We start from the raw sequence: 70,490 nt of genomic DNA, 5'->3' as shown, positions 1-70,490 counted from the left end.
CATTTGTGAGTGAATGAGGAGGATGGAATCAGAGTAGAAATTAACCGATCTTGAAAACGAAGCTAGTGACAAGTGGTGAAGGGCGAGCCCTTTGATGCGCAGGTCCCTGGCTTTCCAGTATGCTCGGGAAACACGTTCTTAATACCAGTGTGCCCCTCCCTGTCTCCATGCTCCCTCTGCATTTATCCAAAGTCATTCGTTCATCCATCCAACAAACACTCATTGAGCATCAAATGTGGTTGGCAGTTTCTAAAGTGGCTTCCAGTGATCCCATTTCCTGGTAACATACTCTTGTGTAATCCCTTCCCCTTGAGTGTGCACTGGACCTAGCAACTTGCTTCTAATGAATAGAATGCGGCAAAAGTGATGGGACATCACACCCGACGTTAGTTTACAAAAGACAGCAGCTTCCACCTTGCCCGCACTTTCTGTGATGCTCCTTGTTTACTTACTCTGGCGAGGTCAGCTGCCCCATTGTAAGATGTCCTATGAGGGTGGACTCTGGCCAACAGCCAGCGAGGCAGGGAGGCCCTCAGTCTAACACCCTGCAAGACACTGAATCCTGCCAGCAACCCTGCAAGCCTGAAGCAGACCCTCCCCACTCAAGTCTTCAGATGAGACTGTAGCCACGGCTGACACATTGATGGCAGCCTAGTGAGAGATGCTGAGCAGAGAATCCAGCCAAGCTGCATCCAGATTCCCAACCACAGTAGCTGTAAGACAGTAAATATTGTCGTTTTAAGCCACTAAATTTGGGGGCAGTTTGTTATGAAGCAGTACATAATTCATACACCAACGATGTGTCAGCCATTGCTCTTGGTCCTGGGACATAGCAGAGGACAAAACAAACATGCAGCTCTGCCCTCATGTAGCTGACAGCCTAGTGAGGGGAGGTAGATGATAAACAAAGCCTGGTGACAGGGAAAAACAAAGCGGGGAAGGGGAATGGGAAATTGCCAGGCTTTCGGGTAGGCGGTAAGCGGGAGTGACAGTAGTTGTAGGGTATTTGGAAAGGCCTCCCTGAGCAGAGACCAGCAGTGAAAGCATGAGCCGTGGGCTACCTACGGGGAAGGTGTTCCTTACAGAGGGAATGGTCTGGAACACATTTTTGTTTTGCTCAGCAAAACAACATTTAGAGAAGGAAAGGCTTTCAGCTTCTCTTTTTAGCCTGTAGGAAAATAACTAAACACAGGCAGCCCACCAGAAATGCATTCCAACTTTCCTTCTGCTCCAGAGAGAGCTCCGGGTCCAGACAGAGGTAAGCTGTGTTTCTGTTTTGTTTGTTTCCTGTGTCCTCAATATAGACAGTTACTCACCTTGGCAGGTGGGGCTTCTGTGATTTTGAAGGAGGGAAGGAGGCTGCCTAATGCCTCTCCATCCCACCCTCTGCCCTGGCGTGGCTTTCCTGCTTGACATAGTGTATAGGATATAGGGGTCAGGTGACTGGGACCCCAGGCCAGTAGGATCCCATCTGAAGAAGACTCAAACTGTCCCATTCGCTCTGGGATCCCCAGGGCCAGCTACCAATTCACATTGGGCCAGACCCCCTGAGGGTCTAAGACATCCCTCCAAAGCGTCTCTCGCTGCTGAAAGCTGGCTGGGGATGGGGGCACTGATGACCACTCACTTCCATCTGCACAGCCCTTAGACTTATCTGAGGAGTTCAAGGGGAGGGCAGTTCACAAAATGTTTTCTGAGTTGCCCTGTGAAGAAAGTAAGCCTAATGAAGTTATCCTATTGTGTGTGAAAGTGGACGTTTGGGTGCACTCCTTCCCACCCCACCTGCCCAGGGTGAGGCTGGGCACCAGAGCTGCCCAGTGGAGATGTTGATTTGGGAGAGGAGGTGCCAAGAGCAGCTCTCCTGCTGAAATCTGACTGGAGCCAGATCTGATCCTTTGGCCCAAGTCAGAATCAAATGCCTGCCTCTGATTTCTGTCCAACACTGGCTTTGCTCAATGCCTCTCGCACCCAAGAAAGAAGGGGTGAACTTTCTCTCCAGCGGTGTTATCCAGAGGTATGAGATAGGTTCTACGTGATGCTCGTTTTGCACAAGAGGAGAAGGAGGCTCATCTTTTGGTCAAAGATGGCAAAGCCAGTAAACGGGGAGGGAGGCTCCCCTAGTTGATGCCCTCAGAACCTTACAAACCCACCTGTCCAATTTCCAGGGTCTGCCCATCTGGGGAAGAGCAGGGGCTAAGGAGAGTGCAGAAGAGGGAGTAAAAAGAAAGGCGCCCTAGGAAGTCTTGGCCTCCCTTAGAAGCCCTGAGCTGAGTGTTTGCCTCCTCCTCTGACTGCAGCATTGAGACAGGGGTCTATGGTTCCAGGGGCCCAGTGACAGCGCAGGTGCAAGGGACAATGGGGCGGTCTTAGCATTAAGGGCTTCTCAGCTGCAGAGACCAGGGGCTCTGCCCTCACCTACTCCCCCCCCCCCCATCCAATTGCTCCCCTGGACCTTCCTCCCTAGGCCTTTGTCCCTCATGGAAATGATGCTGCGGAGCAGATACTTTCTTGGTGGTGCTTTTGTAGGCCTCGACCCCAAGGGAGGGGCCAGGAATGTGCAGGGGATATTAGCTGTCCCGGGGAACCCCAGCTGGAGTCTGTTCAGTTCCTCCAATCTGCTCGTTGTTAACAGGACATCTCAGCCACCAGGAGCTGGACCCCAGTGTGTGCCGGGACATGAAGACGTCTGGGCAGGGGGATGCTCCTCGGGGCTCCACTCCCCAGAATGGAGGGGAGAGAGGGAGAGAGCGCGAGTTCCCAAGTTGGTGTGCAGGAGAGGAGACCCAAAGTTCTCTCTCTTTTCTCTCCTTCCCATTTATCAAGAGGTTGCTCCTCACCACAGCCCAGTGAGGGACACTCCATTTCACAGACGAGGGGGCTGAGGCAGAAGTGAGATGGTCACATGCTCAAGATTCTACTGATGCAAAAGCCCTGGCTCTTTTTTTTGTTTTGCTTTGTCTTGTTTTTTCAGCCGTGCCGCGTGGCTTGCAGGATCTCAGTTCCCTGACCAGAGCCAGGGATTGAACCTGGGCTCTCGGCAGTGAAAGCCCATAACCACTGGACCACCAGGGAATTCCCAGCACTGGCTCTTAATCACTCCAACATGGTCTTTCTTTCCCCTTTGCCTCCATTTTTCCCTTTCTGATCTTTTAGTCCTCCCTCTGTCGTCTTCCTCTCTTCTTTTCCTCTTTTCCTTTCTTCTTTGTATGCATTGATCTAATAAATATTTATAAGTCAACTACTTTGTGCTGGGCCCTGTGCTTGGCACTGAGGGGAAAGCAGTGAGGAAAGACAGTCCTTCCCCATCAGGTTTACGTTTCACTGGGGGAAGACTGACAGTGATGGCAATGGAATCACTGGTTCTATCGTGAAGAGAACAACCAGCAAGATGTGCTGGAAAGCGTGGCTGCTAAGGGTGTTTTCAGCTGAGTGGTCAGGGACAGCCTCTCTGAGGAGGTGACATTTGAGATCAGACATGAAGGAAGAGAAGGGACCAGCCACGACCGAGGTGGAGCCGAAGCATCCCGGGTGATGGGAGCTGCAGGCGCAAAGACCCCAGGGTGAGTGATAAAAGGCCAGTGAGGCTGGAGCACTACGAGCTCCAAGGAGAGGGGGCGAGAAAGGAGGTAGGAGAGCCCAGAGGGGCCACTGGGAAAAGACTCTGATGTCATTCCGAGCGCCTGGGCACGTTTTTGAGGAGAGGAGCTAGTGCGATCTAGGTCGTGTTTCTAAAAGATCACCCCAGCTGTGGTGGGGAGAATAGTTTGAAAGGGGCAGTAGTGGAAGCAGGGAAATGAGTGAGGACACGATTGCAGAGCCAGGAGAGAGAAGACGATGGTGTGGACCATGGTAAAAGCAGTAGAGCTGGAGAGAAATGGGCATTTACTAGGTACCTCCTAAGTGCCAGGTGCCAAGACGTGAGTAAGACCCGTTTCCCTGCCTCTGCAAGGTGTCCAGTGAGAAGATGGTCATGGGAGCAAGCTCACCGGAGTGCTCTTCTGGGGTGGACAGAGAGGTCTGCACAGGCACAGGGGACCAGGTGGGAGGGGCCAACTCCACCTCAGCGGCGATGGGGGGCTGTACAGAGAGCTCCTACCTCACCAAACCCATACCTACTGCAGATGCAGAAGACAATGCCTGCAGCTGAACTTGGCCGCACCGGTGGATCACGCTCATCACACCAGTGGTGCCTGTAGAAGGAAAGCAATAGCACGAGCGAAGCATTCAGACAGGTCAGCCTAAAAGCTGGCAGTGAAGCTATTTAGAAACTTGGAGAATGGAATCCCTCCTAGTAGACAGCTGGCTTTTTCAAGAATCCAGTAGACTTCCTCCCAGTAATCACCAAGCTGAGTCTTTAAGGATACATTGGGTCTTCCAGGCAAAGAAAGGACATACTCAGGGCATCCCCAGGACATGCATGTCCAAAGGGGAGAGAGACCAAGAGGAAAGAGACTGAAGACTCATGTCACCGACCTGCTGTCCATGCGGGTGAGCCGCCTTGAGAGCAGATCCTCCAGCCACACCAGCATCTTGACTGCAGCCTCATGAGAGACCCTGTGCAGCCAACCCACTCTCTCACATATGAGATTTCAATAAACTCACAAAAAAACCTTTGAGGTGAATATTATCCCTGGACAGTGTCTAGCACGTAGTAGGTTTGTGTATTAGTTAGTGTGGACTAAACGGCAATAATAAATAAAACCCATGTTGCAGGAATGTAAAAAACGAGAAATCTATTTTTTTTCATTCAAAAGCATTTTTCCTCACTTTAATAAAAAAAATTTTTTTTTTCTTGTTTGGACATTTTGAAACTTCCTTTTCCTTTTTAGCCAGGAAACTGATCTTTCAGGACTTTCTTGGAAGAAATGTATTCTTTTCTCATGAAAATCCCAGGGAGGGTTGCATGTAATGTGAAAATCCAATGAATATAATGTTGGCTACTGTATGGCAGGGTTTTCCAGAGAAACAGAACCAATAAGATGTGTGTGGAGACAGAGAGAGAGATTGCTTTATTGTAAGGAATTGGCTGACACAATTATGAGGGCTGGACAAGTCCAAAATCTGTAGAGTAGGCTGGCAGGTTGGAAATTCCAATAAGATTTGATGTTGCCCCTTGAGTCTGAAGGCTGTCTGGAAGCAGAATTCCTCCCTTTTCTGAGGTTCTCAATCTTTTCTCTTAATCAGTCTTCAACTGATTCAATGAGGCCCACTTACATAATGGAAAGTAATCTGCTTTACTCAAATTCTACTGACTTAAATGTTAATCACGTCTTCCAAATACCCTTACAGCAGCATCTAGATTGGTGTCTGACCAAACAACTGGGCACCATAGCCCAAGTAAGTGAACACATAAAATTAACCATCACAGCCTCCTTTCTCTTCAAAAAAGCTAATTAGATTAAGTTGCCTTTTATGTCAATGAAGGATTGTGTGGATTGTTTTTCTGCGCATAAAAAAACAAACATATCTGGGGGAAAGTGTGTTGCCATTTGCTTTGCTGAGGAGGCGACATTGATAAAAGATGCCAAGTGTTTTATTGTGTATTAATTTATTTATTCTGCCTGTGTGTTACTGGCCTATTGCCTCCTTACACACTCCTCATACCCCACATGCATGCCCCACTCATCTCCAGACACACACTCACCTTGTGTATCAGACGTCTGCATCAAAGTCACAGGACACAGGCCAAACAGGCCTCTGTGCCACCTACATCGGCATGCTACAAACCTATGCACGTTCTCGGGGTGTCTATGGACTTGCCAAGAACCTTGAGGGCACCAGTGTTTTAACAGAACCAATTTCCTGATCTTCAGTTTATCTGTACAACCTCTTACAACTGGTCTACCTGCAAGCCCTGTGAGAGAGGTGTCCTGCTGGACTCCTTCCCATCCTCCCCTCTCAGCCTCACCCTCCCCACTGGGTGAAGCAGTCTCATTCAAATGCATTGCCCCCACCCAGGATCAGAATTCCAAACAAGAGGACGTTTAGCACATACCCCATCCACGTCACTGAGAAATAGATTTCCAATAAAATGTTACTTTGTTTAACAATTATGTGTCAAAATATGTACTGTGTTTTGTTTTGATCAATTGTACACTAATAATAATTGTAATAATAACTCAATTCAGAATAGAAATGTTTAATTCCTAGAGCCTTATGATCACAATTTTTAAATGTTTCCAATTTTTTTTGGAAATTTTTTTTATTGAAATATAGTTAATTTACAATGTTCCAGGTGTATAGCAAAGTGGTTCAGTTATACATATATATACATATTCTTTTTCAGATTCTTTTCCATTATAGGTTATTACAAAATATTGAATATAGTTATGTGTGTTATACAGTAGGCCCTTGTTGTTTATTTTATGTATAGTAGTGCTTATCTGTTAATCCCAAGTTTCTAATTTATCCCTTCAATAAAAATATAAATTTTTTAAAAGTTTAATTTATATTTTTACTGAAGAGAGATACAATGACTGATCATTAAAAGACTTTCTAGCATAAAAATATATTAGAAGAGAAAAAAATTCTGTGGAAAAGAGAACAGAAATACGATTTCAAGAAGAAAGAAACTTACTAGAATTTCTCCTGTTTTCTTAAAAAAAGGACCTTTCATGTAATTTTTTTTCCTAAAGCATATTGGTGAGTATCAAATTGTGATAATATTTAGATTCCATATGGTACATTTTAAAAGAACAATTGAGCAGCATTATTTTAATGCCATTTTTATTGAAAGTCACATCAGTTGGAACTATTTAAACTTCTGATATAAATTTAAATATTAACTTAAAAACATGCTGGAGAGTAAAAAATTTTCAAAAGTGTTGGGTGTGTGTGAGAAAATATTTCAAGGCCACTGGCCTAGAGTATCCCTACACATACCAGATAGAGCCCACCCAGCCTCTCCTAGGCCCACAATCGTGTAGCCTGGCACCAGGTCATCTGTCAAGTTTACCAGTGGTGGCCATGGGTACCTATACGGTGGTTCTCACCTCATCTTTATGCTTGGAAGAGTAAGCATCCCCTGGAAACAATAGCCCACTTTGTCCTAGGCAGTGCCAGGCACTTCTTATCTTATTATGAATCAATTCTCATAACAAATCTATGGTTAAATACAATTTTTATTCTTATTTTACACATGAGGAAACTGAGGCTTAGAGAAGTTAAGTCACTTGTCCAAGGTCACCCAGAGAGTTTGTGGTCCATCTCCAACTCAAAAGGAAAAGCAAGCCACAGGCAAAACATTTAAACACACACTTCGTAAAAGAAGGTGTATGAGTGGCAAATAAGCATATGAAAAGACACTCAACATCACTATTCATCAGAGAGCTGCAAACTAAAATCATGATGAGACACCATTATGAACCCACTAGAATGGGTAAAATTTTAAAGGCTGATAATACCAAGTGCAGACAGATGTGAGCAACTGGATGTCTCATACATTCATGCTGGGAATGTGAAATGGTCCAGGACTTTGGAAAACAGTGTGGTGGTATCTTATCAAGATACACATGCTTTCCACATACCCAGCAATTTCATTCCTAGCAGTTCACCCAAGGGAAATAAAAATGTGTGTCCACAAAAAGACTTGCATGTGAATATGCACAGCAGCTTTATTTATAATCACCAAAAACTGGAAACTCCCCAAATATCCACCAACTGATGAAGGGGCAGACAAACTGTGGTACATCCCTACCCTGGAATATTGCTCATTGATAAAAGAAAAAAAAAAAAGGAACAGAATATAGGCAACAAGTTGAAAGAATCTGAAAAGAATAATGCTAAGCGAAAGAAATTAAGCTACATGCTAAAAACTACTGTAGTATGATTAATGATTCTATTTATATAAAATTCTATGGGAATTCCCTGGCAGTCCAGTGGTTAGGACTCCATGCTTTCACTGATTAGGGCCCAGTTTCAACACCTGGTAGGGGAACTAATATCCCACAAGCCACGCAGGGCGGCCAAAAAAATTTTTTTTAATTAAAAATACAATATAATAAAATAAAATTCTAGAAAAGGCAAAACTGTAATGACAGAAAGCAGACCTGCAATTACTTGGGGCTTGGGGGTCAGGGGAGGAAATGGCCTGCAAAGCAGTGCAAGGAAACGCTTTAAAGAGATGGAAACAGTCTAAATCTTTATTGCAATTGTGGTTACACCACCGTACCCAATTATCAAAATCCATCAAACTATACACTAAAATGGTTGAATTTTGTTATATATTATGTATATTCTTGTATATTTTATACTACATTATATCTTACTAAGATTTTGTCCAGAAAAAATGATAACTGATCTGCCTGACCCATGGCCCTGCTTCGCCCACTTTCTGCCATCTCCCCCCCACAGCTAATGTCCCTCTGTTTCTGCTGACCTCAGGGGAAACACTCTCCCTGTTACTTCTCCAAGATCACTTCCATGTCTCTTCCATCACCAGCCATTTGGATTTAGGCTGCTTTGGGGAGGGGTCTGCCAAAAGGGTCTGAAAGAGCAAGCCAGAAAGCCCACACCCACCGGGCTTCCAACAGAGTTTAGCCAAGGACTAGCCTAAATATGGGCTGCATTCTCCCCTGTCTCCATCGTAGTTTCCACCAGGCTGATAGACTGGACAGTCCAATTGTGTCCTGAGACCTTTCCAGATCAGTCTAATTTCTTTCAGCCTGTCCTCACCCATGTGGGTGCCTTAAACAAAGATATGGTTACTTTCCTGCAGGGGTTTTTCAGACTCCACACAAGCTGATGCTATCGTGGATCTCTAAGGGAGGAATAGGGTTTATGGAGTCTCCCTGGTACATCTGACCTCTGGTGGAGCACTCCACAGGGCCAGCACCCACAACACACCCTGAGAGCCTCTTGCATGAAATAAGCCAGATATGGTGATGTTTCCTCAGTGACTCTCCATCCCCTGCCCAGTCAAACAACAGAAACTTTCCAGCAGGGCTGAAAGGCCAGAGACTCTGCACTCAGGAGGCAGCAAAGGTTGGCCTGGGAGAGGCAGAGTTCTCGCCACTACCCTCTCCTGTGAATGCACCAAGAGGAGAGGGGTCAGACGAGAAGCAAGGACAGCTCCGGGCCAGCCTTCACCCAGAGACCCAGGTCTGGGAAGACAAAGTGATGTCTGAAGGAGGATCATGCTGTTCCTGGAACTGCCGCTCTGAAACCCCAAGCCTTGAGTCTTCCCGTCCAATGTTCTAGCTGCAGCCCTGCAGGGCCTGAGTGATGCAGACAGTGGCGTCACTCACTGGAGCACCTCCACCCCGACTTATCCTGGGTGGAGGTACGGGGACCCAGCCCACAGCAGGGAAAGCAAGCCCCAGAGTCGCAGAACCAGCTCAGCAGCCCTCCCTGAGCCTGCCAGCTTCCTGCCCCGAGTGCCCACACCAGTCCTGACATGGCCTGAAATGAGCCACCTCAGTGAGAAAAACCAGGAGGAGACCCAGTCCAGCCAAACTGGGAGGAAGGAGAGACCTTCACCCTGGCTCCTTCCCAGGCTCCGCCTCCAAGGCAGGAGAACGCTGAGAGGGAAAAGCCTAACCCCTCAGTGAAAGGAGGCTGGAGAGTGATGTCAACAACATTCTGGAAAATGGAAAGCAGATAGATGAGCTTTTAGCTTTCTCCCCACTGCTGAGTGTTCATGCAGGGAAAGAAGCCAACTTAGTGGAGCCTCAGACAATCTTAGCAAATGGAGCCTCCAGCATCTCCAAGACAGGGGCGAGGGGAGGCAGAAACCAGGCGGGTGGGCTGAAGGCCTTATGAAAGGAGATCCCTCCCTCGCCAAGTGAAGAGATCAGCCCCTTTGTCTGTACCTCTCCCCTCCTCCATCCCTGCTGCCAAGCAGAGAGACTGAAGGCTATGGCCATAGCCCTGGGGTCTGGCACAGCTCACTGCCCCCAACCCCCTTCTGCTCTCAAAACACAGGCAGCCAGGCTTCCAGCCTCCAAAACTGACTGGCTCAAGGGAAATGACCTACATATTATGATATTTTGGGGTCCTCCACATCAGGGCCAAAACTGCATCCCATCCTTTATCTGTGAGACAAGCCAAGAAACCAGCTCTGCATCCACATGGGGCTTCCCTCAGCTGTTAAACGCCTCCCTCTTAAATAGGACCAGACAGCCAAGAATCAAATCATTTGAGGGAAGCCTTAACTACAAAAAACAGAGACCAAAGCAAACAAACAGAAAAAAATGAACTCCAAGGAAACAGATAATGTGGAGACGGGAATAAGAAAAACAATTTTCATTATAATCACCACTTCCAGAGGGATAAGAGAAGATCCTTAACTCATGTAACAAGAGGATGATGTTGTGAAAGGGAACACTGCATAAGGCATAGCTCTTGAAAATTGGACATGACAGCAAAAATACAGAAGAGTTGAAATATAAAGGGGTGGAAATTTCCCAGAAAAAATGAAGATAACAGAAAAAAAAGATTTAAAAATTAGAGAAGAATTTTGGTAGTTCTAACATCCAAATAACTGGTGTTCCAAAAAAAAGAACAGTTACACTGGAAGAAAGTAACAACAAAATCATATGAGAAAAGTTCTCAGTGCTTACGGACCTGAGGTGCCAGAATGATTGGCCCATCAAGGGCCCAGAACAAAGAAGGAGAAAAACATCCCTGGGAAATTTCAGGACATCAGACACACCGAGAAAATGCTAAAAGCTTCCAGAGAGGAAAAAGTTTTTATCCAGAGATCGGTACTCAGAATCGCATCACTTTTCTCAATGGCAACACTAGACTCAGGAAGAAAATGAAGCAACACTGTTAAAATACAGAGGGAAAATTATTTCTAACCTAGAATTTTATACCCAGCCAAACATCACTAGAGTATGAGGATAGAATAAAGACACATTGAGACATAAGAAGTTTTAAAAAAAAATTGCCTCGCACAATTCCATTCTTAGGAAACTACTAGCAGATGAAGACAAAGAACCCAGAAAACAAGGAACCAAACAGATGAGAAGTGAGGGGAGGACCTGAGAGGAAGATGAAGGGAGCTCTCAGGATGAAAGTTATCTGGTGGGACTAGAGAGCAGCCCTCCCCCCACGTAGGGATGCCACCAAAGCCAAAATGGACCTGATCGAACGCCAATGGGTCTACCATCATTGAGTGGAATTTCAGGCTTCTGTCTATCCATTTGGGCATAAATCAATGCTAGATAGATAGTATGCCGAGAAAGTGAAAAAGCAAGGCAAATATTTAACTCCAAGAAAAACAAAAATTGTATAAGAAAGGAACTGTGATCATGGCATAGTAGGTGATTAAGCTATTAGCAATATTTACATAGTCACAATAACATAAACACTGAATAGTATTTTAACCAAAATGTCATGTCACCATGTGGTGGATGGAGAAGTGTGTATGTGTTTAAGTGTCTGTGTGTGTATGTGGTGAGTAAGAAGTAGTAGGAAGTAGATAGGCCGTACCTAAAATAGAAACACCATGAAATAAAAGAAGATTTTTTAGAAATTTAGGTGTAAATAACAGAATATCTAAAAGACTTGAAAGTGGTTGTCTCTTGGGAATGGAATTTGGTGGGGAGAAGAGTACAACAGGGCACTGCTTTTCACATTGTATTACTATTCGACCTTTCAAATTTTTTTCTTTTTTATGGAGGTATACTTGATTTATAATAACACTGATTAAAAGTACAAAATTTGGGACTTCCTAGGTGGCGCAGGGGTTAAGAATCCACCTGCCAATGCAGGGGACACGGGTTCAAGCCCTGGTTCGGGACAATTCCACATGCCACGGAGCAACTAAGCCTGTGTGCCACAGCTACTGAGCCTGCACTCTAGAGCTCACGAGCCACAACTACTGAGCCCACGTGCTACAACTAGTGCAGCCCGTGTGCCTAGAGCCCGTGCTCCTCAACAAGAGAAGCCACTGAAATGAGGAGCCCACACTGGCCGCAACTAGAGAAAGTCCGTGTGCAGCAACGAAGACCCAACACAGCCAATAAATAAATAAATAAATAAATAAATAAATAAATAAATAAATAAAATTTTTTTAAAGTACACAATTTGATAAATTTGGGTATGTGCACACCACACCCTCTGAAGTTTCCTCATGTGGTCCCTCCCTCCCAGGGTCACTCCTGGACAGGGACATATGGGTGGCTGGAGGTCAGAAGCCACCCATGAATGGCTCAACACCTCCTGCTTCTGTTCTGGTGAACCAGGGGGTCTGTGTTTCTAGTGCAAGTTCTCCAGATGCCAGGCTGGCGAAGACCTCACAGGTCATCTTAGCCTTGAGCACTCAGCTTGAGAAGCACCTCCTAGTGGAAGCCTGCCTGACACCCTCCCTGTTCCCATACCCCTCTCCTCCAGAACTCTCCGTTCTGCAGTGTACTGACCTCTTTCTCTCCTGCGCCCACTGACCCGTGAGCTCCACAAGGGTGGAGACCCCCCACCCCTTCAATACAGAGGGCCTGGCTTAGAGCAGTTGTTCAAGAAATATTTGTTGAGTGAATACATGAAACCCAAGACAGAAGAGATGCATGGAAGGGTGAAAGGGTAAGTAAATAAAAGGTGTTTTTCCAGTGTCAGTGCTACAAGATTGTATTAAAGATGGTATCTCCTTAAAGAACAAGGGAAAGTCCAGGAGAGGTTGAAATGGGAGGAAAGCTCAGAAACACAACTGGAGCCATTAGTCCATTCATGGAGGGGCCTGGGAGATACATGTCCCCAGGATGAAACCTTGTCCCAAATAGCCCCCTCTGGGACCCTAGGTCCACCTTGGGAGCCCTGGGGGGAGCTGTCCCCAGCAGCCAGGCATGAGGCTCACTAGGGGGCACTCTTCCACCACACTGGCCCTGCCCCAGCAGACACAGAAACCTGCCGGGGCTCTTCTCTACTAGGAACACTGCAAACCCTGTGGCCTCCTCACATTCCCTGCAGCCTCTTTCCAAGAGCAGAGGGTCTTTCCAAGCAGCAGTGAGCATCCACCAAATCAGTACCCACTCAGAACCAGGTAGCTTTGCAGAAAAGGTGGGTGTCAGGGGTTAAGTTGATATTTCAAAATGATCTTCCCCTCCTTTACTGCCTCAAATATGCCAGTTCTGAGATCTCCATCCTCATCAGCTTCCCCAGCCTGAGGGCTGCCCAGATAAGAATAAATTCAAGAGTGGACTCCTGCAGTTTACCCGTTTATTCACAATATCCACCGGACACACCTCCCTGCGGGGGTGGACCAGTGGGAGTACTGGGTGGTTATGGACCCCAGAGCAGGGGGAGGAAATGGGAGCTGTGTCCAGAGGCCCCACCCCGGTGGCACCACACTTCCCGCAGGAATCATCCCAGCCCTGGGGCTGCAGAAACATCAGAAGCCAAGGGACACGGATGAAGGCCAGGGGCTTAAGGGGGTGTGTGCAGTTTGAAAAGTCAGGTCTCCATCATTTTTTAGGATAAATCTTCTTACCTCAACCATTGTGGGGCCTAATTTCAAAAATGCTCCTACTCTGGAGGAATTAACCCCCCAAGAGACATAGACCCTGTGAATCAGCCGGTGCCTGATGGAGATTCAGGCTTGATGCCTGGAATAGAAGGAGGAGTGGTGGTGGAAGGAGAGACTTAGGGGGAAACCTGGGGTGGGAAGGCAGAGAAGGGGGCAGAAAGTGGACCACGGGGACTTGCAAAAGGACAAAGAGAAGGAGGCCCCCAGCTTGCCCCTTGGAAGTAGAGATGGAACATCCATCCCAAAGTCCAGGCTCTCCTGTGAATTTGCTCCCTGTTCCAGATTCTGGTGGGCATCCTGTGCCCCATAACCTGTCGAAAGAAGTGTCCAGGGGAGGCTGGAAGGGAGGACTTCACAACTAGCAGAGTCTCCCTTTGATGCTGCCACCTGGGCCCTGGTCCACCTCCTCCACCAATCAGCCATTTGGGAAGTAAGGGGACCATTCCCTTCCCAGCTCCATGGGGGACCTGGGCTGCTAGAGTCTAGCTTAGAACTCGCCTTTATTTTTCCCGTTGGGTACAGTGGGGAACAGCTGCAGGGCCAGACTGAGGCCATAACACAGGCACAGGCCCAGGCCAGAGCCCTGGCCCAGGCTAAGCGGGGACGAGGGTGTGGGTGCCTGGATCCCTCGCTAAACCATGTACACGCCTATGAGGCAGCCACACCCCTAGGAGCTGCACTCTTCAGAGCAAAGGCATCAAGCCTGGCTTACTCTGAGAATTGGGTCATCTTTGCATCTTTCCTGGGCAGGGTTCCAGGCCCAGCCAGCCATACCGTCACCTGGGAAGAATCATTACCTGCAGGGAAAGGGGGGTAAGGGAGAGGGGGCCAGTATGGAAAGAGACGGACAAAGCTGAGAGGTAGAAAGCACTGGCTTACTAGGCAAGCCTCTCTTCCCCTGCTGTGTGTGTGTGTTAGCCGGCTGGCCAGCCCAGCACCCACCTGTGCACACCTGCCTCCAACAAATCTGAGCTGTGATGACCCTTTTACCCAACCGCCCTGTAGAGCCAGGTGTGGCTGCCAGCTCAGGCAGGCTCCACTGAGGCCCCTGGCCCTGCACTGCCCTGCCTTGCCTGGGAGGCCCTGCCCTCCATCCTTGCAGAGACAAGGGAAAAAGAAGAAAAATGTGTGTAAATTTCCCACCCAGGTTTCGAGATCCCTCTCCCCTTTCTGTCTCAAGAACACAGAGGTAAGCAGTCAAGGGGTCCCTTCTAGGGATGCAGCAGGTTTGCCCGATCAAGATGTACCTCCTGACTCCAGCCATCTTAAACCGGCCCCTTTCTGCAACCATCTCAGGAATGTTTGCCAGGCATTTTACCCAGTGTCGCCCCAAATGCCCCTGACACAGAACTGTACCATGTGAACTTTCCCCTGATTTTGCAACCAGAAGGCACATGCCCACACCCACTCTCACACCTCCACCAAGTATTCCCAAGAAGAATGCTGTCCACAGGGTAAGAGGCCACCTGGGAATCTCTTTCTTTCTTTTCATTTCTAAAATTCCTATCTAGTGTATCTAGTGGGGACAGTGGCATATTGGCCATAGTTTCTCTTGGTGAGGTGGTCCTTGGATGGCCAAATATCCCCTAACTCGGCACAAATGACTTGTTTTCTCATTTGTTTCACCCAGTTGCTTCAGGAATACCTTGAAGATATTGCAGATTCAGTTCCAGACCACCACAATAAAGTGACTATTGCAATAAAGCAAGTCACAAATTTTTTGGTTTTCCAGTACATATAAAAATTATGTTTCCACTATACTGCCGTCTATTAAGTGTGCAATAGCATTATGTCTAAAATAACAATGTCTGTACCCTAATTAAAAAATACTCTACTGCTCATCATCTGAGCCTTCAGCGAGTCATAATCTTTATGCAATAGTAATATCAAAAATCACACGTTACCATAAAAACCATAATAAAAATGAAAAAAATTGAAACATTGCTAGAATTACCAAAATGTGACACAGAGACACAAAGGGAGCAAATGCTGTTGGAAAAATGGTGCTGATAGACTTGCTCAATGAAAGGTTACCACAGATCTTCAATTTGTGAAAAATGCAATATCTTTGAAGTGCAATAAAGCATAGCACACAAAACAAGGTACTCCTGTGTTTGAAATGCAATATTTGGCTTCCAAGTAAGTCACACACTCATACACACATTTTGGGGGAGGGTTTTATTAAAAATTAACAATGTCCCTGGCTAGCAAACAGCTCTTTGAACTTATCGAGTTTTCTTGTCCCGGTCCCCTCTAGTGGATTTGGCAAACTCCACGGCGAGGGGAGGTGGAGAGGACCCGGTCAAGGGGGGATTGTCAGCCCTCATTCTCAGGGTGGACAGGGGCCTGGGCCTCACACATGGAGGCCCTGAGAGGCTCAGTGTGGCTGGGGCCCAGGAAGGGCACACAGGACTGGGGGAGTGCGCGCCAGTAGGGAGGGTCTGTCAGAGCAGGCTCTTCCAAGAGGGGGTTTCCATCTGCACAGATGGCCCAGCCTAGTGCAAAGGCTGGGGAGGAAGGGTCCCAGGGGCAGAGGACAGAATTCCATCCAGAGGAGGAACAGCAGGAGCAACAGAAGTGGACATAAGGCAGGACCCCTGGCTGGCAGGGGTGTGGAGGGAAATGAAGAAACCAGAACAGAGAGAGGGCAGATGAAGAGACGAGGGCTCCCAGGGTCTGCCCTATTCACCTAGGGAACCCGGATTCCGGTGGCTCCTGAAAAGTTTTGGGAGTGACAGCCTGAGCAGCCCACTGGCTTCATCACTTACTCTCTGTGTGACCCTGGGCACGTTAATTAACCTCTCTGAGCCTTGGTTTCCTCATTTATAAGACAGGGGTGATAAAAGAAATCCCTGGGAGGATGACTGGAAGGGCTGGATGGGATGACCAGGCAGAAGCATCCGTGTGCTCTCCCTAAAGGGGTGCCCCTTACTACCTTCTTTGGGAAGAACTGGACGAAGCACCTGGCGGTGGGTGATTCAGCTGGTTAAGTGGGTCAGATACACCAGATTTTTCAACCCAGATCCACACTTCCTGTGGAGACAGATCCGGAAAGAGCTGGCGAAGGTGTTTGTAAACAAAAAAGTGCAATTCGAAGGTTGCCGCCGGCGACAACCAGCGAGGCTACGTGCTTGAAGCAAGAGTCATCTCTTCGCCAGGGGCACGGTTCAAGCCGGGCAGATATGGACATCTCTGCAGTCCTCACTCCCTGTGTACACACACACACACACACACACAGAGCCCCCTCACCCCCAACCATGTCCCGAAGCAACAGCCAGAGTCCCTCGGGGCGACACGCTGTACATCCCTCAGTGCCGTCCGGCCGATGGGCCTGGAGGAGTGAGAGGAAGGCAGGGACGTGCTTGGGGGCGGTAAGGGGCGAGTTGGATTCATGAGTCCCCAGCAGCTCCGAAGGCAGAGCGGGGGCGCGGGCCGGGGAGGGGCGCAGCGAGGCCGGGAGGCCGGGGCGGCCGGGGCGGCCGGGGCCGCAGCGCCGCCTCCCCGGAGGAAAGCGGGGGCGGGGAGGAGGGAGCGGGAGGAGGCGGAGGACGGAGGGCGGAGGGCGGAGGAGGGCGGCGCGCCGCGAGGTTATTTGTGGTTCGCTTTGATCCCCAGGGGGAACCTGAAACTCTCACATTCCTGGCATAGCAGCCGCCTCCGGCGAGGGCCGACCCTGGGGCTGCGCGCTAGGGCCCGAGCGGCCAGAGCGTCGGCGCCACCGCCGAGAGCGCACCTCCGCCGCCGCGCTGAGCCGAGCCGCGCCGCGCCGGGCTGGGTCGTCGGGGCTGACCGCGCGGAGCGCCCGCGGGCCGCAGCGGTAAGGAAGGCCGCCTGGCGCTTCGGGGAGCGCGCGGGGCCGCAGAGACGCACCCCCGCTGCAGCCCGGCCTTTTCCGGGAGCGGGAGTGAATGCAGCGTTCTCCAGGCGCAGCGCGCCTCTCCCGGCAGCCGCGAAGCGGGGCGAGGGCCGCTCCGCCCGGGGGCGTCTCGAGGGGCGCCTGGGGTCTGTCGAAGGCGCGCGGGTCCGCTGGGGCTGGAGGAGGGGGCAGCCTCTGGGGAGAGCGGAGTGGGTGTTCTGGGTTACGGGTCGGGGAGAGGGGCGCGAATCGGGGCGGGAGGCGCCGCTTGGAGCTCAAGTTGCAGGGCCCTGGGGGGTGATTTGGTTGGGTGGGGGTTCCAGGTGTCTCTGCCCCCCAACTAGCCCAAGAATTCCTCTTTGTCTTCCTTGGAAAATCCTCTCTGGAGCCATGGTCTGGCTCTCACTTAGAAAGAATGCAGCCTGCCGTCCAGCCCGGTGACGTCAGCGCTGGAGCATTTGGAAAACAAAGAAGGCTCGGGAGGGAGGGAGGGAGGCGGATCCACGACGCTTAAAGACCTCTCCCGGCCACGGGCTACCGTCGTCCACCCGCTGCAGGCGGAGCGGCGGCCACCGGGTGCTCGTGCTCTGCCAGGAGTCCGGGTAGGGCGGGATCCCTCGCTGGGGTGCGATCTGACTTAGAGACCCTCGCTTCGGTTCCTTAGGCGAGCGTGAGCCCAGGCAAAGGCCAGAGTTGCGTGCTTGCTTAGAAGGGGGTGTTTCAGAGAGCCGGGCGCGCCAGTGCAGCGGGGGCGCACCACCCGGGTCGCGGGCGCAGATGTTAGTAACGGCTCGGCTGAAAGGAGGTGCGTCTGAGGGGCCTGACCTGGACAAACGCGGGCTGAGAGGCGCGGGAGGTGTTCCCTGCTGCGAGGCACACTGTTGAGGGGAGGTGGCCTGGGATCTGTCGAGAAAGCTGCATTCCCCGGTCCTTCTCTACTGGAGTCAGCCCAGAAAGTGATTAACTTAGGAAATGCCCGGTGGGTGAAACGCTAGGAAGAATTGATTCCTGTTTGTTTTGCCTCAGGTAGCTCTGGAACCTTGGGTAGCTCTGGAGTCTCGCATCTCCCCTCCTTGTGTGTGTGTGTTGGGGGGGGTGGGGGTAAGGAGGGTGAGAGATGGGATGCCCGGAAGGACGAATCCAGAGATGCCCTCCAGACTCATCTCCCTCTCCCCAGTTCTGGGCAGCTGGGAGGAGGGAATGGAATAGCTGCTCTGCCAACCGGCCAAGCCCTAACTGGAGCCCGGCGCCGGGGCTTGTTTTGTGGCAGAGGAGGGGCTGCATTCCTCCCGTGTCCTTCTCCCATACACACAGGACCTGTGGAGGTTTTGTTTGGTCTTCCCTAAATCCCAGTTTGGAGGTTTGTGTTGGAGGAGGCTGTGGAAAGAAAGCCGGGTGAGGTGGACAGCCAGCCAGGCCTTGAGCCACTGGGAGCCCAGGCTCAGAAGGGGGGACACCTTCTACAGGAGATATTATCTCCCTGCAGTTTAGGCTCAGAGCCCCCAGCCCCAGATCCCTGCAGCCAAGAGCCTCCCTGCTCGCTCCCTTACTCCTTCAGGCAGCTCCAGTGGTGTCACCCAGTGTCAGGATGATGAGGGCCCATCCCCTGCGGGCCTAGAGGACCATCAGGGCACTTGCAAGGAACCAGTGTGGGGGCGGGGCTGGGGGCAGTAATCATAAAATTAAAGCCATCGTGCCACCCTTTCTTTTTCCTGGAGCACGTGTGCACTTACTCTCAGCACTCAGACTGTGTGACTGGCCCACAAACCTTGATGGGTGGCACCTTTTTGCCTCATCTCATACAACCATCGCCCTGTTGTAGTCTCTCTTCTTTCATCCCTTATTCACCAATCCAGATACATTTTCTCCTTCTTCCTGTTCACCTTGCAGAGTGACTGCCAAGGTCATCCCATGACAGGGAGGGCTCAGCAGGGTAAGGCATGGTGAGTTAGCTGTGCCAAGGCCGGGGCTCAGGCATGCTTCGACCTAGAGGGTCCTGGGGGCTGTTTGCCTAAGGCTTCTATCTGGCCAGACTCATTCTTTACCACCTGCCCATGAACTGGAGCCCTGTCTACCCCTGGACTGGAGGGCTCAGTGGTGAGAGCTGACCGAGGCCTGCCCTGGAGCCTCTCATCCTGCTCTTTGATGGGAAGCTGACTGCAGGAGGCTGAGGTTCCTGGTGTCTAGGTGACTGGTGTCTTTCTCTAGGCACAGTAAGTCTCCATGAATATGATTATAACGGCAGTCCTTTGCCAAGGATTTGTGGTGCACTGGGAGCTCCACAGCCATTGCCTCTTAATTCTCAACTCCATGAGGTTAGCATTATTCTTTCCATATTTCCAGTGGAGAAACTGAGGCTCGGAAGTTAGCTGACTTGCCTTGGTCAGTAGGTGGCAGCCTTGGCAGTTGGACCAAGGCTTGTGTGCCCCTCCATAGCCTTGCTCTTTACCATTATGCCTTTGGCAGTGATGGAAAGGGGCCGCCTTTCCCATGTGCTCCCACTGAGCGCTTTCTTTCTCTCCTCCCAGGTGCTCTGGGGCCAGGTGCCGCTGGCCTTTGTCCAGGAGGGTGTGTGCAAGCCCAGGGAGCATGAGGACGCTGGAAGATTCCTCGGGTACGGTCCTGCACCGCCTCATCCAGGAGCAGCTGCGCTATGGCAACCTGACCGAGACCCGCACGCTGCTGGCCATCCAGCAGCAGGCCCTGCGGGGTGGGGCCGGGGCCGGGGGCACAGGGAGCCCCCAGGCCCCCACGGAGTACGCAGCACCCGAGGACAGTCAGGTGCTGCAGCAGGCCACAAGGCAGGAGCCCCAGGGCCAAGAGCACCAGGGCACCGAGACCCACCTGGCAGAGAACAGCCTCTACCGGCTGTGCCCGCAGCCCGGCAAGGGCGAGGAGCTGCCCACCTATGAGGAGGCCAAAGCCCACTCGCAGTACTACGCAGCCCAGCAGGCGGGGCCCCGGCCACACATGGGGGACCGGGATCCCCGCGGGGCCCCGGGAGGCGGTCGGAGGCAGGATGAGGCCCTTCGCGAGCTGAGGCACGGGCACGTGCGCTCCCTGAGCGAGCGGCTCCTGCAGCTGTCCCTGGAGAGGAACGGGGCCCGCACCCCCAGCCACATGAGCGCCTCCCACAGCTTCCCCCAGCTGGCCCGCAACCAGCAGGGTCCCCCTCCCAGGGGTGCCCCTGCGGAGGGTCCGGAGCCCCGTGGACCTCCACCTCAGTACCCACACATCATGCTAGCTCACGAGACCACCTCTGCCGTCACCGACCCGCGGTACCGCGCCCGTGGCAACCCGCACTTCCAGCATGCGGAAGTCAGGTAACTGCCCACCTCGGTCTTCAAGCTCTTGACTTCCTTCCAGTGTAGTCCTCCCCCGGGGTGAAGAGCCTCCAGAGGGCTGGTGAGCTCCAGAGGAAGGCTGATGATACCCTCTCCCTCCCAAAGTCGGAGCTAATGCTGGAAGGAAAGAGGGATTTAGCCAGGGTCACATGAGAACTTCGTGGCATCCCTTGCTTTAATTCAGAGAAGGACACCATTGTCTAATTGGCTGTAGCAGTCAAGTAACCAGGGTTCTCAGAGGCTGTGAATTACAGCAGGGGGTTAAAGGTTAGGTTTCAGAAAGAACTTGCAAGACAAGGACACTATTGCCAAACTGTTTCTAAGTTAAGCGCGAAGAAGGTGGGGCCTCCTCTGGAGGCTTCTAAGAACAAGTGGACACGTTTGCTTTCTGTGATTACTGGGAGGCACTCCTAACTGTAAGCGGGAAAGAAAGGACCAGATGGCCTCCTTAGAGACCTTTCCCTGTTCCTACACCCGTGCAGGAGCTGCCCTGTGCCTACCATTCATTTCCTTTCATGGTTTTCTGTGTGGTCCATGTGGCTAGAGTCTGGAGTGGGAGAGGATTTTCAGTCCAGGGGAGCCCCTTGCTGTGGAGGCTCCAGAGAGGCTAATGGGGGGGCTTAGCGTTTGATGCTGAGTGTGAAGGGAAGCCTTTAGAGGTAGCGATTTGGCTTACCTTTTTAAAAAGGTTCCTCTGTTGCATGTGGAGAATGGATGCTAGGGGCAAGAATGGAAGCAGGGATGCCCGGTGGGGGCAGGAAGCTCAGATAGTTTGCAGAAATAGTGTTCCTAGAAATGAGGCTCTCGCTTGGCCCTGCACCTTCTCCTGAGAAGCTGACACACCCTTTTCACACGCCTGCATCTCCCCCCAACAAGGGTCCAGGAAACCCCACCAGAGGAGCCTGGAGGTTTGCAGACTCCCTTCCTCTGATGGCCCAAGGTCCAAGTCTGGTTCTCTTCATGCCTGCTGAGTCCTCACTTAGTCACCCGCTTTCCCACCATGTGGCCTTTCGCGGGAAAGGTGCCTTTCTTTGCTCTCGAGAAATGAGTGACGGGAGGGCCTTGGAATGGAGGCACCAGAGGACAGAGCCTGTGGGTTTTTGCCAGCCTCCACGTCCCAGGCCCCCTACCTTATCTCCCTTCTCAGGGCTCGGTCCTGGGAGAGTTTCGGAAGCTGAGTTGCGGTTTCTTCTCTTGGACCAGCCTTACTGAGCCCTGTCAGGAAAAGATAATATCGTGGAAAGGAAGTAGACTGTTTGCAGGAGAACAAAAAAAGAGCGGGGGGGGGGGGGGGGGGGGGGCCGGCAAGGGGAAGGGAGAGCAAGTGTGAAGGAAAGGAGGCTCTATTCTTTCTCAGAGCCAAGTCATCCCCAAAGAATGCCATTTGTGTCTGCCTGGCCCAGGGCAGGGGGGGCAAGTTCAAGAAGCAACCCCAAGATGCCACATTTAGCAGCACAGGGAGAGTTTGCACATTCCAGTGGGGACCCGCTCAGCTCTCACTGAAAGCTCTGCCTCGGGCAGTAAGAGAATATATCTGCCAGCCTCTCCTTCGGCCTACCTGATGAGGCTTGCTTGCTGGGAACTGGGGGCAGAGACTGTTCTTTTAGCCTAGGATCCTAAGAAGAGGAGGGAAGCCGGAGTCTGGAGCGGGAAGGATGAAGGGGAGGGATGAGGGGAAGGGCGGGCGTGGGTGCTGAGGTGATGGACTCCTGTGGGGTTTCCGGGACTTGGGAGAGTTCCCGGTGGACCTGAGGCCATCTGTTCTTTTACGCTTAGAGCCACAAGGCCCCAGAAAGGCTCTGTGACCCCACATATCTCTTACTCTTTGCTCCTTCCCTTGACATGGGGCCCTGAGGCTGATGTTACACCAGTGGAACATGGTCCCTGAACTCAGGCTATTGTCATAGTCCAGAGGCAGCCCCGACGCCCCAGAAAATCAAGTGTTTGGGTGACATTTAGTCATTGAGCAGAGTAAGCTGCCGTGGCCACTAGGAGAGCAGAGGATGGGCCGTCGTGGGAGCGCGTGCTGCAGGCCCAGCACTCTGCCAGGCAAATGCAGCCCTGCCAAACCCCCTTGAGGCTGAGACCCTCAGCCTCAGGAGAGCAGAGGCCTGCCGCACTGCGGGCTCAAACACTGGAGCCGGAACTGGAATGCCTCTTTTGTCAGACTCGAGCCCAGGCTCTAACCCTGACATCTGTCTCGCCGCTTTAACCTTAGCCACGGTGTTCTAAAAATGTTTTTTCAAGGGGTGACGGGACCCAAACTAGGAGGGAGAAGAAGTGAGGGTGCCGCGCCGGCAGGTGCGCCCAGGGCCTGACCGTGGCGGCCGGAACACACATGGGGCAGCTGCCGCGGCCCAGCCACCAAGTGGCCCAGAGGCCTGGAAGGCTGTGTGTTCAGTCTTGATGCACGTGACTTCCAGACTCAAGAAAAGCCTTCTATTGATTTGAAGGGTCAGGGTGCGTTTTTAAACATGTATTATTTAAGCACGGGTTGCTGGGATAGCTGAGGCTGATCCCCAGGGCCTTGGCCACAGTGAGGCTGGGCGTGACACAAGCATGCCGATGGTAGTCCCCTCCAGCCCTGCTCTCCTGGCCCCTGAAGGTCTTGGGGACACCATGGGTCGCACCTCACACTATGGGGAGGCCGTCTGCCCGGGAGGGCTGGGGTGGCTCTGCGGCCTCTGAGCACCTACTCTTCTGTTCCCCAGGATCCTGCAGGCCCAGGTGCCCCCTGTGTTCCTCCAGCAGCAGCAGCAGTACCAGTACCTGCAGCAGCCCCAGGAGCACCCCCCAGCTGCCCTCAGCCATGGCCCTCTAGGCTCCCTCAGCCCACCTGGGGTGGAGGGCCCCGCAAGCACCCAGGCCTCCTCGGCCACATCAGGCAGTGCCCACCTGGCCCAGGTGGAGACTGTGTTGAGGGAGAACGCCAGGCTGCAGAGGGACAACGAGAGGCTGCAGAGGGAGCTGGAGAGCTCAGCGGAGAAGGCTGGCCGCATCGAGAAGGTGGGCCCTGTGGGGGCCTCTGAGGGGCAGGGGGACGAAGGGACCCCAATGGGGCTGACCGGGGAGGGGGCCGTCCCAGGGGAAGCAGAGGAGCCTGAGAGCTGGTCTGGCTGGGCTTCTCAGCCATCCCCCAGCCCCCCACCCGCATCCCGCAGGCACCCTCCCTGGCGGACTGCAGACAGCTGGGGAGCAGCCGGCAGGGCAGGCCTGGGGCACATGCAGTTGCTGCCCAGTGGTGATTAGAAAGGACCCATTCACGGTTCCCTCACGCTCGCACCCTTCCCCTGCACACACCCCCTCCCGTGGACACCTCCCACAGAGAGGCCTTTGTATCCCCCACACAACAGCGAGTCTGTTCCAGGCCAGCCCTGGCCACAGGGAAAGCCCCTCCTCTTCGAAAAAAACGAGGGACTTATTGGAATTACAGGCCAGCTGGGAGCACGTGCGGAACCTGCCAGCCGCCAAGTGGGAGGGGCAGCTGGGGCCAGGCTGGCCCTCTGGGGTGGATGGTGATGGCTGAAGAAGGAAATACTCCAGGCAGAGGCGGCTCAGGCTGGGGTCTGGGGCTCCCTTCTTAGTGAAGGGTCACCAGCTGAGTGCCCAGCCTTAGGAGGTGGCCTCAGGCTTCCCGTGGCCGTCCTGTGGTGTCCAAGACAGGTCCACCCTTCAGACCATGGCTGGAGTCCAAGTGCCCACTCCTGGCCCCTTGTGCACAGATTGCTCAGTAGAAGCCAGACAGGAGGAAAATGCTTCTTCCTGGATATTGGGCTTCAGAAAGCTGTGCTTAGTCACTCTGCAGGCATGCCACTTTTGGGGAACCTGGCCTTGGGTTCGCAGGACCTTGGGACAGATGAAGGGACCCTGGCTTGCCTGTTCCAGCAGTCCGGTTCACCTCTGGAGGCTACAGGCTGCAGCCCATCCCACTAGGGCTAGGTGGATGTTTTTGCTGTGGCTTCTCATCCTCTCCTCTCACCCTTGGTGATGGAGATCAGCCCGGGTCTGTGGAGGGGATCTCAATGCCACTCCCTTCCTGGGAGCTCCCCCCTTCCTTCAGCTCTGCTGTCTGCCTCTTGCAGCTGGAGAGCGAAATCCAGCGGCTCTCTGAAGCCCACGAGAGCCTGACGAGGGCGTCTTCCAAGCGGGAGGCCCTGGAGAAGACCATGCGGAACAAGATGGACAGTGAGATGAGGCGGCTGCAGGACTTCAACCGGGATCTGAGAGGTGAGGACGGCTTGCCCAGGTGGAGGGAGGGCGGGGAGCGCCTGCAGACGGCTTGATTCCTCTGTTCCAGGAAATCATTCAGAATCTCTGTTCTCTGTAATAGTAGTATAAATCCACTCAGAGGGGACCAGGCTGAGACTCCCGGGGGGCCACCTTGATAGAGGGATGCTTGTTTGTATGTTCCAGACCTTGGGGCCCCTCACGGAGCTCCAGGGTGACCTGGGGCTTCCCTGTGAGCCCACCCCCAGCTTGGAGAATGCAGCCTGACAGATAAGACCGGAGGGGACACCCTGGCAGGCAGCTTCAGCTGTACTCAGACATTTTTCCTTAAAACATCTTTTCTTTATTTAAAACAGAGAGATTGGAATCTGCAAACCGGCGCCTGGCAAGCAAGACGCAGGAGGCGCAGGCAGGCAGTCAGGACATGGTGGCCAAGCTGCTGGCTCAGAGTGAGTCGGGGTCCCACTCAGGAGCCTGGCCAGAGGTGTGGCTGGCCGGGCCAGGATACCCCCTCTGGACAGGGAGGATCGGCCTCCTCTATCAAAGCTGTGCTTGGACTTCAGGTTTACTGAATGCCCGCTATGCACCCAGCCCTGAACTGGACCTGGGGGAGCAGTAGTTTCTGAAGAGGAGCAAGATCTGCTTCTCTGTGTATTGGGGAGATCAGTGGATACAGAGGGACAGCTGGGGAGCAGTGCTTTGCTGAGCTGTGCTGTTGACCACGGGTTCGGTGTCCTTCAGAAGCACGGGGGAGGCCTTACAGCCCTGGAGACAGGTTGGGTGAAAGAGAAGGAAGAGTCTGAGTCTCCCAGAGGGTGCCCAGTGGGAATGTGGGAAACTGAGGAGCCTGGAGAGGCTGGGCCCTAACAGGTGGACGCACCAGCCAAAAACAGAGCATAACCAACAGGGCAGCCTAAAGAAGGGGTTCAGGAGGATCCCCTAAAGTGGGTGGTCAGAGGCTTCTGGAAGAACAGATGAGTCACTCATTTGTTCACTAGCACAGCTGTGCTGAGCCGCTGGCAGGCGTGGCACAGAGCGAGAACAGGTGAGGAAGGTGCCGGGCCAAGGAGGTCAAGAGAGGCAGTAAACTTGAGGAAGAAGCAGGGTCTTCCCAGCACAGATTCCAGGGAACAAGGGTGGCCTGACCCTGGAGGCAAGATGAGGAGGGGTCCCCAGCAGCCTGCGAGAGGGGCTCTGTGGGGTGGCGGGCTGGGGAGCGGGTGACCGGTGAGGAAGCAGCAGGACAGCTCAAGTGCAGGTGTGGGCAGGAAGTTTGGGGGGAGGGGGAGGACAAAGGAAGCCCCAGAGCTCAACAGTAGGAAGAAGCAGCAGTTATTTATTAAGCTCCTCCTGTATGCTCTTATTCTGTGCCCTAGTGATGTTAGGGTGTTTGCAAAGGGGTGGAGTGGGGGTAGCTGGTGTCTGTGCTAGGGTGGCTTGGAGGAAGGTGGAACCCATCAGAAAGCCTACCGTGCTGAAGCTGGATAGTTAAGAGGTGTCCAGAAGTGGAGGGGCAGCTGGAGGGCTGAGCTCTGGCTGGCAGCACCTCCCTCCTCCTGAGGCTCAGCCCTGAGCAGGGCGGGCGCGAGCCCAGCACTGAAGGGCTGGGGGTTGGGGGTGGGCAGGAGGTGGGCGGGGCTGTACCAGGGCGAGGCGCGGACTTAGGGTTGGGCGGGAGCGGGGTGTGATGGAGAGGGGGGAGGGGACCGCCCCGGGAGTCGCCGTTGGGAGTCGGGAGAGGACGGGTTTCTGGAAAGGGGCAGAGTGGGGCGCCCTGTAGTAGAGAACCGACTTTGCGGGCCGGGCTCCGCCAAAGAAAGGAAGTCACGGGCGGCTTTCTGGGAGCAGGCGGGGGAGGGGCGAGGGGGGAGCAGGCCCGGAGGCGTTTCCGCTCCCCGGGGAGCGAGCGCCAGGCTGTTCTTGGCTCCCGGCAGCAGCCGTGAATCTGGCAGCGGCGGGTGACCTGGATGCCCGGCATTCCTGAGCCCGGGCTGTTCCGCTGCCGCCCCCCCCCCCACCCCCGCCGCTCCCGCCCGCGCTGCGGCAGGAGGGACACTGGGACAAAGGGACTGGGACGGCCCGGTGGGGCCTCGCTTTGGCCGGGTGAAAGGCCCCCTGCTCCCTCCACTGTTCGCCCGCCCTTGGCCCCCCTCCCTGTCTCCCGGATCCCCTCCCACCCCGGCCCGGGAGCTCCCCCGGCCAGCACCCCGTCCTCCCCTCTGCCTGCCAGGCCCAGGGTTTTCTCCTGGTGGCTGGGGATGGCCAAGGTCTCAGGCCTCCCAGCCCCTGCCGGGGCCTTAAAGGTGTGCAAGGCTGCAGGAAGCCTCTGGAAGCCAAAGGCTGGGTCCTCAGGACCCTCCCCAGGGGCTGAGGAAAGCCAAGCCGCCCTTCCTGGCTCCTAATAGCCATGGGGAAACCAGAATTCTCAGGGCAAATGTCTCTGGTTGACCTCACCTTTTTTCTGGAGTCAGTCAACACTAGGAGGGACGTGTAGCCACTATCACCGGTGCCATCTGCTTTTTCTACTAGGCAAGCCATACAGACCCCTAGCTCAGGTCAGGCCCTGCCCTCCCTGGGTACCCAGCCTTGAGTCCTGAGGCGCGGTTCTCCCAGCCCTGTTCCCTTTGGGCAGTTTCTTCTCACCTGAGCCTCAGATTCTGAGGCTGTAAGACGGGACCATCATAAGACTGGAATGAGATGCACGCCTCCTGCAAACTCTGCAAGCTCTTGGGCTCTCTGAAGCCTCGCAGGACAGGGTCATTGTCTCAAGGTCCCAAGTCCCCGTCAGCACTCCTGCCTGCCCCCTCCGCTGCACTCAGGTATCAGGCCAGGTCAGGATGAAAGGCTCAATTTCAGTGTTACTGAACCCCGGCATCTTTTCCCTCCACCCCAAAGAATGAGGCCAGCCTGGGCCCAGCCTTGAAAAATTCCAGAGTGAACCAGAGCTGACCTGGGTTGGTCGCCTGTGTCCTCCCTCTCTGCCCCAGGGCCCTGAGTAAATGAATCGTCCCTTCTGCCTGCCGGGTCCCAAGCCTTCCCTCTTCTGTTCCAGAGCCTGTATTGTCTGCTATGATAGGCCCTTAGCCACCCATGGCCCAAAGGTTAAAATTAATTAAAATTAAATAAAATGAAAAATTCAGCTTCTCCCTCACGCTAGCCACATTTCCAGTGCTCAATAGCCATACATGCCGAGTGGCTACTACACTGGTTGGCATGGTGTAGAAGAAGTCCATTGCAGTAGAAAATTCCACTGTGCTATGATAGTGCTGCTCTAGAGACAGTGCCTTTGAGTCCATCAGGAAAGCCCCATACTCCAGGGCTAGGGGCACCTGGGACCACAGAAGGAGCCCTGGAAGCCACTTTGGGAGGCCTCTGAGTGTGAGGGCCTCACACCACAGCCAACAGCCTGGTCCTTCAGAGGCAGGCTGACTTGGGTCCCCATCCTGGCAGCATCATTCACCTCCTATGTTTCCTCTCCATTAAGTTGGGAGTCAAATCCTGTCTCGAGGGACAGGCTTCAGTGGAATAAGTGGAACGATATGTGTAAGTGCCCGGCTCCCGAGGCAGCACACGGTGGTTCTCCTCCCCGTTCCTTCATTCTTCCCCGTGAATAATGACCACGAGACAGTCCGCCTGAGCCTCTGTTTTCTCATCTGGAAATGGGCATCACCGTTCCTCCCCGTCTAGTCTCTAGCGTCACCATGAGACTCAAGGGAAGTGGTGAATGTGTTTTGGAAATGGTGACACCTGGCGCAAGTGGGCAGAATTGGGGGCTCTCTCCTGACAAAGCCATGTCCCCGCAGAGGAACAGTGTAGCCCAGTGATTCCTGCAAGGTCCCTGGTCTGGTGGTGCCATTTACTCCTGACTTAACCTGAGCCTCAGTTTCCTGGCCCATACAATGGGGTTAATGAGGGTACCTAAGCCCTAGGTTGTTGAGAGGATCAGATGCAGTCGCACTCGTGCAGGGGTCGGCACGGAGCCCGGCACGTGGAGGGTGCTCAGCGGGGCCGCGCGAGGCGGTGGCCGTCAAGGACCGGGCCTCCCGCCTCTTTCCCTGCAGGCTACGAGCAGCAGCAGGAGCAGGAGAAGCTGGAGCGGGAGATGGCGCTGCTGCGCGGAGCCATGGAGGACCAGCGGCGACGGGCCGAGCTGCTGGAGCAGGCTCTGAGCAACGCGCAAGGCCGGGCGGCGCGGGCCGAGGAGGAGCTGCGCAAGAAGCAGGCCTACGTGGAGAAGGTGGAGCGGCTGCAGCAGGCCCTGGGGCAGCTGCAGGCTGCCTGCGAGAAGCGTGAGCAGCTGGAGCTACGGCTGCGGACGCGCCTGGAGCAGGAGCTCAAGTCCCTGCGTGCGCAGCAGGTGAGCTGGCAGAGCTGCGGTAGCGTCAGAGGAGGCCAGCTCTGAAGCCCCCCGGGTCCCTGCCGAGATCCAGGCCAAGCCCCCCTTGGAAAGCCGGGGCCATCTCTGCCAGCCTCGCTGAAGGCCCCTCCCGGCCACCAGTCTTAGCAGAGGCTTAGCAGAGGCTTCTTGACCATGTGCTGACCTCGGGGATGCAAGACCTGGTCTCTGTCCTCAGCAGCAGCACAGGTTGGCCCACTTGGTCTCTAGAGGAAGTCGCTCAGGAGCCTTGACAGAGGAGACTAGCCACCTCTTGTGTGTCTCCCCAAGATCTTGGGGGAAGGTAGTCACCCAAATCCTGAGTGTTTATCTCCTCACTTTGGACCGCGTAAATAGCTCTCGTGTTTACAGACTAGATAGAGTTCTGTCTCCACTCCCATCCTGACCCTTCCCACAGAGGCAGGGTGACCAGCCAGCCCTCCTGGATTGCCCAGTTCTGTCCTAGTTTTCACCGTTGTCCCAATGTCATTAAGTTGTACCCCTTCTCAGTTTGGAGGATGATTTATATGGTCACTAGGCAAAGGAAGACCTGATCTCTCCCCCCGTGGCCTCAGGATTTGGGGCAAGGGTATGGGGACCTGTGGCTCCCCTGTGTCTCTGGGTGGAAGTGGGCTGTGAAGAGTGTGCTGTGAAGGCTGACCAAGCACAAGCCTCGGTGAGAGTCCTCGTATGGGGGCCAGGACCTGTGGCCGACACTTCCCAACTGCCTCCCCTGACCACGTGCTCCTCTCTCTGCAGAGACAGGCAGGCACCCCCAGCGGTGGCAGTAGCAGCGGTGGGTCCCCAGAGCTCAGTGCCCTGCGGCTGTCGGAGCAGCTACGGGAAAAGGAGGAGCAGGTCCTGGCGCTGGAGGCCGATATGACCAAGTGGGAGCAGAAGTATCTGGAGGAACGAGCCATGAGGCAGTTTGCCATGGATGCAGCCGCCACGGCCGCCGCCCAGCGCGACACCACTCTCATCCGGCACTCCCCCCAGCCCTCGCCCAGCAGCAGCTTCAACGAGGGCCTGCTCACTGGCGGCCACAGGCATCAGGAGATGGAAAGCAGGTCGGGCATCGCAGGCCGGGCACCTGGGTGGGGCAGGTGGCAGTGTCAAGTCCCCGCTCGTCCTTAATCTGATAAACGCCCTTACCCCACCCTGCCTAACAATCCCTCCTACTTCTGAGCTGACCTCCGTGCTCTTGGCACAGCTGGCATCATACACATATTCTTTCCCAGAGGTACCAACCAAATCCTTGGTCTGCCCAGGAAACCCGCTGTTGGGTGCCACCCAAGGCTCTGGGCCTCTACCTGCTCCCCTTCCCCCATGTAAATCAGGAACTAAGACTTTCCTACTGAGTCCACTCCATGTACCACCCCCAGAAGGAATGTGGCCTAGGCCCCTGGCCTGGGGGTAGCTAGTATTTTCTCTCCAAAAACAATCTCAGAGGCCCCACAAGATTTGCCTTTGACCTATACCTGGCTCAAAAGCACACGCACGTAGACTGAGCCCATTTGGTCAACAGCTGGGGGGTGGCCCTCTAGGACAGGGGTTGTGGCATTGCTCTTATCAGTGAACCCAGAACCTACCCCTTGATGACCTGCTTTTGCTGGTGTGAGAAGGGCCCAGGACCTCATGCACTGGTAGTTTTCAAAGCATCCAGTTCCAGAGCTGTGATGGCATTTCTGAAGGCCCCCTCCTGGCCCCTGCTGCAAGGCCAAGAGAGCCCAGCTTGGCTGTAGGGAGGGCTTTGCCTCCAGCTTCTACGAGGCGGAAAGGGTGGAGGCCATGGGATCTGTAGGTCTGAAGGTGTAAACATGGTCTCTCACCCCTCAGGTTAAAGGTGCTCCATGCCCAGATCCTGGAGAAGGATGCAGTGATCAAGGTCCTTCAGCAGCGCTCCAGGAAAGACCCTGGCAAGGCCACCCAGGGCTCTCTGAGGCCCGCCAAGTCAGTGCCATCTATCTTCGTGGCTGCAGCAGGAACCCAGGGCTGGCAAGGGCTCTCCTCCAGCGAGCGGCAGGTGGATGCCCCTGCCCGGCTGGCTGCAGGTGAGAGGAGGCAGGTGGGCGGCAGAGGCTAGGTGGCGCTCAGGCCTTTTCTCCCAGAACTGAGGCTCAGAGGAGCCAGGGCGTCCTAACCCCTCACCCAGGGGAGCCAGTTTATACTCTGGCTCCAGTGACCCTGCAGCCCGCAGCTGTCCCCCTGGTTGTGAAGAGACAGGCTGTAGCCTCCATCTCTGGAAATTCCACCACCCTGACCCCAGCCAGTTACTACCTAAGTAAAAATAGAGCTCCCTGTGCATATGTACCTTCTGGGCCAGCCCTTCCACTCCTTCTAAGCAGATGCCACAGAAAGCCGAGAGTCCCTACTGGTTTTAAGATTTAATCTATAACCCTTTGAGAAAGATTCTTCTGCTCAAAGTTTGTGGAACCCAATCCAACTTGATAGTTAGCGTTTAGTTGTAATCGAAGTTCTTGCCAATCAAGAGCAATTTGCATCCCTAATACGTACAGTTAAGTAGGGGTGTTCTTCATGGGGGCTCCATCTTATGGACAATAACTGTGAAGCTCCTGCCTTGCAGCAGACAGGACCCCGGCAGAGGAGCCAGTGGCTGCGGCGCCCCTAGCTGCCCATGCCAAACACGGCAGCAGGGATGGGAGCACCCAGACTGACGGCCCCCCGGACAGCGCCGCCGCCTGCCTGGGCCTGGAGCCCGACGGCCTTCTGGGGTGCAGCAGTGGCCAGAGGACAGCCTCGCTGGGTAAGTCTCCCCCGCTTCCCCCGGATTTCTGAGCGGGGTTGAGGGCGTGCTGGGGTGTGAATTAGAGCCCCTGGCCCTTTCTTCCAAGACCCCGCCCTACTCATTGCCCACTCTGCACAGGGACGGGTGACAGGGTGCGAGGCCCACCCCAGTACACGTGAGAGCTGGTTGGATGCATGAATAGAGGAACTGAAAACCCTGATTATAGACAGATCCACCTAGGAGACTCTTTATCTTCTCTTTGGAAGCCTTCCTTACATCTTTAACTGCCAATCTAAATATCTAAGATCATGGAGCTTGGCAAGTTCCCCTGATGGCACTCTCAAGTTAGAAGACTGTTTGAAAGGAGTCCGGGAAGGAGAAATTTGAGAAGATGCCATGAATGTGTTTGCTCCTTTTTACATTAGCCTTTGCATGTTTGCCTGGGCCCCACCATCTCAGAAAACCACAGGCATGAAAAGAATGCGGCAGCCTCCTTCCCTCAGGGCTCTCCACCCTCCCTCCAAGCCCTCTAACCAGTCCCAAGTTATAAACAACTGCATCTTCCACTCCGGAGGCTGGTGGTCTGGATGGAGAGCCGAGAAGGAGCAGAGCTTTGTGCTTGGTTGGCCAGGTTATGGGGACCCGGGCAGCTGAGGAGGGAAAAGTTGGTGAAGATAGATCCTATCTTTTAAATACGGCAGGATTTAAAAGAGCAGACTGGTAACGCTGGTTGGCATGTGCCTGTGTTCTTATCTCGCCAGATTCTGTTGCTATATCCAGAGTCCAAGACTTGTCAGACATGGTGGAGATACTCATCTGAAGGAGGTGATGCCTTGGGGACTCCGAACCATTCCCTGCTCTCCTCTGCCCTCTGCCACGCGGCCATTCCAACAGCCCCTCTAGTGGCTGCTTCCCCACCTTCCCCGGCCCTGTGCTCATTCCTGTTGACCGTCTGGTCCCAGGAGCTGAGGAAGGATGCTGCAGGGGAGTCAGGAGCTGTGAGCACCCACCCCCAGAAGACTCTGCTCCTTAGCCCCACACTCCTCCTGGGCCCGTGCGGAATGAGGACTGGGCCTTTACCAGCTTGTAGCCCAAATTTTGCTCAGAAGGGAGTAGCCCCTTCTTTACCCCCAGTGGGCACTCGGGCAGGGAGAGAGGGGATGTGTTGATTTGAGGGCTGATCTCCGAGGATGGCTGCCCGTGGACACCAGGTGCGCTGGTTGTCAGGCCTGGTTCAGTGTGGTCCCTCCAACCTCATCTGCTCCTCAGCTCCTCGCTGCCCCCTTGGGATGACCCGGCCTTGCATCTCGTGGGGCAGGTTGAGGGTGTTAGTCCCGCAGAGGCCACAGCCTCACCCCCTCACTTGGAGAGGACTGGGGTGTGCTGTGCAGTTTGTATATAATTCCCTTTCTTGTGGAACAGAAGACTAAAGGGGGCTGTTTCAGATTTGTCACCTCAGTGCTCCTGTCCCTGCTGTCGCGATTCCCCCCCCCCCCCAGTCATCTCCCCTTCTCAAGTCCTTGGCCCGTGGATTTTGATACCAGTTGATCCACGGGATATTGGCTGTCTTTTTCTCCACCTTGAACCCTGTTTGAAATGCCCACGGGACACCCCCCCTCCCCCATCCCCAGCCTCTTGAAATGGCTCCACAGCTCCTGTCCCTGGGACTTCCCGTCAGTTCGGTTATGAGCCCTGAGCCAGATGAAGCCCGCCACCACACGGATCAGCTGTGGTGGGCTTCCCAGCACCACGTCTCCCGAAAGAAACTGGAGAGATGGCCTTGTTCTCATCAGGGTCTTTGTCCATCCATCCTGGAGGGCTTGGGAGAGGGAGCTATGCTGGTGAAAACTAGTCCGTGAGACGTGACTCAGACAGTCCTCTGGAGCCCCCATCACAGCATGGCGCCGTGAGGCTGGCTCCTCAAGCCGCCCGTGCCCAGCGCCCTGAAGCAGGGCCAGCGCTTGGGAACTGGAGTGAAGCATCCAGTGGCAGCCTGCCAGCGGCAGTGACTTTGACTTCTGGTCTTAAAGAGTCCCCCAGCTCAGCCCCCGAAGCGATTGGTGGATTTTAGCAGTTTGTCTTGACTGTTTTTAGTTCTCTTTGAAACTTTTTTTTTTTTTCCTTTACTGTTTTTAGGTTTTGTATGTGTTATTTTATTCCCATGGTTCCTCAAGTTTCCTTTTTAAACATTTGCATTTGCTGGACAATTGCATATTTTTTTAAATCCCCAACCCTTCTTTAAAGCTGAAAAATGCATTTGGTTCACGTGCATTGTTTACAAAGAAAAATGAAAAAAGAGAAAAAAAGGCAAAAAAATATTGTGAAAGAAAAAAAAAACCAACTTAATATATTTTGGATTAATATTTGGTATTTCTTTTAAAGTATTTTTTTTGTGCTGTGAACATTTTCTGCCAAAGACCATGGTGTGTGTCTGTATGTTTAAGTTATCGTGAATATTTAAAATGTAAACATGGCTGTTTTGTTATGCCACCCTATACCAGGATTGCTGCTGCATTCCACTGGGTATAACAGTATTTTAATAAAAAAAAAAATTAATTAAAAGCGGTGTCTGCACAGGTGAGAGACTGCACCGAGAGGGAAGGGAGAGGGGGTGGGGACTTTGGGGGGGCCACCCATGTCATAGTCCCTGACCACTTAGCACTGAGCTGGACCTCCTCTCGCCTACCCTGTGCTCCTGTGTGCCTTGGTTCTTACACACTGGCCAGGGCATGTCCATAACCCACCAGCTCAGAATGACTGCCACTTCTCATACAAGAGGAGAGAAGAGTGCCTGTTTCCATCTTCTGATTGCAGAAAACCTTGGGTGAGGCAGGTGCCTCCTTACTTGCCAGGCAGGGAGCATACACAGCATCACCTCTTGGAGGGTCCCCAAGTCCTGGGAACTGGTGAGGCTACGTTAAGGGGAAGGTTGGAATGAGGATGTGGTTGGCTTTCTTCAGAGAACATTTCTCTCAGTCTGGGAGGGTCTGGCAGAGAGGCAGCCCCCCAGGTAGCTTTGTCCTAACTGGCTTTGGCCACACTCTGTGGTTACTCTACAGTAGGAGTGGCTGTCCAAAGGTGGCTTTACCCTTCCCTCCCCCAGCCAGCACAGAGTCCTTGTCTGGGACCATCCGGGAGACAGTGCATTGTCTGCTTGGAGTTCCGCAGAGGGTCTTCACGTGGGTGGCAGGGTGTTGGGTGTTGCCTTGCCTCCCTGGCTGTGGCCTCAGCGCTTCTGCCCAAGGCCCAGGAAAGCACATCGCTCCAATCCACAAAAGAGAAAGCCATTCTCAATCTCAGGTGTCCTTGTAGCAGAAGCAAAGCCCCTGCCTCTGTGGACCAGTTGGCATGCTGAGGTTCCCCATCAGGATGTGGGTTGTCAGTCAGAGGCCGGGCAGCGGGCACCCAGACAGGCCTGTGATGGGAACAGTCACCTCCACGGCAGTGAGGGAAGTATTTTCACAGCTGGTGTAGGGACTCAGCAGCCATGTTGAGTATCCAAGCAGGACCCTAGAACTCAGCTTCCTGAGCCCGCCTACCTGCCCACAAGAGATGGAGCCAAACAGGTGGAGGAATTGGGAACATCCAAGGACTTTTCAGCAACTTTGCAGATAGCCGTGGGCCCCAGCTTCCCCACCCAGCACAATGCACCCCACGGCCACCCCTCCACCCCAGCCCCCTCCAGGTGGCCTCCCACCACGCAGGCAGCATGGATGCCCATCTTACCAGGCCCCGGACTGGGATTTGCTGTGTGGACTGTGGCTAGGTTGCCTTCCTCAGAGGCAGGAGGTGGCCTGAACAGCGGAGCTGCTGCTCCCATCTGCTTCCCTCGGCCACGCCAGCCCACAGAGACATTTGCTGAGATGTGGTGTCCAGACAAAATGGCAGTGCTTGTGGCAGGGCGCTCCAAAGAACAGCTTGGCAACGAGACTCCTGTTCACCTCCACCTGCGCCCCAAAGAGCCCTGGAGGACAGCTTGGACCTGGTGCAATAAGGCCTGATGAGGGCACCATCCCATCCCCAGCTCCTGGGCCATGGCCCCACCACGTCTGGGTCCAAGCCAGCAACCAGCAGCCCAGATTCACAGCGACCCAGCTGTCAGCATTCTTTTCTTCTTTTTCTTTTTTTTTTAAAGATTTTTTTTATTTTGTTTTATTCATTTATCTTATTTATTGGCTGCGTTGGGTCTTCATTGCTGCACGTGGGCTTTCTGTAGTTGCGGAGAGTGGGGGCTACTCTTCATTGCAGTGTTCAGGCTTCTTACTGCAGTGGCTTCTCTTGTTGCAGAGCACGAGTTCTAGGTGCACGGGCTCTAGGCATGCCAGCTTCAATAGTTGCGACGTGTGGGCTCCGTAGTTGTGGCTCGCGGGCTTAGTTGCTCCGCGGCATGTGGGATCTTCCTGGACCAGGGCTTGAACCCGTGTCCCCTGCATTGACAGGCAGGTTCTCAACCACTGCGCCATCAGGGAAACCCTCTTTTTTTTTTAATTGAGATATAATTCACATACCATAAAATCCACCCTTTTAAAGTGTACAGTTCAGGGTATTTTATATCACAGCATCCATTTTAAACCAGCAGTCAACCATGAGCTAGCACCAAAGCATCTGTGCCTTTTGCAGGAGACAGTCCGTCAAGAGTCATTTTAATATTTCCTTGGCACAGACCAGGGAGTCAAAGAAACCAGTGTGCCCTACACGCACATACGCGTGTGTATTTGTGTATGCATCCGTGCACACGTGTGCCTGAGTGTGTCCCACAGAGAAAGACGGGAGAGGCGCCGACATTGTTTGGCTGGTGTTCTTGCCGGGTCACCACAGCGTCCAGCGACAGGGTCACCAGCGGGTGTGAGGGGCCGTGTCTTCTCAGAAGAGGGGTTGAGTAGGCTTCTTGGTGCCATTTGAGACGCAGCCTAACTAACAAACTCCGGGACGGGTGAGCTGAGGGCCTGGGGGGCTGCTGGGCTGGCCCTGGGGAGGGAAGTGTCTGCCGATTGCCCGGGGCACTCGTGATGAGGGGGCCTGGGCCATGAAGGGGCCAGTCCCTGTGTGCGCAGGTGGCTCTGCTGGACGCTTGGAGGCCCAGTTCCGCTGCCAGGGACGGCTCTGCTCTGCCTGCCCTGCCCCCATCCAGTGCCTCCGCTAACAGAGCTGGGAGTGCAACCCAGGAGGGGCCCCCGCTGCCCTAGGGGGCAGGGAAGGCAGCCAGTGGGGGCTGTCCCGGCTCTTGCCTCTCTCTCACCTCTGGGTTAATGGTTAACTCTTCCCCTGGCCCCAGCAGAGCAGGTACCAGGCTCAGAGGGCTTGGTGAAATATGCCCAGGTGTAGGCAGCAAACTGGGGCCCAGTAGTCCGGGAGTGGCTGAGACCCGTCCACCGGCCCCGAGGACGTGAGCTGGACAGGAGCCTTGTGTGCAGGGCCGCCGTCTTGTCTCCTGGCTCAGTGAGGACCGGGCCAGGATGTCATGGTCCCTGAACACTGGCCCCTGTGTGTGACTGATGCCTCGAGACGCAGCCCAGAAGCCCCGGCACCAGCAGTACCTTCATGGGTCCACCAGGTCTGGGTCCAAGCCAGGACTCAGAGACCCAGCTCCACAACAACCCAGCTCTCAGCATTCTTTTTTTTTTTTTAATTGAGATATAATTCACATACCATAAAATCCACCCTTTTAAAGTATACAATTCAGGGTATTTTATATCACAGTATTCATTTTAAGGCAGCAGTCAACCATGAGTTAGCACCAAACACCCCACCGGTGGACCATCTGGACATAATTAGAAGTGCTATTTGATCTGGTGCATTCACATTTGTCGGCTCCTTCTTCTCAAGATGTCACTTTGATCTTTCTATAGCTGACAGTCTCCTTCCACCGGGCCAGCTTGGCAGTTCCAGCACATCTGCCCTAGGCCACAAAGAGGACACTGCCTGTTCTGAGCTAGGCCCTCCTCCATCTGACCCCCAGGCTGCTGGGTGGTCAGAGATTCAGGCAGGAGGCCGGCAAGCACTGAGCCCCCAGGCACCCACTGTCTGCTCAAGGTTTTCCAGAGTCAAGGGGTGGGTTCAGTTTGTGGGATCTGAAGTTTACATAATTTGAGGGAACCCTCTTTACGAAGAAGAATGCAAAATGGTAAATACTAAAGGAAGTCTAGAGTCTTGGAAGGGGCTTGTTCAAGTGAGCGCCTCGAGGCACAAGCTTTATTAACCTCCCAGTCAATCTGCATCTAGGTGTTGTCGTCGGGCATTGTGTCTCCAAAGGAACGGTGGTCTGGGAGGCACCCTGATTCAATTCCGGCTCATCCTTGTTTCTTTCCAGTGTGACCTGGAGCTGCGAATCACTGAAGTGGCAGTTATTCCAACCTGGGGCACAAGGAGTAGCTTCTTCTGGGTACCCACCCTTACCCAATTCTTTCTCCAGGCAGAGGTGCCCACAACCAGGAGGCCTGGAGTCTGGCGGGGAGAGGCCACCACAGAGCCTGGACAATGGGGCTGACCAGCTTGCAGAGGACCAGACCCGCAGCTGGCCCATGTCCGCCCCTGCTCTCGCCCACCAAGCAAAGCTCCAGCCCCCAACCAGAGTTTGGTGGAGCCACGGGGTTGGAGTGGTGGTGGGGACACATGGACATTTGACAGTCAGCTCCCCAGATGCCCTGGAGAGCCATGCCACTCAACGGTGACAGGGCCTGTCTGTCTGCTTTTGATTCTGAGCTGGCCAAGTGTCATGAGCTGTCCTCAGCTGGGTTTTGCCTCTTGCGAGTCCAAAGGCTCCTACCTGGGGCCACATTCCTGGTGTGGTTGGGCAACAATGTGGACAGTTCCCTGCACTGCTTTGCCTCTTCTTGCATCAGTGTGGCCTTCTTCTCCAGCTCTAAGAGGCCCTGCCCCATCTCTCCTCTGCAGCCTTTGCTTGCTCAATACAGTGTGCTGTGGAAATCCTCACAGTGAGTTGCATCAGCGGCAAAAATACCAAAATCACAACTGTGGAGTGACTGCCTGCTCAAGCCTCAGATGAGGTTCTCTCTGAAAACTACAGTAACCTTCTCTAATTTAAAATAAAGAAAAACAGTCCTCCTTCCCAGAGGCTCTTCTGTAAGGCTTGGGCTCTCTGACTCAGCAAAAATGACCTCTCTTTACTCCATCCTATTTCTCTGTAAGTGACTGGGCCATCTCTTCGTTCGTTCATTCATTCATTCGTGTTACAGATGTTTATTGAGTGCCCACCATGTTCCCAGCACTGGGGCAGGCACTGAGGGTACAGTGATGAGTAAGGCAAATTGCGTGTCCAAACATCTTTCTGTTCCCACCATCTCTTTTAATGTTTGACCCCATCCTGAGCCAAGCAAGAGTGGTCAAAAGTGTTGACTAAATGAGTATTCTTAACAAGAATGTGTGGTTCTTTTTAAGGAACTTACAAACAATGGATGTATGGTTCTGAGTGGGCTGTGGTCTCTCTCACCACTGGGCCTTTGCACATGCTCTTCCTTTTCTCTGGAATGCCTTTCTCATCTCTTTTCTCCTTTCTTGGCCTGTTTAACTCAAAAGTCATCCATCAAAACCCAGCTTGAGCATCACTTCCTCCCGCAGCGTCCCCTCCACAGTTTCTTTTGTGTTTCCCATTACCAGGAGAGGGAGGAGAGATGAGACCTGCAGACTGAGAGACCCTTGTTAGCAAACATTAGTCTGTGGCTCTGCTGGTTGAGAAGGAGCGTGTAAGAAGATATGATGGACGTTTTCATTTATACAGAGGTTCCTCCTGTCCCTGTGCTGGGGTCACAAGTGGCCCTGAACTCTGCCTAAACAGTAGCCTCTTAAGATGTTTTGGCCAGAGGGCTCACGCCCCTCTCCTAGGCCAGACCCCCACAATTCTGGAGCTAGGGGAGGATGAAAGAGATTCTGTGGGTGGAGTCTTGGGGTCAGAGAAGGAGAGGTCGAGCCCGAGGGCTTGGGCCAAGGTGGAGGGGAGTAGTTGAGCAGGCAGCCGTGGGTGTGTGAGCCCAGAACCAGCCGTGCAGGATGGCTGGCCCATGAGGCAGGCCCAGGCCCTGCAGGCCACATGTGCCCCAGCCAGCCCCCGCCATGGGAACAGCTGGTAGAACCAAACTCCCTCCACCTGCCAGCCCTGGGCTCCCTCTGGGAAGGGGCAGGGTGGAACTCTTCTTATGAGGACGACAGTTCCCAGCCATGCCCTATGATACTTGAGTCCCAAGAACAGCTCACACGGGTTCAGACCAGGGTCCTGTGCTCACAGCCAGACCAGGCAGGGACGGGGCTCCGGGGGCATCAGCTGCCCTCCTTCCCCATGTCAAGCTGATGACACTTCACCCTCTCAGACCATCTCTGCAAATTCGCTTATTCAACAAATACCAGTGAAGCCCCCACTCTGTGCCAGACACTATTCTAGGTCCTAGGAGAACACGGATAAGAAAGCAGACAAAATCCCTGCCCTGTGGAGCTTGCATTCAAGCAGCAGTGGGTTGGGAGGAAGACAAACAGGAAACTGAATAAACTTTATCGATGTGTTAGAACAATGATTCCTAAACCCCCTGTGGCAAAAAGCCAGTTTATTTTTTTCCAATCTGCATTTGGATTTCGGGGCAATGCCAAATTGCTATAGGTATCTCTAGGTGCTGCAGTACAGAGGTTTCTAAATGCTTACGTTCCATTTCTGGTCTCACATCCTCTCCTCCTGCTGGTCCACATCATGTGAGAAGACGAAAAGAGCTTTGGGGAAAACAGAGGCGTGTAAGAGACAGGAGGAGTTGACAGTAAGGCGGCAGGGCTGAGGGGAAAGCTGCAGTTTTAAAGGGGTGGTTATTGACAAGCTGACATTTGAGCAAAGATGTGAAGGTGGAACAGAGAAAATCATGAGGATTGGACTTTGGTCGCAGGCTTCCTGAGGGACAAGGGGCAGAGGACCAGGACGTGAGGGAACATCGTAAGGGGGGAAGAAATGGGGATCCCCCAGGATGACCCTCCTGCATCCTGCAGGGTCTGCCTCTGCCTGAGGTGGCTCTGCCCCTGGAGTGGGCCCAGGGTGACCCACAGCCCCTCGGAGCACCCATCTCAAGCCCAGGCAGGGCCTCCCCGGAGCCACTGTGATCCTAACAGGGTCACGGTTTCCCTGTCAGTGGTCTCCTCCCTCTTTTTAGGACCTTCTCCCTCCATGAGCCAGCTCTCAACACCTGCCACAGGCCATTCTCCTGGTAAAAAAGATGTTGCCATGCTCAGTGCATCACCTCCAGCTGGCCACATGCACACCTGCTCACCAGTATCCATCCTAACCTCTCAGGTACACTAAAGGGGGTATACACACTTTTATACACACACGAAAACACACACACACATAGCTTTGTGGACCCACATCCACACCCATGCACACACCACACACAAACCCCCAGAAATGCACACATGCTCCTTGCAAACTGACTCACTCTTCCCCAAGAGAGTTTCTACTAGGAGAAAACACCGGGTATCTGCATCGAGTGGCAAACCGACAGACGGGACAAAGTTCACTCATGCATTCAGGTGGCCCCGCCAGCCCAGCCCCCCAGGAGCAAGCAGCAGGCCTCCGGGGAGGCAAGGCTAGGGTGGGGTCAGTTTTGGGCAGGAGTTTGTCAGAGCTCCTGGGAACTGACTCAAGGCCAGGGGCAGGCAGCCTTTTGCATTCCCGACAAGTAGGTCACCCTGACAAGAAGTGCTGGCCTACATGCTGGGACCCAAAGTCGGCTGGAACAGACCTGGGAAAAACCCAGTTGTCATGGGGCAGCAGGTGTTAAATAGGGGTTTTCTTTTATTCCAGCCCTTCGGTTAATTCTATGCAGGACTGGGGAGCGTGTGTCAGGGGCCTGCGCCCTTGCTGTGTGTAGTAATTTATTATTGTTTATTAGTTTTTTAGTGGATTCCTTTGGATTTTCTATATACGAGATTATGTCATCTATAACACTATAGAGATAGTTTTACTTTTCCCTGTCCAATCTGGATGCCTTGTATTTAACTTGTTTTGCCTCATTGCTCTGGCTACAACTTCCAGTACAATCCTGAATAGAAGTGGTGAGAGCAGATGTCCTTGTCTTGATCTTAGGGGGAAAGCATTTAGTTTTTTACCATTAAGTATGATATACCTGTGAGGTTTTGGAGATGCCCTTTATCAAGTTCAAGAAGTTCCCTTCTATTCCTGGTTTGTTGTGTGTTTTCATCATGAAAGAGCGTAAGATTTTATCAAATGAGTTTTCTGCAACTATGGAAGTGATTATGTGATTTTTGTCATTAAATCTATTAATATGGAGAATGACATTGACTTCTAGATGCTAAACTAAGCTTGCATTCCTGGGACAAATCTCACTTGGTCATGGTGTATAATCTTTTTTGTATGGATTCATTTTGCTGGTATTTCATTGAGGATTTTTCCCACAGGAATATAAGCCCAGGAAGTCTGGGGCCACCTCACTGCAGTGTTCCCAGTCCCTCCAGCAGTGCCAGGTGCAGTGAGTACTCCCTGAGCCCCAAGAAATGAATGGGGAAAAAATGAATCTATAAAGCACAGGATCTCAAGAGCCTCCAAAGAGCCCATGTTATCGCAAATGTCTGAGTATGCATGGTCCTTGTAAAGCACAGAGGCAGGCGAGACCATGGAAAATCCAGACCTAGAATGAAGCCCTTCCCAGGGGAGGGGACACTGGGCAGCTTGGTCTACCAGTCAAGAGTATCTCATCTGGGGGCCCAGACTCAAGAGGCAAAAGCTTCTGGAGACTTGGAATCCTCCCTCCACAGGCAGCGCCAACCCCACCCCACCCCCAAGCTGGGGAAACATGGCAAGACCCTAGGGTGGTGACATGTGTTCTAGGGCCCCTGAGAGCAGACACAAGACAGTGGGTGTGTGGTAGACGGCGGGGTCCCGTCCACTGTGATCTGGGCAGGGATTTCTGGATGTTGTGGCGGCCAAGCCTGTCACCACTCACAGGCCTGGCCTCTGTACAACTTCTGAATAGGTTTTTAAGCTCATCCAGAACGCAGGGCTGTTAATCTGAACCTCTGGGAGCTGGCATGACGGTTAAACGAGAAAATGTGTGAAGAGCCTTTAGCCTGATGGCTGGCATAGATTAGGTGTTTGGTAAATGGGGACATTATTATTTGTAAGATCATTTTTTTAAACTTTTAAAATTATTCTAGAAGGAAGTCCACTGACAGCCAGACTCTCTTGTAGCTTTATTCTATTCATAACTTTAGAAATCCCCCAGTGGGTGCTGCTTGGACCAATCTAAGACCCAGAGAACATGAGGTACCCACCACCTCGCCCCCCAGGAGCAGCCATCAGGGCTCCACCCTCACCTCTTACCTGGACACAAGTCAGAAAGAAAGTTTTCTCCTGTCTCCCCAGGTAGGAGCTTTAGGGGAAAGGAAAGCTGCCCTTCCTTTTGGCCCCCGCCCCCACCATGTATCAGCCTGGCTTTTGACTCAGGAAGACTAGCCCAGTCACAGCACCAAGGCACGAGAGGGCACCACTGGAAGAAAGCTGGGCGTGGCCAGAGAGTTGGGGGGATGGGTCCAGCCTGCCAGCTCTAAGAGTGGACCCCAGGTTCTTCCCTCCCTGTGTGCTGGGAATTCACCTCTGGATCCTGGCATCAGCCCTCAGCTCTTTATCTCCTCCATGCCAGCCTTATCAGAGCAACTCAGCGACTCTACCAAGAATGTATCTGCTGCCCTTTCAGCAACCAGAGCACTAGCAGAGCTGGCCTTGGGCCCTTCTCTTCCAGGAAATAGAGCAGCAGAACTAGCCAGGCCAGAGCTCCAGCCTGAAATGTCCCCAAGACCAAGACCAGCAGTGCCCCCTACCCAGGTGAGAGTTAAGCAGCTTCTGTGGGACCACATCCCAGATCACCTCGCAGACGCTACTAAGGCGCAGTCTCAGTCAACTCTGGCTTGAAGGGAAGTACAGTAGAGGGAGAATGGAGGCATCAGCCATGGAGGGGTGGAGGAGAGCAGGCCTGGAAAAGCCACGGGGTCTGGCGATGAAGAGGCCACAGGTGACTATTCAGAGCAAACTTTCACAGCTAGAGAAGATGCCAAGATTGTCTGTACAAGGATGCTCGTCACGGCAGTGAACAATTGAAAATACATTCAAGGTCCAGCCATGGGGAAGACATAAATAAATTATGATTCAGCCATGCACAGGTAAAAACTGGCAGCTGGGGATGGGAGAGAAAGCAGAGGAAAGAGGTGAAGAGGCAGAACGTGGGATTTTTAGGGCAATGAAACTTTTCTGCCTGATACTATCATGGTGAACACAGGTCATCATACATTTGTCAAAACCCATAGAATCTGCAACACCAAGAGTGAACCCCAATGTATACTCGGGACTTAGGGTGATTATGACGTGTTGATGTGTGTTCATCAGGTATAACAAATGTATTACTGTGGTGGGGGTGGGGGGCAGGTGTGGATAATGAGAAAGCTGTGGATGGGGGTGGGGGGCGGGGGGCATATGGGACATCTCTGTACCTTCCCCTCAATCTTACCGTGAACCAAAAATTGCTCTAAAATAATAAAGTCTTAAAAAAAAAAAACAAACCCCGACAGCTCACAGGTTTCAACTGGCTTTTAAGGAGAATGGGATTATTTGCCAACATTAAAAAGACTGAAATTTTTTATTGAAAAAGAAATCCAGATGTTCAGCTTCTCTTGAACTCCAGAGATTCTGGCAGTTCTAGGCCCTCATTTCCACCTGGCAAGGCTTTGGCTGGGGTAGGAAGCAGCTGCTCCCCTCAACTGAGGAAGCACATCCAGATGGCCAAGGTTTCTACCTGGCCAAAGTCAATCATGCTGCTTCATGCAGCCTCCATCAGCTTTGGGTGTAGGTCTCCAGAACATTCTCCCCTGTGCCCTGCTAAGTTGTTTTGATCTTGCAGGAATTTCTCAAATGTCACTTCCCCAGGGAAGACTTCCCTGACTACCCCCGACTGAGTTAAGTCACTCTGTTTTCTGCTCTCATTGCATCCTTGTAAAACTCTTCACTGCTGTCACACAAGAAGTATCTGTGACAACTCTTCCTTACAGAAGAATTCTGCTTACTAAATATAGAAGGAATGAGGAAATACAAAACTACCATTAGAACACCAGATCTCTGCAGGCAAGGTCCACCCCTGGATATTAATCTTAGTGGGCAAAAGTTAAAGAAGAAACATGATATTTGCATAGTCTCAAAATACTCTCCCCAAACCAAATTTTTATTAACAACAAAAGGGAAAATGACAATATTGGAGTGCAGAAACCTGGCAGATTTTAACTTAACTAGAATGTTGACCAAGAGGTTAACATCCATAGTAATAAGACATATTGTGATCATGTACCTCCTGATACCATGCACTGAGAAGGGTATGCCACACCTATGGCATCCTTTCTGGTGGCATAACCTGAATTTAATCATGAGAAAACATCAGACAAACCCAAATTAAGGGATCTTCTAAAAAGTAACTGACCAATACTTTTAAAAAGTCTCAAGGTCAGACTTCCCTGGTGGGGCAGTGATTAAGAATCCGCCTGCCAATGCAGAGGGCATAGGTTCGATCCCTGGTCCGGGAAGATCTCACATGCCATGGAGCAACTAAGCCCATGCGCCACAACTACTGAGTCTGCGCTCTAGAGCCTGCAAGCCACAACTATTGAGCCCACATGCCACAGCTACTGGAGCCTGCACACCTAGAGCCCATGCTCCACAACAAGAGAAGCCACAGCACTGAGAATCCTGCACACCGCAAGGAAGTGTAGCCCCCACTCGCTGCAACTAGAGAAAGCCTGCGTGTAGCAACAAAGACACAATGCAGCCAATAAATAAATTTATAAAAAAGAAAAAAGTTTCAAGGTCATGAAGGACTAAAGACCTGTCACAGATTGGAGGTGATTAAGGAAAAAGAACAACTAAATGTAGCATGAGACTGGTTTAAATCCTAGAACAGAAAAAAAATTCTTATGTGTGTGTGTATGTGTATCTATATCTATGTCTATATCTGTATCTATATCTATATATGAAGGTCTATCCTAGATAGTACTGCACCAATGTTAATTTTTTGGTCTTCATAACTATAGTAATAGTTGTGGGAAATGTTAATATGAGGGGAAGCTGAGCTGAGTGATGGGTATATGAGAACTCTGCATCATTTCTGCAAGTCTTCTCTAAATCTAAAATGGTCACAAGATAGAAAATCAAAAAAGTATGTGTGTAATTATTTGCGTGACGGCTGTGTCCCCTGCTAGGCTATGAACTTCACGAGGACAGGGACTGTGAATGCAGTCATTTTAGTCATTGCACTGTTGCTCTGAATATGCAAGGGGTATTCAACACCTGCTGAGTAAACGGACTCGTGGCTACTGACACAGAGAAAGTCCATGGCATATTATTGAGTGAAAAACATAGGACACAAAACAGCACATATGGTACGTCAATATTTTTATAAATGAGGGGACTAAGGATTTACAAACCAATGTTGACTGTGTCTGTCTCTAGAAGATAAAGTTATGAGTAATTTTTATTTTCTTCTTTTTACTTTGTTATATTTTCTAAGCATATTTAAAGGTTCACAAAACTATTTTTATGTGCAGAAAAAGCATATATACACACACACACACACACACACACACACACACACACACACACCCCATATCTTCATGTCAAAGAAAGCCACGAGCATCACGCCCAGCAGGCCTGGAGCCATCCCTTGAGGGCTGAGCAGGAGGAGATGCATGTGTCTGAGCCCTGGGCAGTGGTGATCCAGCTACATGGTGACTGAAGCCAGTGCAAGGAAGAAGATTCTGTGCTTCTGTCTTCTCAGCTTCTCCACACAGCCAGCCAGCACTCCCTGAGCAAAACTGTTGAACAAGTGCATTCATTTCCTAGGGCTGCCGTCACAAACCACCACAAACTGGGATGGCTTAAAACAACAGAAATGTATTCTTTCCCTGTTCTGGAGCGGAAAGTCTGAAATCAAGGTGTCAGCAGGACCATGCTCCCTCCAAAGGCACTAGGAGAGAATTCTTTTTTGCCCCTTCCTGGCTTCTGGTGGCTCCCGGCCATCTTGAGCCTCCCGCGGTTTATAGCCGCATCAGCCCCTAACCTCTGCCTCCACAGCCACATGGCCTTCTTCCCTGTATCCCCTCTGTGTCTCCATATCCAAATCTCTCTCTCCTTTCCCTTATAAAGACATCAGCCATTGGATTTAGGGTCCGCTCTAACACAGTATGACCTCTTCTTAACTTGGTTAAGTCAGCAAAGACCCTATTTCCAAATTAGATCACATGTACAGGTACTGGGGATTAGGACCTGAACACATTTTGGGGAGATACACAATTCAACCCTCTACAACTACAAACTTCCCTGTACCCATCACCTATTACTATATAACACACCACTTCAAAATTTAGCCATTTAAAACAACCACCATATTATTTGCTCAAACTCCTGTGAGTCAGCAGTGTGGTCAGGGCTCAGCTGGGAGATTCTTCTGCTAGTCTTACTTGGATCACTAGTGTGACTACAGTCTCCTAGTGGCTTTACTGGGCCTAGAAGGTCCAAGACAGCCTTATTAATGTGCCAGGCTCTTGGTACTGGTGGTTGTCAGCCTTGTGAGTCTCATCTGGGATGGTGCTGGTCTTCTCCATGTGTCTCTTGTGCCCCAGCTGGCTAGCCCAAGTGTGTTCACACACAGGCTGGCAGATTCTAAGAGCCCAAGAGCAAAAGCTGAAGGGCCTCTTGAGGACCAGCCTGCTACATTTTAACAGTCAAAGCAAGTCACAGGCAAACCCAAATTCAAGGGGTAGGGAGAAAGACTCCACCTCCTCATGGAAGACACAGCAGAGCCTCATTGCAAAGGGGCGTACACGCAGGAATGAAAGGGGTTGTTGAAACCATCTTTACAAACAATCTACCATAGCTCCCAAGTTCTGGGAGGATAAGATGAGTGGGTGCAGGCCTTGCCCTTAAGAAGCAAGTGCAGCTGCTGATCACGATGCACTGGAGAATGAGCCACGTGTTCGGATAAAGGTATGAGAGAAAGCGGTGTATTCTTTGGTGTATGTAGGAGGAGATAGCATGAGGTAGTCTACTGGCTCTCTGATCCCCAGGTCAAGGGCCCTCTCGTCTTTGGTTCTGGATAATGACCCATGTCTTGGGTCTTTATGGTTCTAATCACAAGCTCAGATAATCCTTGCTGGGAATCATAGTCTAAAGCAAGGATGGCATGATCTCAGATCCCCAAAGAAGCAGCTATATCCTCATGCACAATGCTGACTGAGGCAAGAGATTTTCAAACAAGGGAGTTGGTACAGAAATGAGTGGAATCCTGGCTGCATTTATTCACTGTGTAAAATACAGGGTCACAGGCCTTCTGCAAGAACCAACAAGAAGGATTTGCAAATGTACCATCATCTGTAAAGATGTATTTTGCTCTTAATTCATTCATTTATTCACTTGCTCTTATGCAGTGCTTAACTCTGTTTTGTCCATCCAAAGCAGAGCTCTCCTCCTAGGATCTGCTCTTCACCCTTCCCCAACCATGGGCTTTGCATGGGAACTGCCATCTTCATCCAGGGTCATCCTGTTGTGCACACTGCATCCCCGGCTCCAGCCCAGGCTGGCATGGGGGTGGAGCTGGGAGCGGGAGCTGTCAGTGGATAAGCAACCACTTGAGAAGCTCCCATGAGGACCTTAGGGAGGGCTAGCAGTGGGTGCCAGGGCCAGGACAGCCCCAGAGACTGGAGGGCAGGTCTCAGACAAGAGGGGCAGGGCATGCAGCAAGCTGAAACCAGCAGAGCTTGATCTAAGACAAGCTCTGGGAGGGGAGAGGAACAAGGGGACACAGGCAGCCCCACCAGCAGCATCCTATCAGAGGAGACCAAGAGCAGGGAGGACAGAGATGATGAGAGGTGATGGCGGTGGTGGGGATGGGGCTAGAGTAGGGTGCTGGGGTGAGGAAGAATCTACAGGTGAGGGGCTCAGGGCAGAGAACAGAGACCCAAGGGCCTGGGCGCCCATAGAGGAGCCCTAATGTGAACAACATGAAAGATGTCAGATCTTGCCTGGATATTATGAGCAAGGCCCCACAGCTAGGCTCAGGGAGCCCCTGGGAGCAGGAGTGACTGGGATCCACCCTGAGGAAGGTTGGGTAAGCAGCTCCCGGTAGACCCAGGTGGCCCCTGCACTCAGCCAGGTAAACAGGGGCAGGAGGCTGCAGGCTGAGAAGGGGATTGCTGGGGGGAGGCTTCCACAGGATCCTCAGCGTTTTGGTCAAGAGTGTGACATCTGAGCCCACTCAGTGGTGCCCAGAGCTGGCAGTGGGGAAGGGGGAGCTCTGGGCCTGCAGGAAGGAAGCAGATAGGGGTCAGAGTCATGGCCCTCTTGGAGCAGCAAGTGAGGGGGATGAGGGGGACAGAGCTGCGTGCTGGTACCCAGCATTCAGGTCCAAGGGAAACAAGTGACTCACAAGTGGAGAAGAGTGAGAGGTGAGGCTAGAAAGGGTATCGAGACCACATCACTGGAGGAAAGGTTGCCTGCCACCCCAATTGCTTGAGGGTACCAGGAAGGATGGGAGGCAGGGAGTGGCAGGTCAGTTTGCATTTTAGGGGCTGGAGACTCACTCTGTGGGCCCTGCCATCCCCACCCCAAGGCCCGCAGTGCTATGCACCCTGGTATTTCTTTGGCAGCTCTGGCCTTAAGTTCCCAACAGTGACCTGCTGGGGGGCTGGGGGAGGCAGCCAGGGCCCCAGAAAGCAAGTTCCCCAATGGGAGAGTCCCTGCTTGGCAGGGACCATGGGAACCATCAGGCCCAGGGTTGCGCAGACCCAGCATCCCTAGGCGTGGGAAGAAGCGTGGCCCTCGGGCCTCGGGCCTCACCCAAAACGCAGCCCCTTAGCAGCTCACTGGCTCCCCGAGGCACCAGGCCCGGCCTGCAAGCCTGCCCATCCTGCCGGGCCTCCCTGCCCTGGCAGCCCATTGGGCCGCTCTGGCCGAGCTTGAAGGTTTCAGGTCCTTCACTCCCCTGTCCCGCATCAGGGTTGCTGCCTGCCTCCCACCTCAGGCTTAAGGTGAGGACGACCTGGGCCTTGGCTTATCACCAGCTCCCCGGGGGGCTCGCTGATCCCACAAGCGTGTCAGGTGGCCTGGGCTGGGCTGGACTTCTGAGCACCATCCTCCCCCATTATCTGCCCGGGATCCCCGGATCCCCAGGATCCATCTCAGCTGAGGGCCACACCACCACCCCTCTGCACAGCCCCAGCTGGCAGAAACCAAGATGATGCTCGGGGCGGGGGGGGGGGGATGCCCCCATCCCCCCCAACCCCGCACAGGCACCTCCCGCCCAGCAGTCACTTGCTCCCTATGACAGGGCCCAGCCACAGTCTGCGGCACTTCCTCCATGCTCCGGGGAGGGGGTTTTCACTGACGTGGGGACAGGTGAGTCACCACTTTCAGCAGCAGAAGGCTGACACAGTCTCCAGCTCCCACGGGAGAAGGAAGGAGGATGCCAGAACCGGCCCAGAGCAGGTGAGAGGGAATCCCATCGTGTTCGGCACCTCCTCTACTGTTGTGCTGGCCCCGGATGGCGCAGCCTCCCTGCCGCAGAGGAGCTCAAGCCGGCTGGGGGCAGCTGATAAAAACACCTCACAATATGTGGAGTAAGCGTTTGTGAAGTGGAAGCAGAGATTCTACAGGAGCCCAGGGCAGAGACCCATGATGTGAGGGAAGCCAGAAAATCTCACAGAGGAAGAGCGTCTCAGCTGAGGTCTGTAGGCTGAACTGGCCAGATAAGGAAGGGATGTGAGGACGGAAGGCGGGTGGCCGGGGCGAGGGTAGGGAGGGCAGCGTGCGGGGAAGACCAGCAGCAGCTCTGTACGGCTAGAGAGTGGTGGGCCACAGGGTGCAAGATGGCCTGGAGAGAGGGTGACCAGGAGAGCACAGACCCCAGGAAATGCCTGCTACCCGGAAGGGGGCTCTTTGGTCCGATGGCCGCTGGGTGGGTCAGAAGGGGGGGTCCTGGGCGTCATCCTGAGGCTCCTGCCCTCCAGAGCGCTCACTCCTGCTTCTGCCCCGTGAGCCCTAAACCATAACTACAAGGCTAGACCCAACAGGAGCCCACGGTGTGTCCTCCTGGGACCCCCAGCCAAACCTGTACTCACTCTCATTGACCACATGAGGAACTCATTCTGCAAATAGGCATCTGAGTTTCAGGACATCCAAGGAAGTTGCCTGAAGTCAGGTGGCACATCAGGTACAGAGGTGGTCCAAGCCTACCCAGTGCAGGAGCTCTGGGCCATGCTCATGGGTGTCACACTTTGTATTACACACCTACACAACAGGTCCCCTGATCATGTAAACTTGGGAAGTGCCGGCTTAAATAATTCAAACAGGCACTTACCTGCAGGACTTCTCGGAGCCTTTAATGTGCTAACGGGTGATTTCCAAATCATGGAGAGATTTGGCAAGGAGTCCTTTTGTCCCTGACGGAGCTGCTGTCTCCAGGGAACCCCTCTGGGATCTGCTGGTCTGGGTGGTAGAGTCAGGGACTAGGCTCCGGAAGCCTCCCTGCCTTATGCTTTGTGTGTGCTCACTTTGGCTCTGTCCTTGGGTTTGAGACACTTGGTTGAGGGCACACGAGCTTGCGCAGAGGAGAATGGGGAAGCGAGGCTCTCTGGGCCCAGCCTTTACAAGAGCCCTCTCCACTCTCTTCCCGTTGCCTGTCTGTAGTTAAAGGAGAGACTGTCCCAGATGAAAGAGCCATTCCCGGTCACCAAGGGCAGCGGCATGTTTGAGAAATGTTTCTGGGAAGTGGTGGCCCCTTATGGTGAGGGCTGAGAGTGAGAAGAGTGCAGCACTGAGGAAGAAGTCGCAGTTAAGGGAAGCAGCGGGGCTGAGGCTGGGAGAGGCTGGGAGAGGGAGCTGGTGTCTATGTGGGGCTTTGAAGGCTGTGCCTGAGGGATTTGGACTCAGATCTGGAGGTTTCGGAACCACAGAAGGTGCTTGAGACAGGGATGACTTGATCAATCCACACACAATTTCAATCTGGAGTCATTCCCAGCAGAAGAGAGGTCTTCCTTCCTCCCTGTGGGCTCCCAGGACTTGCCCCCCACCGCCCCCACTGCATGACCTCAGTCATCACTTGTGAACTACAGTCTCACCCCTGCTGGAGTATGCCAGCTCTGACCCAGCCATGCCACCTCTGAACATGGCCCCCCTCCTGCAGCCTCCTTGGCCTGGTGTCTCCATCTCCATAGGTCCCCTGGGGCCCGGAGGCAGCCACATGTTGTCCCGGTGGAGAAGCCTGCGCCCGGCTTTCCCAAGGTTCCCGCCCTCACTGCACACTCCTCAGCAGTCCCCTCCTCACCCGCCACCTCCCTGCTCATCAGGCACTGCCCTCAGCACATTTAAAGAAGGGTCACGGCCCTGGGCACCAGGCAATATCTGGGCAAGGAGAAAACGCTGGCAGGTGGACCCCTGCTCCAGAGAACACAGGAGGCACTCTCTTCCTGGCCCAGCCCGTTCTTCATCCCAGCTTTCCTGGAGCCCATCTCTGGCTCTCTGGGGAATGGGCACATCAACCAGGCCAAAGACAAAGCCTCATGGTCACCCTGACCGGGATGCCGGGCACCCATAACAGGCAGATGCCAAAAGGCCCCTGAGGAGAGAGCGGGGAGACAGAAGAAAAGGGGCCCGAGAGCCTCAGACCGCACTGATCTGCGGGCCCCGCCCCATCCCTGGGATGCTTAAGAGCCCTTGTGGCTGGACTAAGGCTGCTGTCTCCTCTGCCCTCCGTGCCAGGGTGGGACGGGGCTGGCTGCCTCCAGGGTGCTCCCTGACACACCCTTTCTTTGATGGGTTAGTTCTTGGGTGTGGTTTTCCTTCTGCCTTGGAGACGTGGCTTCTCTGATCTCTGCTGGGGTTCTGGGAATGGGGTCACTGCCGTCGGTTCCTTTTACATGAATACGTGCACACAGACACACACACACACACACACACGCAACACCTGACATCCTGGAGCACTTTCCTTGGAATTCTCTCTCCCTTGGCTCCCATGGAAGGTCAGAAGCCTTAAGCACCTCTTGAACCCTCTGATCCATTCCCTGCCGGCATGTTAGGTATTTTTACAATTGTTCTAAAATCCCGTTATCTCATCCTTCTGAACAGGTTCTGTGACTGGTCCTGGCTGAATACGTGACTGGCCACCGGCCACCAACTGGTCCCCTGCTGTCCCCACTCCCAGAGATGTGGCAGAGAGTCCTGAGGCAGCGGAGAGACAGACCTCGGGGTCTTCCCCACACGTTCCCTTCCTGAGGCCCAGATTCTGGGAAAAACACAGTGATGACGAAAATACAAAGGAATGGTCTTGACCACATGGGACAATTGTAAATACCAAATGATGTTTCAAAGAAACACAAAAGTAAAATTATAGAGTTGACAAGCTGGGAGGAGCTCAGAGATAACTTTGATCATTCTTTCTAGCCAGCGCTTACCACATTAGTAATTTTATACTTATCTGTGTTATTATTTGCCTAATTCATCCAACAACTATTTACTGAGCACCCACTCTATGCCAGGGACTATTCTAGATCTGTGATTCAGCAAAGATGCTGCCCCCTGGGTACTTACATTCCGTCGGAGGAGAGGGAGAGACAGATAACAGTAACAGTATTCGTAATAAATAAGCAAAGGACAAGAGAAGAGGGCACGTGCTGGGAGAAACAGAAGAAGAAGAGCAGGGAAAGCAGTGCTGGGGTGGGGGCAGGTGGTGGCCTTTGAGAGCGTTAGCAGAGGGGACCTCAGGGAGGAGCTTGGCGGTGGAGGGGGAGGCTAGAGCAGAGGCCTGAGCAGGGGCTAGGGCGGTGGGAGAGGTACCAGGGAAGAGACCACATGGGGCCCCATCACTGGCTCAGGGTCAGGACTTTGGCTTCTGTGAGAGTGAGGTGGGGGGCTCTGCAGAGGAGAGGGTGGCGTGCTGGGCCCTCACGCCTGTGAGAGCCCCGGGAGGCCAGGCAGGGTCAGCCTGCGGCCCCATGCCTAGTGCTCAGTGAGTACTAACTACCAGTGGAACGAGTGAATGAATGAACGAATCCAAGACGGAGATCATGCCTCCTCCTTCCCAGACAGACAGGACTGTGGAGGTACCTCTGAACAAAAATGTTTCCAATCTGGTCACTGCATCTGAACCAGAGATTCCCGTCCATATCATTTGGGGAGTTTTTCAAGTTCCTCAGGCCCAGACCCCTCCCCAAAATCCCGATTCCTAGATTGGGTGGGGACCAGCACGCGCATGTGATTCTCAAGCAAACCCCACCCCCAAGTGAGAAACTTCAATCTAGACTTTCCCAGGTGCGTCCAGCTCCTCAGCACCTGACAGCACATCCAGCCCCAAGGCACACATTGAATGAGGAATAAATGTTTGTTGACTGAATTCATGGACGTACACGTGCATGAAGATAGCTAATGAATGGTCCTTCTCAACGTATCGCTGCAGAGCTCTGAGGGGCCTCTCCCCGGAGGAGAGGGTTGCTGAGGAATGAGGCTGGGGGCACTAGACAGCCCAGGGCCCCCAAGAACAAGGGTGCCCAGCCAGCAGTGAGGGCTTGGAGGGAGGTGGCCATTCACTTCCTCTTCCACGCAGGAGGGGCCACCCACATTCCAGGGGCTGGGACCACATTCTTTCTGCAGGAAATGCCAGGGCTGCTGTGAGGACGGTCCTCTCCACCCCTTTCCCTTCTTGCTTCTTCCCTATTCCCTCTTGGCGATCCCCATCCCCCCCCCCGCCCCCCAGGGCATCTGAGTCTCACAGATTCCCAGCCTGTTTCTTGCAGGTGGCCTCTTGCTTGCAGGTGTTGGCTGCCAGAGATTTTTGCATGGAAACAGTAGGGAGCCCCCTATTATCTTGACATACTTGGAATAAGTACAGCCATTTTTTTTCTCTTCCCAGAATACAAAAAGGCCAGAAATTCCACAAGGCATCTGATTCAACTCTATTTTCTCCTTCCTCTTGCTTTTCCACCCCAGACCTCGTGCCCTTTATAGAGCAGCCCCAGGAGCCTGTGCGCTCCAGCCTGAGGTTGTGGCCACGCCTGGTGGCCGGAAGGAGTCCCGTGACCCAAGTGGGGCCAGAGGCCCTCCTGGTGCACCCCACCAAGGGGCAACTCTGAGCTGCGGGAGAGCAGATAGTGGTGAGCTAAGGGCCCAGCATAGAAGTCAGGCAGCCTGGGTTCGAATCCTGCCTCCTCTGCTTCTCAGCTTTGTAGCAAATGCATTTCATCTCTGAGTCTCATGTCTAAGTCGGGTGTGTCAATAGTTTCTTTCTCTTAAGGAAGCTGTGAGGATTCAGTGAGATAATACACAGAGAGCACTTCACAAACAGTACCTATAATTATTGTATTTTTTCTAGTATTGAGCACCTGTCATATACCCACTACTGTACAAAGTTCCAGGACCCTGAATTAAATATTCAGGGCCCACAGAGACCACCTCACTGAGGAGACAGTCAAGGAAACAGCAGCTTTTGGCTCTGTGGGGTAAAATGGTGTTCAAGATAGAGGGGGAGGTGGGCTTAACGCTTTACAAAAAGATCAAGACAGTTTCACAGAGGAAAGAGATCCTTGAAAAGGCTTTGAAGATTGAATAGGAGTTCTTAAGACAGATAAGGGGAAATGACATCACAGGTAGAGGAGTCAGTATATCCCAAGACTCAGATGCTCAGTGAGCAAGCTGGGTTTGGAAGTCCACTGTGTAGGAATCTAAAGTGGGATAAGGGGACTTTCCTAGCCGTCCAGTGGTTAAGAATCTGTCTTTCAGTGCAGGGGACACAGGTTCAATCTCTGATTGGGAAACTAAGATCCCACATGATGCGGGGCAACTAAGCCTGAGCACCACAACTACTGAGCCCATGCGCCTCAACTAGAGAGCCGCAATTACTGAGCCTGTGCGCTTTGGAGCCCACGCGCCGCAAGTAGAGAGAAGTCCACATGCCGCAACTAAGATTCTGTGTGCTGCAACTAAGACCCACCACAGCTAAATAAAAAAATATTTAAAAAATAAGTAAATAAACTGGGAAAAGGACAAAGGTGACAGAGAAGCTCGCAAAAGAGGCAGAGGCCCATCTTAGAAGGGCTTGGAGGCCTTGCCGAGGAGAATTCCAGACGTCTCCCTAAGGGCACTGCCTTGTAGTGAAGGTTTCCTTTTAGGAAGACCTCTCTGGCTATAGCAGGAGGGGATAGACACTGGAAGAGACAAGGCTGGGTCAGAGTTAAAGGATGGATGCAAGAGGGCAGGGCAGGGGCCCCCAAGCTTCAGTCATTTCCTTGCTCCTTCCTGGCATTTGATATATCCAGGTACAACCCCAACCATTATATATATAATGTTTCCCTTTATGTTAGTTCAGTTTTATGTCACATCTGTTGTACCATTATAGGTACTGCGTCACTTATTCCGAACATATACGTAAATCCTACACTCTTGAAATGAAACGTGTATGTCCACTTGCCACTGGAAAACACTTCTTTGGGCTCCTGACTTGGCAGCCATGGATCCTGCTAGAGCCCAGCAGCAGAGAGGGGCCGGGCCCTCTCCCAAACCCCTGCTTCAACCTCTATGGCACTTGAGACTTTGCTCGGGGACCGGAGACGGGCACCATGGTTGCAGCGCTGCAAGCAAAGACAAAACAGGCCTCCCCAAATAATGCCATTTGCAGCAACAGGGATGGACCTGGAGATGATCATACCAAATGAAGTAAGTCAGACACAGAAAGACAAATACCACATGATATCACTTATATGTGGAATCTAAAAAAAATGATACAAATGAACTTATTTACAAAACATAAACAGACTCACAGACTTCAAAAACACACTTAAGGTTTCCAAAGGGGAAAGGGAGTGGGGGAGAGAGAAATTAGGAGTTTGGGAATAACATATACACATTACTGTGTATAAAATAGGTAATCAACAAGGACTTACTGTACAGCGCAGGGAACCCTACCCAACATTCTGTAATAACCTATATGGGAAAAGAACCTGGAAAAGAATGGATATGTGTATATGTACATCTGAGTCACTTTGCTGTACACCTGAAACTAACGCAACATTGTAAATCGACTATACTCCAATATAAAATAAAAATTAAGTTAAAAAAGAAAAACAGGCCTCCCCAGCCCCTGGCCGCCTGGACTCCAGTCATTTGCGGGCCCCGTTCCTCTGAGCATGCGGGCTCCAGCTCCACACGGAGAACAAACAGGCAACTGCACTTCCCTGAGAGAGAGTTAGGCAGACCTGAGGATGACTGGTGGTGGAATCCTTTGTGGGTGATTGCATGGTGCTGTGTTAGTGAAAAATATGCAGGCAGAGGGAGAGAGGAGGAGGAAAGAAGGTGAGAAGAGAGGAAATGCATCATCTGATTTATCTTCACAGGAATCTCGTAAGGCAGGAATTATCATGCCCATCTTAACAGATGAGGAACCAATCTCGGAGATATTAAGCTACCCGCTGAGGTCACTTCTAATGAGAAATGCAACTAAGCAAATAGTGCAGATCTGTCTGACTTTAAAGCCACTGCTTTGGGACTTCCCTGGTGGCGCTGTGGTTAAGAATCTGCCTGCCAATGCAGGGGACGTGGGTTCAGTCCCTGGGCTGGGAAGATCCCACATGGCGTGGAGCAACTAAGCCCGTGCACCATGACTACTGAGCCTGAAATCTAGGGCCTGCGAGCCACAACTACTGAGCCCGTGTGCCTAGAGAACATGCTCCGCAACAAAGGAAGCCACTGCACCGAGAAGCCCATGCACCACAACGAAGAGTAGCTCCCACTCACCACAACTAGGGAAAGCCCATGCACAGCAACAAAGACGCAACACAGCCAAAAAACAAAAATAAAAACCACTGCTTTCTTTCAAAAGAAATAATCACAGCACTATAGCAGCTGTTAATATTTTTAATCCCTTTCTAGTCTTTTCTTGTTGGTGTGCAAAAAACATGCATCTCTTCTTTTCTTCGCCTAGCAGTGTATCATGAACATTTGTAACGTTGCTAAATAGTCCTCGCAATAATGATTTTCACATGATTTTCCACCCTGTGGCCATATCATGATTCACCGAGCCATCACTGAACATTGAGGGGGGTTCATCGTCTCAGGATTATCAATCCCCACCTCGACCCTCCCCAAGTCAGGCTCCGCTGGGATGAGTCAGGGCTCCCACCTGCCCTATGTCTGGAAGGTTACGTAGGTCACTGCGGTGATGCAGCGAGGCACTCTAGAGTCTCTCCGAAGGTGAGAGCGACTTAGAAAGTCATGTCCTCTGCCTCCCCTCACACTCTGCCAAGCCTACCATGGTCTTGGCCCTGCCCCACCCCTACCCCTGCCTCTGCCTCTGCCACACCCCATCAGCCCACAAAATCAGAGGTGTTATGGACTGGGGAGGCCAAGGGCTGCTGGAGGTGGCTTCTTACTGCTGGTGAAGGCTGCCCAGGCATCTCAGGGGCCAAAAGGCGCCCAGAAGACCCAAGATCTGGGATAGAATCCAGACTCCTGCAAAGGATCTGAGTCATTACTTGGTCCCCATTTCCCTGAGAGGCCCCTTCCAGAAAGTCCTCTGCTCTCTGCCCCCTTGAGGAACACGCCGCTTCCCAAGCCAGCTCCCCAACAACTCCAAGATGGCTCCTAGAAGCAGAAACCCTCCTGGCAGGCGAGCAGATGTGCACACTGCCTAAGGCGATGGGCCGAAGATCACATTTTCAGGATGCTTCTCTGTTTTATCTGTTTGCAAAGCAGATATTTGGGGAGGTTGGGCTCAGGATTGCTTCTTGGTTGCCAGTCCCATGAGAAATGGTTCGCATTCTTAGCATAGCTGGAGCGCTGTGAGGCAACGGAGCTGACTGCTGATGACTGCCAGGAGGCTCCTCTGACCAGATGAGCCACCACCACGGCATCCTCTCTGCTTGGACCGGTTCTGGTTTGGGAGCGCTGGACGTTCTTTCCAAGAAGGCAGGGTGGTGGGAAGTCTCTAGAGGGGCTATTTGGGGAGAGAGTCATCGCACCATGTATGCAGGCCCAGGACTGAAAGGGCTTTTAGCGGTCAGGTTCTCCATGCCCCTGCCCTGCATGTACGCCCAGTGCCAGCAGCACTGACCTTTGGAGATATTCACAAAGTCTTAAAGAGACTGGCTTTCTTGCACCAGTGGGACTTCAATTTCTTCTGGATGTGTTGCTGTTTGCAACTTTTTTCTTTTAATAAAGAACGTGTCATTTAAAAACAAAATCAATACAGTTATTTTAAAATAAATAGCTTAAAAAGGGGGCCTCCAAGCTAGGGCATTTCATCTCTTGCCTTGCTTGTAAACCCCAGGGTGCAGCAAACTTGTCAGAAAATCATGATGTCACCCTTTTGTGCCCTGGACCCTGTGTCCAGAGTTGCTTAGATGCCTGGCTGTGCTGCTGCAAAGGAGGTGGGGCCGTGGCCTCCTTGGGTCAAACCTGTGACCGGTGCCCCATCCTCACCCGGCACATTGGCCAATGACCAAGAGTCACACCTACAGAGTTCTCTGAAAAGAGGAACAGCATTCCTGAGACCTCTGAGTGGAGAGAGCCTCAAACAGCAAGCTGGACTTTATTCAGGCCCCGCTCAGTGCCAGGAAATGCAGGGAGAGAAATCCCCTCCAGCACCACTTCCGTGGTCTGCGCCAGGCCCCTGCCCAGCCCATGGGTGTAGATGTGTCCTCGTGGAACCTGCCAGTGGTGCTGTCCTGGGACCCCGGCTCCCCGGATGGCCACATCTTCAGAGCTTCAGGAAAGCACCAGAGGAGAGGCACTGATGGCAGAGGGAGAGCCAGGCAGCTCTCTGCCTGCTTGACGACAGTGTGACTGCTTAATGTGAAATCGACAGAGAAACTCTCCTGGGAACCGGATGCCAGGTGTGTGAGTGGGATTTAAGAGAGGGCTGGGCCCCTCCCTGGGGTGACCACTGTCCAGGAGGATGCAATGAGACGCATGCCTCAGAAGTGCCAGGGTCCAACAGGTGTGTGTGCCCGAGGGCTGATGGGCTGACCGCCTCACGCTGCCTGAACTTCTGGTACCGTGGAGGTTCTCAGCCCTGGCTGCATGCTGGACATCAACAAGAGAACTTTCTAAATTCCCGACACCCAGGCCGCACCCCAGACCAATTCAATCAAGCTCCTCAGAGGCGAGACCCAGATATTAGCATTTTTTCAGGCTTCCAAGTAATTAAACTATTAGCCATGATTGACAACCAGTGCTTTGAAGAGATATCTGATGCATCCCAGGCTCATCAAACAAAATAAACAGGGCTCCTCCTGAGTCATTCATGGATACACCTTCTCCCTAGAGGCCCTCCTTGCTAAGAGCAAGAGGAGAGTCTCTTAGATTCTGCCATTCTTCAGAAGCCATCTCAATCCCCACCTCCTGCGGGAAGTGCTCCCTGGCTTCCTCGGCTGCAGTGAGCACCTTCCCCTGAGGTGTCCACTCACTTAGGACCTGTGTCACTGATTGACTGATATTTGCCTTGTCTACAAATGGGGCAATCTGTTCCCATGGAGACAGGTACTCTGATGCATATGATGCTTCCTTGCAACCCACTGAACTACTACCTATCACAATGAATCACCCACATTACATGCTCAGTAAGGGTTTTCCAGCTGATTTACATTCTATTGCATTTCAACATTTCAGGCAATCTTGGTGAGAAAGTTGAAAGAAAATCAGACACAGATTAGTGGTTTTAATGTTGATCAGTGATTGTGGTCACAGAGGAAATGGGGGTGACCAGCAGGGGGTGAAGATGGCTGCAGGAAGAAAGGTTAAGAATTTCTTCTTAGACTGTCTTCCAGGAATGTATGTGTAACCCATATAACCTAGCTCCCATGTGGTCCAGGCTCCAGAAGAGCATCTGCTAAGACGTGGCAGTTCCATGGAGTAGTGGGTGGGGGAGAGAGGTTTTCTAGTTAAGAGTGCTTCGAATATTTACTGCAGTCTCTTAAGGAAATTTGAATATGGCAAACTGAACCCACACTTTTCTACCTCTTCTCTACCTCTCTCTCCCTGTAATTCACATCTGAGGAGCTGATACATCAGCTGGGCCTTAAAGGCCGAGCTGATACATCAGCTGGGCCTTAAAGGGTGGAGAGACAAAGAGAGGGTGTCTCAGGCAAAGAGACTAGCTGGGACACAGTGCCCACTGGCTTCTCAGAATGGCCAGTGGTCCCGTGAATGTGGAATGGAGGGAGTAAATGATGGGTGTGGTTAAGAAGAGATTGAAAAGGAGGAGCAGGGCCAGCATATGAAGAGCCCTGAATTGCAGGCTAGGGAGACGGACTCCGGGTTTTATCAACCGAAGCTTAAGGCTGAGAAATGGTGTAATGGGGTCACTCTGGCCATATGCAGAGGGTAGGAGGCCAGTCAGGGCACGGCAGCAGGCCTGGGAGAGATGGCTGGGCCAGAGGGAGGCCGCCCCCGAGGGCTGCACAGTCAGGTCAGCCTGCAGCTGCCGAGGAAGACTGTTCTGAGCCCCATGTCCTGTGCGGTGTGTTCTCAGGCCTGGGGCCAGCGTTGGAGGTACTCCCACATTCCTTACCCCACAGACCCATCCAGAGGTCCTGGCCTGCCTGGCCAGTCACCCAAGACCCAGACCGGCCACTCCGCACTGCTCCTCCAGCCTCTGAGCTGAGATTGGAATCCCCCCAGGTGTTGGCGGGGTTGTCCTCAGCTGTCTTCACCCACAGGAAAACGTTTTGGCTTTATGTCCAAGCCAAAGGGCACTTAAAGTCACTACCAAATAGAAAACAAGCAAATCTCTAGACTCAAACATGAGATACATTTCGGTGAATTTTTTAAAACTGAGGAATAGCTCTTGAATGCTAAATCTTTTTTTAAATTTTTATTTATTTATTTATTTATTTTAATTTATTGGCTGCGTTGGGTGTTCGTCGCTGCACATAGGCTTTCTCTAGTTGTGACGAGTGGGAGATACTCTTTATTGCGGTGCTCAGGCTTCTCATTGTGGTGGCTTCTGTTGTTGCAAAGCACGGGCCCTAGGCATGTGGGCTTCACTAGTTGCCGGGCGTGGGCTCAGTAGTTGTGGCTCGTGGGCTCTAGAGTGCAGACTCAGTAGTTGTGGCACATGGGCTTAATTGCTCTGTGGCATGTGGGATCTTCCCATACCAGGGCTCGAACCCATGTCCCCTGCATTGGCTGGTGGATTCTTAACCACTGTGCCACCAGGGAAGCCCTTGAATTCTAAAATTTTGATGTCGATTTTTACCAGAAGATTTTAGGAGTCTGGGCTGTTGGGTTTTCCAGGAAGCTGATGCTGAGATGGAGTTAGGAATGCAAGATGCCTATGGGAGGAAGTGTGGCGGAGGAGAACACCTGTGAATGAAAGGAAAGAAAACACAGTTGGAGCTTCCAGACTGTGGTACAGACCTGACAGTCTCTGCCAGCCCACAAGGGACCACTAGAGGAGCCCAGGGTCGGGAGGAAGCATGGAAATGCCTGGGCCCTTGTACCACCACCTTGCTCAATCATTTGCCAATGCCACCCCAAGAAGATCTTAAACTTGTTCTGAAAGCTGGGTGGACACAGCAGGAGCCAACAGCTTCAGGCTTCGAGCTGACCACCGCGTTGCAGCCAGGCAGTCCTTTCTTGGAGAGACAGCTTCGCGTCTGCCATGGAGCCCCTCCTCCCCCCACCTGCTGGTCTGAGTGGACCACACTTAGAGCATTTGAACCCTGTGCTCAGTCTCCACAAGCAGTCCCTTCACTCTCACCATCACCTTCCTTCCCTCCTGCCTCAGTAGGCAGAGGGCATCTCTCTCAGGGATCTGTTCTGTCTTCTCCCTCTCTCCACTTCCCAATACTGACGCCTTTTCCTTCATTCACCTCTTTACAATACTCTGTCCAAAACTCGCCAAAAGCAAAATCAACGACTACCTGGGAGACGATCCGTGTAACCTGAGTCACCAAGGATTCATCTTCCCAAGATACAAAAAGCTCAACAAAAGTCACAGACATAATCAAACAGAAAAATAAGCAAAAGAGACAAATAGATGGTTCATAGGAAAAGAAGTACAAAAGGCCCGTAGATGAAGAGATGCTCGACCTGACTCATAGTGAAAGAAATCCAAGTTACAGCTACACAGAGATACCATTTTCTCCTATCAATTGGCAAAGATCAAAACGTTTGATTCAGCACAGCGTTGGTGTGGAAACAGGGCACTCACGCTGAGGGTGGGAACGGGAACTGGTAACGCCGCACAGTAGATATTTGACTCCATCCCTCTAAGTGACAAATTCCCACAACCTTCAAAAGGTGGTAGAACACAATGATTAAGAAAATGAACTGGAGCCCCAACACGTTGATCAGAATCCTGGGTGTTCAGGTTGCCCACTTTTTGGTGCCTCAGTTTTTTTCATCTATAAAAAGGGATGATAATAGTACCCACCTCTGGAGATGTTCATGAGGATTAAAATATATTAGTAATTGTAAATCATGTACTATAGTATCTGACTTTTAGTAAATACCATGCAAATGTTAACTATCATTATTATTAATTGACCCAGCAATTCCACCGCTAGGAATTTATCCTACAGATATGCTTGCACGTGTGCTAAATGAGTGCACAATGTATTCACTGCAGCACTGATGCAACTGGGGAGAAAACTGCAAGTAACCCAAAAAACTGCTAATAACCCATTAAAAAGGCTAAATTAACTGGTGCATGTGTATAATGGAATACTATGCGGATGCAAAAAAAACCAAACCGCAGCTCCTTAGTACTGATCCAGAGTATACAGGATGCTACCGTAAGGTTTTAAGTAAGGAGTAGTACAAACACAAGTCCAAATTCCCTTATCCGCAATTATGAAATTCAATATACCTGGAGGAAGCCATAATTCCAAAAGATACACATACCACAATGTTCATTGCAGCACTATTTACAATAGCCAGGATGTGGAAGCAACCTAAATGTCTGTCGACAGATGATGGGATAAAGAAGATGTGGCACATATATACAATGGAATATTACTCAGCCATAAAAAGGAATGAAATTGAGTTATTTGTAGCGAGGTAGATGGACCTAGAGTCTGTCATACAGAGTGAAGGAAGTCAGAAAGAGAAAAATACTGTATGCTAACACATGTATATGGAATCTAAAAAATATGGTACTGATGAACCCAGTGGCAGAGGAAGAATAAAGACGCAGATGTAGAGAACAGACTTGAGGACACAGGGAGGGGGAGAAGGAGAAGCTGGGACAAAGTGAAAGAGTAGTGTTGACATGTATACATCACCAAATGTAAGACAGATAGCTCGTGGGGAGCACCTGCACAGCACAGGGAGCTCACCTCGATGCCTGGTGTTGACCTAGAGGTCTGGGGAAGGGAGAGTGGGAGGAAGGTTCAAGAGGGAGGGCATATGGGGATATATGTATAAATACAGCTGATTCACTTTGTCGTACAACAGAAACCGGCACAACAGTGTAAAGCTATTATACCCCAATAAAGATTGAAAGAAAAGAAAAAGTTAAAAAAAAAAAGAAGTTTTTGTTTATTTAGGAAATTTGGCACAAACATATAGCAAAACTTGAACTGAATTAAGGCTGATTTATCCTCTGTTTATCCTACCTGGTACAGAAATATTAGTGTGTTTTATGTCACACCACAGGCTCTGCTGGCCGTGTAACATAATATACACACATTACCTCTATACACTCCTTGCATTCCAAATCCCCAAACTCACCTGCCCCCAAGTGTTCCATATAAGGAAGTGTGGACCTTTTTTGACCATTTTTTTTTTCTGTTAAAGTCTCTGTTTAAGACTGCCCAAGAAATGAGCACCAGTTGCCTCTAACGAAAGGAGCTGCCTGGCTGTGTGCCAGGAGCATGAGGGACAATTTTACTATACTTGAATCCAAGAATGTAGAGTGTCTATGGATATCTTACTTATTCAAAAAATAAATCAGTACCCTCGAAGACCTCCTCAGTCCAGGCAGCCGCGTCATCTTAAAGCCTGGATGCCCTCTCACTGGCATGTCTGTGGCAGCCTGCCTGGGAACTTGGACCTGGGAACCAGAGCTCGAGGGTGGGGGCAGGTGGGACGGGAGCCTCATCTCTGACTCACGGTGCTGCCCTGGGCAGGTGGCGAGGCCTCCTCCCTAGAAAAGTAGAGATAATGGGAGTGACTCAGTGGCAGGCACTCAGATGGGCTGATTGGCAGGGAAGCCAGGTCCCTCACTCGCACCCTCCTGAACATCTAGCCTCTCCTGGAAGGGCAGGAGCCACGCTCCAATCCTCGGTACACCTCCCAGCAGAGACATGGTGTGAGAACCTCCAATCCAGCTGTGAGCGGCAGGGTCCTGCAGGTTGAGGTTCAGGGTGAAGGGCACCACTGAGGATGCACAGGAAGCCCCCAGCAACCCTGGTTTTAGGGGTGAAAATCCTGAACAAGCCACCAGATGTGGACATGTAAGGGGATAGTTAAATACATCCAAAGGATGGGTAGACCTGAATATGCAGTATGGAATAATGCCTGTGACCTAGTAATGAGTGAAAAAAGCAAACTGCAGAACAATTTGATATGCTATATATATGCTATGATATATATGATATACATCATATCAATCATATACATTTGATATGATGTATATCATATATGATTTGATATGGTATATAATCATATATATGGTTTATATGATTATACGATATATATGATATATGTATACACACTATATATAGTCCCACTCTTAGATGGCAGAGGGTAGAGGGTAGAAGCTAACAGGGCAAAGATGTTACATGTGTTTATAAAAGAAGTAAAGTAACAGGTGGATGGACAAACTGAAAACCTGGTTCCAGTCTGGAGGGATCTGCCTGCCAGAAGCTCACCCACTACTCTCCTGGTTTCTTGGGAGGCAGGCAGGAGGGGCTGGAGTGGGAAGCAGGGCACAAGCAGTGAGACCCCGGCTCCTCCCCACAGGGCCGCAGGCTAACTTCTCTCTCACCTGGAGGAGACTGAAAAAGACCCCAGGGACCCCAGATTCAGGAGCACCAGGGTACAACAGAGGACAAGGGGGGACCCAGCGCTGAAAACAGGGGATTGGGTGAGGTCCACATGTGAAGGATGAGCCCATGACCCCTTTCCCTCACGCCCCCAACCACTGCTAACCAGACACGCCGTGACCCCTGCCCTGCCCACCCGGAGCCGGTTATAGCATTCTCAGAAGAAACTGAATGGCCTCAGAGGAAAGACCCACAGAAACTGACCCCTGGGGCTCCCCAGACAGAGCCCAGGTCCTGCTATCACCCTCCAGTGAGGCAAAGCTGCAGCTAAGCACACAGTTTCCAGTTAATTTTTTGAGCTCCCCTCTTGAAATATGAACAGATGTTCAAGAATCACCAGTCACTTGAGAAAACCCCTGACACAAAAGACAGAAACCGCAGCAAAGAAACAGAATAAAGCTGACAGCAGACAATGCACAGAGCAGGAGAAACTAGCAAGAAAAACGATAATATCTTTAGAGAGATGAGAAAATGGCTTCTGTTAAATTTGCTCTGAATAGTTTTTTAAAGAGAGAGAGGGGAAAAAAAACTCTTGGAAATTAAAATTGTGATTCTAAAATTAAAACAGACAAGATTTAATAGGAAGATTTGGAGATGAGAAAAAGTATCCAGAGAGAACAAAAAAGAGAAGGGACAGGAGAGAAAAGATGATAAAATTTGGAGGCTTGATGAGAGGCCCAATGAGGAAAGGGAGTACAGAGGAAGTGGAGAGAGGAAATGAGATGTAAAAATATCAGGAGAGAATTTCCCTGAGGAAGGACATGAGTTAAGTGTCTGTCAAGTACCCAGCACAGTAAATGAAGAAAGACCCACAGCAAGACAAGTGCTGGGGAGATTTCAGAATACCTGGCATAAAGAAGATTCTAAAGGCTTCCAGCAGAAGGAAAACAGGTCATGTGCAGACAAACGGGAATCAGAAACTGTGTAGGGCTGCAGGAAGAGCAGGGTTTGATCAGCAGAGAGGGGGCAAACTCAGGAATTCATTTTTTAAACATCTCGAAATTGAGATGCTTCTTCAGATGTTCTATAGGTTGTTGAATAGAGAAGTCTGGAATTCTAGGCATTTTAGCACAATTTTTTCTCCTTTTCTTTCTTTCTTTTTTTTGTAGGACCCCTTCCCATAACCCACATAACAACCTAGTACATATTCTTCCACACTTGTCTCTATGCCTAGATACACACACATCTACAAAATGTACATACATATGTACACATAGATCCACATGTAAACATAGGTGCACATATATCCATAAGTAGACACAAGCATATCCACATGTGTGAACACGTGGCAGCACAAGACTGCGCCTCTCAGACCTCTGACTGTAGTGTTTGCACTGAAGCCAGGCTTCCCCAGTCACTGATCCAGCATGGCAGGGACATTAAGCCAGGACAGTTCCCAGGACACTGGTTTCCAGGAACCTGGGACTTTGACTCAAGGAAACCCCATCCGAGTTGCTGAAACTTTCTTAGAACTGCATTCTCCCAGTCTCCTCCAGCAAACTCCACATTTTTCACTCACAGGAGATTTCCCCCAATAAACTTGAAGTCTAATGTGCTATTTTGGGGACCAATTCTTGAAGGACCCAAAGAAACAAAACAAACAAAATATATATATATGTGTGTGTATATATATAAATATATGTGTATATGTGTGTGTGTGTTTTTAAATCAGTTTTCCCTAAATACTGAAAATTCTTTTCTTCATCTTGCTTTTCTTATTCAGCAATGTCTAATGAACATTTTGTTGTTGTTTTGTGTTTGTTTGTTTGTTTTTGTCTATGTTGGGTCTTTGATACTCTGTGCAAGTTTTCTCTGATTGTGGCGAGCGGGGGCTAGTCTTCCTTGCAGGACGTGGGCTTCTCATTGAGGCAGCTCCTCTTGTTGCAGAGCATAGGCTCTAGGTGCATGGGCTTCAGTAATTGCAGCACATGGGCTTGGAAGCTGCAGCACGTGGGCCCTAGAGCACATGGGCTTCAGTAGTTGTGGCTCTCAGGCTCTTAGACCACAGGCTCAGTAGCTGTGGTGCACGGGCTTAGCTGCTCCGCAGCATGTGGTATCTTCCCGGACCAGGGATCGAGCCCACATCCCCTGCATTGGCAGGCGGATTCTCAACCACTGTGCCATCAGGGAAGTCCCCAATGTCTAATGAAAATTTATCACAGCATTTCCCTACATTATTGTTTTAAATGGCTGCCTACGTCTGGATTTACCCTAACTTACTCAACCTATAAATGCACATTCACTTTGATTCCAATTTTCGGACACCATGGATGGTATTACAATAATTACCATATCTTGCACAGATATTTGAGGATAGATGATGAAGACTAGATTGGCAGTCAAAATATACTTATACACATATAATTTATACAAGTTATAATATATCAAATTGTTAATTTGATATAATAATTTTAATTGATGCTGCCAGATTGAATTTTTAGAAAGGCTATAAAATTAACATTCCCACTAACAATGTATGTGAATATCCCTTTCTCTGCAAGGTGCACAAGCAGGAGGTATTACCAATTCTTTTCATTTTTTTTCCGGGTGATTTTACTGCTTTGCTAACTACTAGTGATTTTTCACATCTTTTGGTTCTTTACAATTGCTCTTGAATAGATTGCCAATATTTCTAATGGCTTGTTTATCTTTTTCTTGTCAGTTTGTAAATACTCTTCACTCCTTTGGTCCTGGTTTATAAATACAGTCTTCAAATCTCTTTACCTGTTGTCTTTGTGTTATCTCTTGCCACACAAAGTTTAAAATTGTAATCTAGTCAAATATGTTCATCTTTTCTTTCATAGCTTCTGGTCTCTTGCATTTGTTAAAGCTTTCCCCCACCCCAAGTCTTGAAGGTCCAAGAAGACTGCTAGAGCTCCAGCCATCCAATCTGTATTACAGGCAGCCGTATGGAGAAAGGGACAAGAAGGGCATTCCACCTGTCTTTGAAAGAAACTTTCCAGAAATTCCTACACAATAATTCCACTTACGTGTCATTGCCATACCTTAGTGTCATAGCTATAGCTAGCTGCAAGGGGAATATTATCACAGCCATCTTCGGAAAATGCAAGCTGTCACACCCACACTTAGAAGCAAGGGTGCCCTTGCTTTGCGGCATTCAATAGACAAGCAGAGACCACACACTGCTAAGAGTGGGCTGGAGCCCAGGAACCCACTTCTTAGGAGAGAAAGGGCCTCTTTTCTAGCCCCACAGGCACCATGCTTAAGACAGTTGGCATGCTAAGTCAGGAAGGTCTCAGCTCTGAGGCTTGTGTGTACATAACCCCAGAGTGGCCACAGCCTCCAGAAGGCACCTCTTCCTCAGGCCCCTCTCCCCTCAGTGCCCTCCCCAGGGGATGGCCAGAGGTTTGTGGTGGGTGGGGACTAGGCAAGCCTGCTGGCATGAAGGGCTGATGGCTTCTGAACTCTGGGAAATACCACTAAGTATTTCCAGGAAGATGGGGGCTTTGGAGAACTACTTATGATTCATGCCAATCTGTGGGGTGTGTCTGTGCCAGAGAGGAAAACATAGCACTGGGAATACTTTCTCACTCCTTCACTCAGTCCCTCACAAGACCAGAGAGGGGCCAGCCACATCCACCCAGATATTTCTTGCAGGTTTTCTACCTACAGTTATGCTCTCAGTTGAGAAAGCACCAACGGAAGAAGTAGGTCAATGGGGGAGCAGCTAGCCAAGAAGAATAGAGGCTTAGAGGTTTCAGTCTGGAAGAAGCTGGGAAGCAAGAGACCCAGCACATCAGGCTGTGAGCCGTGCAGATCCCAGTAGGGCAGCATACAAAGGCCGGTTCCACCAGGCCCCAATGGTACCCTTCTCTGTGTCCCCACCGCCTCGCTGAGCCTCAGCTTCCTCATCTATAAAGTGGGAGTGGGAATCCTGGCCCTGCCCCCTTGCCAGCACTGAGAAGCAGGGTGATCTGGGGAATTCTCCAGGGTCTCACAGCTCATGATTAGCAACACTGCACAGCCCAGGGCGCTCTGCTACAATTCTCTTGTGGGGTGTTTTTTGTTTTTTTTTTTAAGTTTCTTTAATTATACAAGTATTACATGTTCACTGTTGAAATCACCAAAAAACCACAGACAAATAAAAAGAAGGCCACAGAGGAGAGAAAATAGAAGAGAGAAAGCAATTAACATCTTGGCATATCCTCTTACAGTTTCCATACCTGGATATACTTTTAATAGGAACCATACTTTATATATGGTCCTGTAATCTATTTTTCACTCAACAATATACCATGAGTTTCTTTCTATGTCAATAAGCAAATTTCCATGAAATATTTTAATACTTGTATGATATTCTGCCAATGCCATATTCAGTTCTGAATCCATAATCAGGATTACGGATTTTTCCTTTCCCTCAGATTCTTCTGTCTTTATTCAAAATTCTATTC

At 51.8% G+C, this 70,490-nt stretch overlaps 1 protein-coding gene across 3 annotated transcripts; it reads left to right on the top strand.

Annotated features, from left to right (window-relative positions):
- The first annotated feature begins 17,085 nt into the window (after nucleotides 1-17,085).
- AMOTL2 (angiomotin like 2) lies at nucleotides 17,086-34,562 on the top strand. 3 transcript variants are annotated; one of them, XM_057738897.1, is made up of 10 exons: nucleotides 17,086-17,279; nucleotides 19,847-20,641; nucleotides 23,374-23,668; nucleotides 24,745-24,889; nucleotides 25,246-25,338; nucleotides 28,951-29,246; nucleotides 30,024-30,331; nucleotides 31,101-31,315; nucleotides 31,852-32,028; nucleotides 32,772-34,562. In XM_057738897.1, the coding sequence occupies exons 2-10, from the start codon at nucleotides 19,908-19,910 to the stop codon at nucleotides 32,828-32,830; spliced, it is 2,322 nt and encodes a 773-aa protein (XP_057594880.1). In that variant the 5' UTR covers nucleotides 17,086-17,279; nucleotides 19,847-19,907; the 3' UTR covers nucleotides 32,831-34,562. The 3 variants fall into 3 exon arrangements, with proteins under 3 accessions (XP_057594880.1, XP_057594878.1, XP_057594879.1); XM_057738895.1 differs by having other exon boundaries at nucleotides 31,849-32,028; XM_057738896.1 differs by lacking the exon at nucleotides 17,086-17,279 and adding an exon at nucleotides 17,837-17,920 and having other exon boundaries at nucleotides 31,849-32,028.
- Nucleotides 34,563-70,490: the final 35,928 nt, after the last annotated feature.

The sequence above is a fragment of the Hippopotamus amphibius genome, chromosome 6, assembly GCF_030028045.1.
Source record: "Hippopotamus amphibius kiboko isolate mHipAmp2 chromosome 6, mHipAmp2.hap2, whole genome shotgun sequence".
Classification (NCBI taxonomy): Eukaryota; Metazoa; Chordata; class Mammalia; order Artiodactyla; family Hippopotamidae; genus Hippopotamus; species Hippopotamus amphibius.
The sequence above is the reverse complement of the archived record's forward strand: the minus strand, read 5'-3'. Positions and strand labels throughout refer to the sequence as shown.

Coding starts and splice junctions, on each gene's coding strand:
- AMOTL2 (XM_057738895.1), top strand. CDS start 19,908: ATGAGGACGCTGGAAGATTCCTCGGGTACGGTCCTGCACCGCCTCATC. Junction 24,890..25,245: donor CTTCAACCGGGATCTGAGAG/GTGAGGACGGCT, acceptor TATTTAAAACAG/AGAGATTGGAATCTGCAAAC. Junction 25,339..28,950: donor GGCCAAGCTGCTGGCTCAGA/GTGAGTCGGGGT, acceptor CTTTCCCTGCAG/GCTACGAGCAGCAGCAGGAG.